The 71,727-nt window shown below is 40.0% G+C and overlaps 4 protein-coding genes and 1 non-coding gene across 9 annotated transcripts; 3 read left to right on the plus strand and 2 right to left on the minus strand.

The window, feature by feature from the left end:
• The first annotated feature begins 8,565 nt into the window (after positions 1 to 8,565).
• On the plus strand, positions 8,566 to 8,637 carry trnat-cgu (transfer RNA threonine (anticodon CGU)). Its single transcript has one exon. It is a non-coding gene; the product is annotated as a tRNA-Thr (tRNA).
• A 16,615-nt stretch (positions 8,638 to 25,252) lies between these two features.
• Positions 25,253 to 28,315, minus strand: pla2g10 (phospholipase A2 group X). Its single transcript, XM_076264954.1, has 4 exons — positions 28,143 to 28,315; positions 26,964 to 27,129; positions 26,153 to 26,259; positions 25,253 to 25,585 (listed from the first exon to the last, which is right to left on the minus strand). The coding sequence occupies exons 1-4, from the start codon at positions 28,177 to 28,179 to the stop codon at positions 25,437 to 25,439; spliced, it is 459 nt and encodes a 152-aa protein (XP_076121069.1). The 5' UTR covers positions 28,180 to 28,315; the 3' UTR covers positions 25,253 to 25,436.
• Positions 28,316 to 28,811: 496 nt separating this feature from the next.
• zc3h7a (zinc finger CCCH-type containing 7A) lies at positions 28,812 to 52,820 on the plus strand. Of its 5 annotated transcripts, XM_076264951.1 has the most exons (23): positions 28,825 to 28,977; positions 30,646 to 30,748; positions 31,372 to 31,411; positions 31,521 to 31,718; positions 32,124 to 32,282; positions 32,421 to 32,501; positions 35,159 to 35,212; positions 35,326 to 35,365; positions 35,477 to 35,856; positions 36,344 to 36,587; positions 36,894 to 36,979; positions 37,083 to 37,233; positions 37,330 to 37,488; positions 40,949 to 41,154; positions 41,441 to 41,541; positions 42,363 to 42,544; positions 42,884 to 42,957; positions 44,100 to 44,236; positions 44,332 to 44,437; positions 46,931 to 47,039; positions 48,127 to 48,260; positions 51,694 to 51,857; positions 52,039 to 52,820. In XM_076264951.1, exons 2-23 carry the CDS (start codon positions 30,681 to 30,683, stop codon positions 52,226 to 52,228), a joined length of 3,063 nt encoding a protein of 1,020 aa, XP_076121066.1. In that variant the 5' UTR covers positions 28,825 to 28,977; positions 30,646 to 30,680; the 3' UTR covers positions 52,229 to 52,820. The 5 variants fall into 5 exon arrangements, with proteins under 5 accessions (XP_076121068.1, XP_076121063.1, XP_076121066.1 ...); XM_076264953.1 differs by lacking the exons at positions 51,694 to 51,857; positions 52,039 to 52,820 and adding an exon at positions 51,217 to 51,682 and having other exon boundaries at positions 28,812 to 28,977; positions 36,954 to 36,979; XM_076264948.1 differs by lacking the exons at positions 51,694 to 51,857; positions 52,039 to 52,820 and adding an exon at positions 51,217 to 51,682 and having other exon boundaries at positions 28,815 to 28,977.
• Positions 52,821 to 54,965: 2,145 nt separating this feature from the next.
• Positions 54,966 to 57,974, minus strand: snn (stannin). Its single transcript, XM_076264956.1, has 2 exons — positions 57,631 to 57,974; positions 54,966 to 56,931 (listed from the first exon to the last, which is right to left on the minus strand). Exon 2 carries the CDS (start codon positions 56,824 to 56,826, stop codon positions 56,563 to 56,565), a length of 264 nt encoding a protein of 87 aa, XP_076121071.1. The 5' UTR covers positions 56,827 to 56,931; positions 57,631 to 57,974; the 3' UTR covers positions 54,966 to 56,562.
• A 654-nt stretch (positions 57,975 to 58,628) lies between these two features.
• On the plus strand, positions 58,629 to 67,725 carry litaf (lipopolysaccharide-induced TNF factor). The gene is made up of 4 exons (XM_076264955.1): positions 58,629 to 58,775; positions 63,743 to 63,992; positions 64,617 to 64,773; positions 65,025 to 67,725. The coding sequence occupies exons 2-4, from the start codon at positions 63,758 to 63,760 to the stop codon at positions 65,131 to 65,133; spliced, it is 501 nt and encodes a 166-aa protein (XP_076121070.1). The 5' UTR covers positions 58,629 to 58,775; positions 63,743 to 63,757; the 3' UTR covers positions 65,134 to 67,725.
• Positions 67,726 to 71,727: the final 4,002 nt, after the last annotated feature.

Raw genomic sequence — 71,727 nt, forward strand, 5'->3', positions numbered from 1 at the left:
ATACGGACAACTGTGAAAGCCTAATATTTGCTTTAGTAGTGCACCTGGTCTCGTCAGGTAGTTCCATATTGTGTGTCTGTCACACATCCATGACTCCATGTTGAGCTGACATTGAAAGGGCTGCTCATAAGCTTACAGAACCAAACAGTTGACAACAGACATTTGGGATGAAATGCCTCCTTTGGTTTTCTCCAAACAGAAACCACATCCTAAGAGTTAAAGGCTTACTTACCTACTTACCGTACTTTTCTCAATTACTTCAGGTTACGGGTTTGTGCCTTGTGTTTTTCAAATGTTTTTTATGTACCTCAGGCCTTAGCATAGAAAAAAGCTCATATCAGCTTTTGAGTTCACAGCACACTGTTTTTGGTGAGGTATGGATAGGTCTTATATGGATTCCATCTGTTCTGTGGTGACTTTTAGGCGGGGATCACATTGGCAAGCGGCAGCGGCAAGCGTAACGCAACACTCAGACCATAATAAGTTATATCTCGTTCCTAAGCAACACAAACGGTTTGACTAAACTGACAATTGAATACACTCGCTAGGGTGGTCTTTATTTTGCTAGAAAAAATGAATACCTGAAAAAATTAATACCCTGAATATGTTATATTGTTGAAAAACATTATATAAGTTTTATGACGTTTGGAGAATATTAATAGGTAGCTCAATTGACTTAGTTAGTTAATAAAAGTCCATGGCATTCTCATGGGCAACATCAAACATGTCATTAAAGTCTGAGGTAAACATGTATCTTTCTTTTGCTGTGTTTCTGACCTTCTTTTGGCCGTCCATTCTGTGAACGGTTTTTCAACCTTCTTTATTATATCTTGCTTGTGGCGCAGAGGAATTCTAGCCCTATCTCAGAATTCCTCCACTTTCTCCAATGTTCTAGTAGCAGCTAACCTAACTGTCTCTTTCTGCTGCAAATGAAAATAGAGGAAGTAGCTAAGGACCTGCTGTTTAGAAGGCAGCTTTGCTCCTGTAATATTATCCTGAGTGGTTATCAAATACAACTTTCTTCTATTTGATGCCATCTCACACAGGAATGACTGTCTGAGTCAGTGTGCAATACTGTTCAATGTGCTCAACTTCAGCAGTATGCCTCTTCTTTCTTGAGATAGCTTAACAGTTTTGCTGTATGATATGAGACAAACATTAAGACATTTTCAGTGAAAGTTTAAACATAAGTACTATTATAACCAGGCAACATTTAGAAATTAATGGCGTTTACAAACGGAAGTTCGGGAGGCCATGGCGGAATTGCCACGCCTTCTTCTTCACTCAGACAGGTCATATCAGCCTTATCCCCCTGCTCACTCAACTCAGCTAGTTATGGCAGCCTGTGTGCAGCCCTCTATCTTGTCTTCCGCTACCGTGGCCTCTTTCTCTTTTCCAGCTAATCAACCCTCCCCACTTATCTCTTTACAGACACAGGGTGCTGCTCAACCTCCTCCCCCTTCCCCGGTAGCGACCGCGTCGCTACCTTTTCCCTTTCACAATCATCTAATGCCGGCGCAAACCGTGTTCGAGCCCGCGTTTTTCCCCAGCCAGGGACCACATCCCTGGTTCTCCCCTCACTCCCCTTTCCCTGGATTGGTGCCACCACTGTATCCTGTCTCGGCATCTCATCTGAGACCACGTCTACATGAAATAGTAACAAAATATAATCTATGTGGTGATCACAAAATGTATTTAAGGAAGCATTCACTGGAGGTCGAAAGAAATCGCCCAAAAAGTGTAAAATACCGAACTTGTCATTTAAAGCCCTTCCCTAGCTCAAGGGAGCACCTACACCAGCGTGTAGCTCAGCTCTGTTCCTTGAAATCCTCTCTTATAATTTGTTGCTGCTCACCACTTCTCTTGCCATTAGCTACCGCGGTTAGCTACAGTATTTTAATTGCTTATTTTGCTAAATTAGGGTGCATTAGATGTCGAACTTCACCGTGTGTTTTGGGCTGTCATTTTCGACATCTACTCTCTGTTGTTGTACAACGCTGTTCTAACGCAAGTCGGAATCCCAGCAGGCCGTTACTCTACTCATTATTTTATGGTGCAGCCACCAATGCGGCAAATAACGGCCTGTCCGATCAAGCTCTCAAAACTCTGCCCGTGGTCCTCCAACGCCTATCCCTCTTATATCAGATCAAATGTCTCTGATCTGAGGAAATTAGCACACCTTGCGCTCTCCCATTGAATTTGTTCGCATGGTCCTGTCTATAGGGTCCCTCATCTTTTACAAATTTTTTAGGGGGTATGGCGGAATCCTGCAAGACTCCTGCAGGCGCAGTTGACTCCTGCAAATCACTTCAGGACCCTGGCCAGAGACTTCGCCAAACATGCTTTTCTATTATGCTATTATATCTGTTTGCAAATTACTGAATGTGAACTAGTGAAATGGCGTTTACAAACGGAAGTTCGGGAGGAGCATGACGGAATTTGCCACGCCCCTCTTCAATCAGACAGGTTATTTATTTGCAGTCTACTTGCCGTAGTTGCAGCATCAGCGTTACTCCGCTCGCAACCCACCACCTCCCCTTACGCCTCCTGTCTTCCATAGTTAAAGAATAAAGGGGGTGTATGGCGGAATCCTGCCCGACTCCTGCCTGCCCAGTTGACTCCGGCACGATTCCGCAAATGCCCTTCAGGACCCTGGCCAGAGACTTCGCCAAACATGCTTTTCTATTATGCTATTATATGTTTGCAAATTACGGAATGTGAACTAGTGAACCTGGCTTCATTTTTATTGATAGCTTTTATCAAGAATGGAACAAAACTAGTCATTGAGACTTGATAGAATAATCTACAGCTAGCCATAATTTAATGGTAAAAATGCGATGATTTGGCCATTTATAAGAAATTTCAACCTCTTTGAGCTACCTCTAAATTTTCATTGATTTACACAAAAGTTTTTCTGGTTACTTTTCAATGAAAAAGAAATAAACTTAGGGGTTCAGACTTCAGAAAGTACAACCTTTTAAAATAAGGACCACCCTAACGCTCACTCAGCTTGTTCAACACTAGCGTTACGCCAGCGTTTGGCAGTGTGATCCCCACCTTAGTGTTGCAGCTCTGTTGTTAGACACTGCCAACCAAGTGTCAGTCCCTGTCAGAAAGCACTGTGTTGTGGCTGCAGTCTGCAGTCCTTTTTGCAGTTGCTGTATTTTGTTGTCAGATGCTGTATTTTGATAATTCCCTTTCCACCATTATGCCATGCCTGCAATTTCAGCACCAAAGTGACACAACCTATTTGTCCCCCTTGGAACACTGAAAGAATTCTCATCTTGATTTGAAAACTGCATTGAATTATTACAATACAATGCAGTTATCTCCTGAGTCCATGAGCCGCAGGATTGTAATTTAGCAGATGGAAGAAACTGAATGAATCACACATTGCCTCATTTTCATTTTCAACAGAAAAACAAGAGCTGGTGTTAAGGGAGACAAAAGATTTGCTTCCAAAAGTAATGGAGCTTTGGCACAATGTTTTGTTCCTCGTTGCTTCTCGTGTCTCACTTGGCTGTTGTGCTACAGAGGAATTCATGTATGGGTAGACCTGCTCCAAGTCAAACTCTTTTGGTGGTGGAGGTGGTGGGTTTGAGTACACATGGCTGCTGAAACGTGGGCAACCATCAATAGACCAAAATAATACCTAAACACAGGCAGACATTTATGACCTCACTACAGTGCAATGCTTTTCTCCGAAGCTAAAGTTTTAGAGCTTATTCTGACATCTTAAACAGGCCAACACAGAATATATAGTTTATAGGATACTGTAAAGCATGGTGAATACTGAAATGCTCACAAAGTATGTGGGGGTTGCATAAATAAATCTTAAGTGTCAGTCATTTTCATTAACTGCCCTTCTGAGCTCATGTCTGATTTACAGTCATTAAAATTCACCTGCCTCCCACTCGCCCGTCAACAGATTATTAATTAATCATAGATGGGATTAAAATGTATGGGTTTTCACACACTTAAATGTGGAGCTCCTCATTAAGACTGGTGGAGATCAGGTTCATGGTTTAATTTATGTAGCGTATGTAAGCTTGTTTTCTTTGACTTAAAAATTTCCCTTCTCACGTGTTGTGGTTACAGAGGATGAGTGCTAAGGCCCTGATCATGAGTGCTATTGTACTTGTCAGCTCAGATAATATAATCATCCATTATTTTGAATATTTTCAGAAAGATGTCATGGTTTTAAAAGATCAGATGTGTGTTTTAGGTATTACCGAAATAAATTCACATTCTCTTGTACAAAAAGTTAATAGGAATTTCAGGAGCATGACATAGCTTGTTGACAATTATGTAAATACTTCTAATTATAATAATTTGCATTTAATTTGAACTGAAACAGATAGACAAAAACAGTTTTGTGTTATGTTTATTACACAGATGATGCCTAAGTTGCATGGGGTTGCTTTGGTATTACAGTAAGATGACATAGACATGTTTAGAAAGCAGAAGCGGAGTTGACTGCTAGCGAAACAGTCCCACACAAAATCGAAAGGGAAGAAAATACGTGTTAGCATAGTTAAGTAGCAGCGAATAGGGAAAAAAGGTCAAAGTTTCAAACACAACATCTGTGCTTTTTACCGTCGACTCATTCCCAATGGAAATAAGCCGGATTCATTTCTCTGAAGTCTTTTGAAACAACTGCAGGATAGCTGATCAAATGAAACTCCCCTAAGGCTGGCCCTCCTCTCAGCGCTTTCAGGAAAGACGGCAAGAGCTCAGGCAGCCTCATGCATATTGTATTATAAAAACTGACTGGGGATGCAGTGCAAATGAACAAACTATAAATGTCAATAAAGTAGTTCAACTTCAGCTTGTTTCTCCTGGGTGCAAACTTTCAGTCCTTCATTTACATCAAATTGGTTTCATCAAAATAGATGACACAAGGAAAGCATAAAAAAAAAACATGCTCAACAGAGCCTGGTATTTTGTAAGCTATAATTTCAAGGTACACAATGATTCAACCACATACCTTACAAGCAGTCGTCGTTTAAATGCAATACTCTAAATGGACGGCTTTAGTAAAACAGTATTTTGATCTCTGCTTCCAGTGTAGATATGGAGTGCTTTTTCATCAAAAAAGCGAGAGGCTCCCATCTCCCCTAGCTTTGCCCTTCTCCTCCCCCTCTCACTGCATGCCTGTCTAGATCCTCTCCCAGAGGTGCTTGTTTATTCCTCCCTTCAGGCTGTGAGACTGAAGCCCATTCCTACCATGAAAGAACAGTGCAGAACAAGAGAAGATTAAAGGACGAAGAGTTGCAGAGAGGGGCAGCTGACCAAACCATCTGTGCCACTTTATACACACACACACACACACACACACACACACACACAGTATATACTATCACCAAACCTGCTTTGTATGAGGATTTTTTTAGTCATGAATTATGTCATGAACAATAATGAAACTGAGGTTCTTTTCTGTCTAAAATAGGCCCATGCATGTCTGATCTGTCAAGAAACATATGGAGAGTAAATTGTAGATTAACCACATTTCCTGTTATACAGGGATGAGCAAAAATAGAATACAGATAACCAAACACCCTCATTTTAAATACATCAACATAAAATAAAAACTACAGTAACCACACCATGTATGAAAATATAATACTCAAGTATTTTTTTTTTCAAAGAGGCATGACATTACTTTGCAAACTTTTCATATACCAGCTATTTTATCCCAAACGTTTCGCAAAATAAAACTCAAAAGTCAAAAATACCACACAGACATCAGAAATTCCAAAATTACTTCAATACTTTGACCAAAAACAGGCAACTTATGACTGTGGATGAGTAAGTATTGAGTGAGTAGGGGGTATGAGAGAAGGGGTGTAATGAATGTTTGTGTGTGTGTGTGCACCCTGGATTTCTTCAGTTGGATGTCTTTGAGCACAGTCACATTTTTAAAAAGTCTGCTGTTTAGACATCATCGATGAAGCCTGTTGATCAGTCCAACAGAAGAAAGTCAATGCTGTACTGGAACAGATAATGGGATGATTGTGTTAAATCTCACAAAAAGATGCTTGATTAAGGAGGACACCACGTCTCACCTAAGCCAGGCAGATACTTTGTATTTTTTCTGTTGCATACGACATAGTAACTAACACCACACGTGTCTATTGGATTGCAATTGATGTGCTCACAGTGTAGGCTTATGTTCAACTGCTCACACTGGAAGACAAAAGTTGACAAAAGTTTCTGACATACTATCAGATATTGAATCAGACTGGATTTGAAACACTGATTTTTACATATAAGAAGCACATGAACGCTCACAGTCGGAAGAACGTCATCACTGGAAACATTCTCATTAGTCCCAGACTCCATGAATGCACATGATTGCAATCACTAAAGCCAAAAGCCAGATACTATTCATGTGAACTGGTTGACAGTGACACCCGCTCAGCTCAATTGTGAAGGTTGGTGATCTGACCAGACAGCAGTTTTCTATTATGACGTATAAAAATTGCTTTGACAAAATAGAAGGGGGGGGGGGGGGTTAGACCAAGGCAACTATTTCCATTATGTTGGTCGCCTGCCATGAATCGCTGTTGCGTCACTTGCCGTGTCTGTGTGGTGGCCTTAAGTCAGCAACATTCAGAGGCTGCATACATCATTTTGCACTTTTATGATGTTTTGACTTGAATTTCCCCTGGGGATCAATAAAGTATCTATCTATCTATTTCTCATAGTATTTTTCTGTATTTTTTAAATAGTAAAATACACACCAATAAAGTACACAAATAAGATGTAAACAAATATAAAGCCATTTTCTTTAACCCAAAACATAGAAATACAAAAATCTATCAGACATAGGCACTACAACCCATACCTGCTGTCATATCCATATTCAATAAGATTGAAGACGCCTGGTCTTCAATCAGCCAAAGAGGACACATGTAACTCCTCTCCTAGTTACTCTCCATTGGCTCCCTATTATAGTAGCCAGAATTAAATTTGAATCTCTCACTTTGGCCTATAGGACACTGACTGGATCTGCTCCTAGTTATTTTAATTCAATAATCAAGACGTACATCCCCAACTGCCCACTGCGGTCTTCTGATGAGCATCTGTTGTGTCGACCAGTCATAAACGCTAGGTCTAATTTAACACTCTTTTTCTCAGTGGTTCCATGTTGGTGGAATGAGTTGCCCAGTGCTCTCCGTTCCTGTGATAGTTTTGGGTCGTTTAAGAGAGGTCTAAAGACATTCCTGTTCAACATGCACTTAGTTCTTTAAGCACTTCTTATGCGTTATGGTTTGTATAATATTGTTTTATTTCCATTAGGCTGTTGATTAATTTGACATTATTGTTTATTATTGATATTCTCCTTAATGTAGTCTTACCATGTTATTGTTTTTATATTATTGATTGAATGGACATTATTGTTTATTATTGCTTTTCCCCCCTCATTAATAGCTTATTTTATTAGGCTATTGATTGAATTGACATTGTTGTTTATTATTGCTATTCTCCTTATTATAGTTTGACCAACAATACAATATTTAACATTTAACAGGGAACAGATCTGTTCCCTGTTAAATTGTTGTTGTATTGTTTTTTGCTTTGAACATATTGTATGTCGCTTTGGACAAAGGTGTCTGCCAAATCCCATAACCATAACAATATCCATGCAATTCACAACCACGTATTTGTAGGCTATAGGCCTAGCCTAGGCTATTTCACTTGACACAGGCCTGCTGGCTCTAGCAGCAAAACATAAGCCTTCTCTTGTTTATAGTTTAAGCAAAAATCTATGCTGTCGACATTTAGCCTAATAAATTGCGGTAGTTTTGTATCCCATCTGCCTTTAGTTTAAAAGCTTTGATTTCCAGCTTGTTTGCGCAGGCTCGTTGACTATCGTCATTGTCCGTTTTCTCTGCTATCGTGTCGTTGTAGCTCTCGGTAAAAGAACAACACCACCCCCACGTGGTGAAGCCAACATTTTAATGACTGTGAATGTCAACTTCACAAATTGCGTAGAACATTGGATGATGCGGTCTATGCCACCAAAATGTCAAGAATTAGGCTATAATTATTTTGTATGTTATTTAAAAATGTACCTGTTTTGTTTGTTAGTATATCGCGAAACATTAGGTTAGCTCTTAATGATTTCTATGCAGAAACTACGTGCAGATTAAAGACAAAGTAACCTAACGTAACCTGTGTCTGTGAACTACCAAGCCTTGACGTTATCTGAGGTCAACGCAAGGCAGATTAGGCCTATAACATATAGGCTACTTTAAACGGTGCGTTTATATATTGCACACTGACGACCGTGATTATTTAAATAGGGTTTGTAGCATTCAGCAGTTAACAGTTCACTAAAAAATAAACCAGCAAAAAAAATCCACCAGTGCAATCCTTCACTTTCCTTATAATTTATTGACGACTGCATCTCACCAGCACCTGGAAGGGTGTGCATAGGAACTTTATCATTTTTAGGTTATGCAGCATGTTTTGCCTACGTTACAAATCGACACAATAAAATAGGCATAGGAAGCTGTCGTTTTGCCACGATATATGTGCATATACTTTTTGAATGGCGCAGGCGCGGTGGCCAAGTGGTAAGGCGTCGGTCTCGTAAACCGAAGATCGCGGGTTCGAACCCCGTCCGTGCCTTTTCTCTCGATAAAATTCAACCATCTATGCAAAGTCGTTGGGCACACTTGTAAACCACACAGGCAAGTGTAGCCTGGTTGTCAGAACGTATGTGGCCGACATAATCGGCAGATTTAGCTTCACTGATTCTAAGCCTATTTTAAAACAAACACTCAACTTGCTCTAGTCCAGGCCAAAACGGTGTGTAGGCCAACATGTCAATGGTTGTTAGGATAGCCTACATTGTGAGTTCACATGACGACAACAAGACTTAAGTGCTCATTTTAAACATGAATAACTTGTTTGAACCCTCAGAAAACATTCGGGGCCAGCAAATCTAGTGGATTTAACTACAGGTAGACATAACACTTGAGATCCGACAGGGGGCAGCAAATGCAACAAAATAAGAGACGCCTTCTTGTCAGGTGTATCTCAATTTATGAGCATTATTTGCGTTAGGCTACACAAATACAGCACAGGAAACACATGTATACAGAAAAAGATTTAAAGAGACGGTGAAGGCTTTTCTGAACATTGTAGCTAGCTACCAGGACAAAGGCCTAATATGTAAGACAAAGAGCTGTCCTGTCCTTTTCATAAATGAGGTGAGCCACAGTGTATTTTGTGACTTTTTTCTGTCAAGACGCTATTTAGGCTATGCCTGTGTAGTTCACTGCTGGTCCACTCTACATGATGTTGGATATAAGCGGTGTGAAGCTAGAGCAGGCTACACGCCAGTTACATTTTTTTTTACGAACATTCATTTTCGTTTCTATATTGGAATTTGTTATTTCCAGTAAAATAGAAATTACCAAATTGTCCTAGCCTACTTCTGACAGACATGTTGAAACTTTTCTCCCTTCTAAAACCCAGCGAATGTGAATGCGTCTAGGCTAAGTGTAAGTGCGTGGCTTGAAATGCTCACAGCTCCAGATCAGAATACAAGAATGCGTCTTCAAAAATGCTAAACAGCCACCCTTGTTACCGTCTCGAAATTAACTTTGTTGCCTAAATTGAATTAGGCTATAGCTGTCGCAGTAGTTACTGTTTTTGAAATCGGATCTCCCCCTTTACGGCCTCTTCTTACCTCGTGGCGTGACCATGAAGCAATGTTTCAGGCGCAGGCTCTGGGAATTTAACATGCAGGGGAGTCAGTTGTGCCAGACACTGCTGATCCCACTGCCAGGAGCACGTATACTTAAAGATACAACAACAGATTAAATTCAGTCAGTCAGTCGCGTGTGCCTTGTTGTCTGCTGCTGATATGGCACAACCGAGGTAAGTTTTTAAAGGTGTCATTAGATTACCTTTACATGCATTTTTTGTTGTCTACCGGTGCGGTTTGGGAGACATCCGTCTCGTGTCGACAAAAGCAGGTGTGATAGGATTTAGATTACTCTCTGTAGAAAGAATTAGGGTCGATTATTTTATTATATAGGCTGTATTAATAGACAACCTATGTTATCCTTCTCTAGGACACAACAGGCAAACGTGTAGCTGTTATTCAGACAACTGACATCTTAAACGGATATATTTTTCAAGGGTGTTGCTCTCCGACTGTTGCAGACAGATTGTGTCTGAGCGACTACCTGAACTCTCACGGGAATTATTCTGTCTAGGGCTCGACTCCACTGACGCCCAACAGTGAATCAATAAACGGGCTCCGTCCAAATCAGACAGCCATAGGCTACTGTAGATATGTTTTTTTGATGAGAAATAAACCTTTTGTTATTGGAGGTATTCGTGAAGGACTTCCTATAGCATTATGTGACTATTGTTCCGGACCAGCTAATGCTAAAATAATGCGGCTCTGTGTCGCTTGCCATAAGGACGCAAAGACCTGGCTACCAGATTGGTCAAGTAGGCTGGAATGTCAAGCCAGGCGTTCCTATATGTCTTATATGCATTCTAGCCAACCTGTTGTAATTCACCTATATAAGTTAAACTTTTTTGCAGCTGTTTGTCTAATAGGCCTAATTTAATTATGCGTCTATAAATGTTGTCAGCATTTTTTTTATCCCGCTCTATCACTCATGATAACCTTTTTTGTTATCTAGCCTACTGTGATGTAAGATGCGGGGTTTTGGGGGCGAGATGAGTTTTGACTCCTATCCAACTGGCCCGCAAAGTCCCGCTTCTGGCATTAGCCATATCTTCTTGATAGGCAATATCAAATGAAACAGATGTCATTCACGATTTACCACCAAAACCACCACCGTTTTAAGCTTAGAAAAGTTTTTTTTCTTTTCATTTCAACTTAAAGTTACCTGCAAGTCTTATGCCGCAGGGAGAATGAGGGGCTTTTGGGGGCACTTGTGTTTCAGTTTCACCATCATAATGCCCCTAAAAATCCTCATTGCTCTTGCACTGATCTCCTTTCAGGTAAAGGGCATACCGATAGGCTACATTGCTCACTGTAGGCTATGATTTATGTATTTGAATGTCCCATGTCCCAAAAGTCTCAAAGAACATGTCTTGCTTTAGCAAATGGCTGCTAGCCTATGTTAAATGTGACATGATCTGCAACAAAAGGAAAGATGGGTGGCCATATAGGCTACTGTATTTTGTTTCACTTGTCACTTGTTAGCATTTGGCTACTTTAATTTAATGATGATTAGGACTTACAGTGTTTTATCACTGCAGTCCAAAGGCAGTTATGTATTTTAGTGCTGTACAAGACGCTAAATAATTTTCAGTGACCTCACAAGCTTTACCATACCAAAAAATTTAAATCTATCTATCAAAAAATCGGAAAACTATATTATCTATTAAGAAAGGACAAGTCATTTATTGACACATGGGACATGTATAATTCACACGTGTAAATAAGCTTAAGGGCAGTAACCAAAAAATTGGAGTAGACCTACTCTTAAAACAAACAGTGTTGTCCCTATCAAGACACAGAGATGTATTAAAAATAACTCAAGTTGTGTTGTTTTCAACACATTCATTTTAAGAGTGTATCATCGCAGAGTCAAAAAGGTTCCCATTTTGGGTTTGGAGAAAAAGCCAGAATTTCGCTCTTGACACAAATCAGTCTTAACATGCTGATGACTTGTGACTGATGAAAGTCTCAGTTGCACTCCCTCATAGCAAACGCACCGCTAAAGGACTTGAGTGGCCTTTGGAGCAGAGTCCACACAAATCAGTGCTGTTTGCATCCATCCCATCACCTTCTGTGCTCAATTATGTTGTTTTTCACTAGGCTAAGGCTTCTTGCAGGCAGGCTCCTCAATGCCTTGTGTGCCCATGTATCAGTCCACTGTTTAAGAGCATCTGACGGAAGGCCCAGAGCATTTGGTGTGTCCCCATGGGATCACTTTAAGAGTATATTAACTCTTTCAGGGGATTGCCCTACACCAGGAGTGTCAGACTCACAGTGGCCCGGATTTGTTGGAATGATCACATGGGGGTCGCATGGGGGTCGTCGTTCTTATGGTCATTATCATTGTTTTGCATTGGTAGCAGATTATTACACCCACTTGTGAGCAAACAAGGCATATACTGTAGGTTTGCCATGCAGTCTACTGCTGTCATATGCTGAAATATCCTACCTTCCATGTCAGTGTTTCTCTTCTTCACCAGCATAGAGAGTATATGGCTACACCAACAAATGTGCCACATTTGTCTTTTTGCTGCATCTTCCTTCCTGAGGATGGTGTGTAGTGCCAGGTTTAATTCATTTATCTTATCATAGAGATATTGCTTATTACACATAGTCAACGACAACTGGATGTAAATATCTAAAATGTTTTTTTTATTATTATTTTCCCTACATTCCTCAAGGTCTGTGTGTCCACAGACTGAATTCTCCACCGTGACGTGGTCAAATGAGAGTTCCTACCACATAGAAGGGTTTGGCTCTATATTTGCCTACTGGTTCAGGTTACTTTATTTGTAGCCATAGGTACATTTGATTTGCAGTAGATGAGTCCTCATCTAAAGACACATCTAGAAACAACACAAGCACTTAACACTTCGTCCCTCGTTATGAGATCCATTTTACAACCACATCATTAATGTACGACAGAATAGATGAAAATGAATACTGAGAAGACATCTGGGATTATTCTTTGTAGTGGGTCATGAGTGCGATTTGTAGTGTTTTTTTTATATATTATCCTATAAACCATTGTTACAACCCTTTTACAATAGATTTCAGTTACGTGAAATATTACCAAGCTTGCCATCCAAGAAAACTTTAGAAAGGGAAACATTCTAATTTGAGTAAGGCATTTTCTGCTTGGGTAAAGTACTTGGCTACAGTAAATCTTGTTTGGAGTTCAAGACAGTCCTATTAGGAATGATATGCATAATTAATAAAGCGTCATGTAATACAGTTGTTATTATAGAAACAGGCCAGTTGACGCCATATTAATTAATCGTCCAGATGATTTACTGGACACCTGTAAAGAAGAGGACCATTAAGAGATAAAGCTCCATCTTGTATGTCCAGACTTTTAGTTTTATCATGCCAAGCACATGCATTGTAATGCCAAATATAGCTCTGAAAGATCAAGTAACCGAATCAACTCCAGCTATGGCAACAGCTTCCTGGCTATAAAAAGCGATTCTGTAACCATAATGAGATTGTTGTGACAAATGACAAGTGATAATTGAGAAGTTAAGCAATTTTGAAGTTCATCAGGTTCATTTGTAGCATTAATCTGGTTAGAAACTGTATGTTCATAGCGGGTATGTAAATCCATTTGACTGTCGTCGATATGTAACCAATATGCAGTGTCACCGTGGCGAGGTTTGAGTGTTGTGAGATTGGGCTGACCAGCTGTGCCAACTGCTTTAGGCTGTGTTGGGGTCCTGTCACAGGAGAGAGAGAGGGGGTGGGGGCATTTCATCTGGGAAAGTCATTATTGACACCCCGCTTACCTAAACGTGGACGGGCTCCGAGGACTCACCCCATATGATTGCAGCTGGGATGTGTGCCTCATTAAAGACATGACAGAGATGTACAGTTGTGAAAACGATACCCATATCCTATGTAGTTTGCAAAGGCCAATGGCCATGACATGTTTTTCATACTTAGAATGCAGTAGTTCCAATATTTTTCCTTGATGAGGCGATGTGCTCTTAGTGGTTATTCAGATGTTGGTGTGGGTATAGAGAAATGGGCAGGAGTCTTTGTTCACATTCTGCCTTTGAGGGACTTTGATGCCCAAGGAATGGAACAAGCAAACCATTTTGTGCTTCATGGATGTAACCATTTACAACAGCATCATATGACATCTTTCCCTATATTCCACTTTTGTGAAAGGAAGCATTGTTAACGCCCCTCCCCTCAAATCATGGAAAATAGTTGTTTGAGGGGTATTAATCCCTTTAATGAGTTTGAAATGTGTTATCAAGGGATAAAAAAACCAAGGACATGGAGAGAGAAGTTTTTGAGCTGTTAGATGAGTGGTTTTGGTGAGAGGAGTCGGAGTCTGTTGTGAACTCCTGAATCAGGGGTTAAGAATGCCCTGCAGAGGCCTGCACGCTGAACTGGCAGTCTGCATTAACATTGTTGCATGAAATGGTTTGAATTGTCACAACCCGCGTTCAGATTCCTGTTTCAACAGAGTTAGGCTCGACTGCCCACGTTTATGGCTCCGACGCCAGTTCTGGAGAACGTGTCCGATAGTCCGTAATCCTCAGGCACAAGAGTCACACTTCTCATTCTAGCACATCTTTCCTCCTCCTCAGTTCAGCAAAAGAAATTGAAATTTTGAGCTTTGGACATTTGTGAGAGATAAAAAAAGAAAATATGAGCCGGCATAAACTGCATGTTACATGCACGCTTCATTAGACTTTTCCATTTCCTTCTCAGTGACAGTTTAGGAAATATTAAATCGTAGTCGTGAGTGTTACTGATTATAGAAACTGATACACACTACTCAAACACACACACACACACACACACACATACTCTCTCTTTCTCTCTCTCTCATTCTCTGTGTTTGTGTCTCTCTCACTCAAATCATATGCTCACACAGTCTTTCATATGTTAAAGTATCATGTTGAGATAAGTCAAGGGAGGCTGTGCTCTGTGGCTGTGTGGCAGCCGTTTACTGTTTAATAATGTGAACTGGCCTCTCTCCAGGATGTCAGACAGCCAGATACAACAGTCTCAGGGTGTGAGAGAGAAAAGCATGCCATCACACACACTAACACAGATCTGCACATGTTGGAATAAAAAAGCACAAACACTCACTTTATGCATGCATTCCCTCACCCACATCCACACACACTCTCTCTTATGAACACACAGTCAAACACTCTTCAGTTATTTTATATTTTTAAACTCTGTATTTTGGCATAAAGTGACACCTCAGTGGATGTTAATTTTCTTTGAATCATGTCCAACCTAAGAGGCTGTGCGCGTCATAGGGTGCTGGTCCATTGAGTTAACTCATGTTAGAGAAAGCCTGCAGATGAAGAGCTGATAATTGAGATCTCAGAAATGAGATCTCTCGATATAGGAGGCCATTCCCCACCTCCTGGCTCACTTGGAGAAATGGCCCCAGAAGATGATGTAAATGATTAGATGTCAGATATTTGTCTCTAAGGAAATGTTTCTGATCAGAGACATTTGTTGCACAGTGAGTAGCAATAGAGTAAGATGATTTGATTTAAAAATGTATGGTAACACTTTACTTGACAGTATCGACATAAGAGTGACATGACACTGTCACACATGACACTTTCATGACACATGAAACCTAATCCTAACCCTAACCCTAACCATAATTCTAAACCCTAGCCTAACCCTAATCCTAACCCTAACTTGTTATGACAAAAACTGAATGTCACTTAATGACAGAAGCGTTATTTCATAAACGTTTATGACATGTTTATGACACGTTCATGACAGTATCATGTCACTCTTATGTCGACACTGTCAAGTAAAGTGTAACCAAATGTATTTACTGTAGGTTTACAGAAAGGAGTTTTACTCAAAACATCTCATCTCTTACTAGCTTAGATCCGTTGAAATTGCAGTTTGGTTGTTTAGAGCTTGTAATTTACTGTAATTTGATAAACCTGCATGTAAGATGTAACTGTACAAACAGCAACACTAAGGAAAATGCTTCAAGATTGATAATATAGGATTATATAGGATATAGGATTTTATCAAATCAAATTATAACATATGTAAGGGATAATGTATAGAACGCCGGTCATTACTGGGAAAATAAGTCCCGACAGGGCGAACCGGTCTTGTTCCGCCCTGAAGGGACTTATTTTCACAGTAATGACCGGCGTTCTATACATTATCCCGCTTATTATACGGCTACTTGCCAAAACGAAATAATAAACTCCCCACGATATGACTTTAGCCTACATAACCTAGCCTATTTGTTACCGTTCATCGTGGCATTTGCTGAGAAACAAATAGTTCGCAACAACACACGCTGCTGAACTTGAATCAAACATCAACAGCTGATCAACCGTCTGCTTTCACATTTGAATGAAGTTCCAGTCCTTGCGTAGTGATATGAAAGACGTATCAGAAGCACAAAACCCGTTGCCATTGACAGCGGTAATTATATGTTTGCAGCGGTAATTACATGAATTTATTTACCGCTAGAACTTTGGGAAATCCCATTCAAGTCAATGGAGCGTTCTACTAGCATTGTGAAGAGCCGTATAATAAACATTGTTATTACACGGCTCTTCACAAGGCAAGTAGAACGCTCTATTGACTTGAATAGGATTTCCCAAAGTTCTAGTGGTCATTATTTCTTGGGAAAGGACCTCTGAAAAAAATAATGACCGCTGTCAATGGCAACGGAATTTGTGCTTCTAATTCAGGTATTTCATATCACTATGCAAGGACTGGAACTTCATTCAAAAGTGAAAGCAGACGGTTGATCAGCTGTGTTCTAAAAAATGTTTGATTCAAGTTCAGCGTGTGTTGTTGCGAACTATTTGTTTCAGCAAATGCCACGATGAACGGTAACAAATAGGCTAGGCTTTGTAGGCTAAAGTCATATCGTGGGGAGTTTATTATTTCGTTTTGGCAAGTAGCCGTGTAATAAGCGGGATAATGTATAGAACGCCGGGCATTATTGGGAAAATAAGTCCCTTCAGGGCGCTGCGCATCGGGGTCCGGTTCGCCCTGTCGGGACTTATTTTCCCAATAATGACCGGCATTCTATACATTATCCCTTACATATTGCCTGTTCTTATAGTTTTCCTTCTTGACTGTAAACCAACTAGTAGTCTGGGCTAGTCTGACCTTTCTCATGACTCATGATTAAGACTAAAATATAAATGTTTTTTTGTATTATTGTAAGTAGTAAGGTCTTGACCAAAAGTCTACAAGTCCTATGCATGTTTTTGTTCTCTAGTCCATTAGCTTTGCCATTTTTTTCCCCCTCGCTTTTCATACCTTTAGTAAAAAGAAATATTTTCCTTCATCATTGTGTGTTCAAAAGTTTGATAGGCATTAAGTCTGTCACGGTTGTCAATGTATGTGGAGCGTAACTTCAGAAATGCTCTTAGACGAGCCCCTGGTAAAAGCCTCTGTTGCATTCCACATCCTGTCACTCTGAGCACCATGGTCATGCCATATCAGTGGCCTCGTGCAGGCTCTGCTGTTATGTGTCCCAGCAGTCCACACAGGGCACAGTGTGCTGTGGTCATCATGTCAAACGAAGATGACGCATTTTGAAATGATAAACGATGCATTCTCGATCAGTGAGATGGGCTGTTCACTTCTCCCATCTGCTTTACACAGCTGACTCTGCTGTCCAGGTCTCTGCTCTTTTGACTCGACACATTCTGGTGGAATCATAGAAGCGCAGTGGCTGCTCTGTTCTGGGAGAAACAGAGTGGGAGTGTGCAGGGGGCCGTTGGGGGGGGGGGGGGGGGGGGGGTGATGGTGGGGGTGGTGGTGGTTGTGGTGGTGGTGGGGAGGGTCGACTGGCAGGGTGAAGTATATTGAAAAATCTCACATGACAAGCTTGCCCTCGCACCGGGCTAGAGAGGGATAGATTTCCCCTTTCTCCCTCGGTGGTTATATTTAGAGCTTCGACAGAACCCCGTGAACTGAAGACAACGTGATGCGCATAAGTGATAGTGTCCTTGCTTTTACAGTGCTCTAAACACAAAGCCAATGTTTTGTTCTGACGTGGTCTGAAATTGAAGTTTGCACTCACAATATAACTTGTCTAGCCTATATCTTATTCATGCTTTAACCTAAAAGTGGATTTAATCAGAGATAAGCTCATGTGTGTTTGAAATCATTAGTCATTTAATGTGATGACACCAGAAAGGTATTCCTGTAAGATTTTGCAGAAAGATCTATAAGAGAAAAAGAATAATGTTGATGATGGGTTTCAGTAACACAATGGATGGTGGCTTTTATTAGTGCACGTAAAGGCACTGCATATAATAGGCACATATAAATATACAAATAATAATAATAGGTTATCACAATGGATAGGTAAGATGTTTAGGTAGTCTACCTACTCACACTCAGTTTGTAATACTTATTATCAAAACATGTTAAATACCACATATTCGTTATGTAAATGTAACTTAGTTATGAATATGTGTTCAAATGTCAGTGGTAAATAAGTGTTAAAGACTCTCCTTACCTTCCACAATGATTTAAGTATTTGATTCCAACAATTTCTACAAAGTAATTAAAGGTTGTCTAAGATCTTGTGGCAGAAAAACCCAATTAACAGCATCATGACTTGAGCACAGCCAGGGGTGTGGGTGGGGGGGTGCATGGAGAAAGCATTAATATTCACTCTAATGTAAAATGAAAGAAAGAGAGAAATGAAAGAAAGAAATAAATGACAATTTAGTTAGTTAACTTAGTTGAATAGAACTATGTACGTTCTTAAGTATGCAGGTTCTTAAATTGTAACACTTCAAATTGATGCTTGAGATATTTAAGTATGCATATTTGGTTGAGATAAGTTTTTATCATGAAAGGTCTATGCCATGGCATTTGGAGTTATTGTAACATTTTGCTTACTATATATAAATGTGAATGTTATTGATACTACAAGTAAAAATCAATTGCTTTCAAAAAGTTAATTGGAAGATTATGATTATTATTAGATAGTGAAGAATGCTATTAAAATTGTCTCCTTAATCCCAAATGGAGACACAGTTGACCGAATAGATTCCAGTGTAGTTAAGAGCAGGTAAAACTTGAGGCTGGCTTGCGAAAGAATAGTTCTTTATTCTGGATGTAACAACAGAGTTCTGGTAACCCTGTTGTACGCACAGCACAGCACAGTGTTGCAAGGTGAAGCAAAGGTAAGAAACTGAAGCAAAGATCTGGGAAACTTCTGGCTAATTATAATACCAGAATATACATTCATGTCTGGGGTCAGATTGGAGGGGGGGAAACAGACAGTGATATAGCCTTATTCAATTAAGACGTCTTGTGGGGGAGGTACACCATTTGCTATTGTAAGGTGACAACATTCTGTCTGCTTACAATAAACATCCTGTCCTCGCAGTTTCTGCAGTATTAAACAAAGAACCAAAAGAATGACATACAGAAAACCACTAAAATCTAACAATAGATAGATAGATACTTTATTGATCCCTAGGGGAAATTCAAGGTCTCAGCAGCATACATACAACACAAACACATTTTTTAACATCAGAAAGAGTAATTAAAGTATATAATATAAAAACACAACTAAGCAATAAGGACAGTAGAAGATAAAGAATATGCTAAATATACTAAAATACAAATTATACTAACTAACACTTAATACAATATATAAAAATATACTAAAATGCAAATTACAAAAATACAAATTATACTAACACTTAATCTAAGTCATTCTAAAAACAGTATCCACATAGTGGTGATTAATCAATCAGAGGCGCTTGCAATGACTGAGGCAGGGACTGAGCCTGTGATTCTCTGTGTATAGTAAGATATGGTAAGATATGGTAATTATATGATATGGTATGGTATGGTAATATGGTAATTATTATGTTAATTCTATTTGTGTTTTGAGATTGTCGTAGAAAAACAATGGGATATTACAATTACAATCCGAGCTCTTGTGATCATACCCATTTTTTAGGGACTAGCCCAAAAGAGGAGGAGGGGAGGTGGAAATGTGCACTGGGCTGGGTAAGCCAAGATTCTGGCTGTCGGCTGGGCTTATTGGTCCTCTATCATTCAGTGGAAACAAGTCCCAGTGATTCAGAAGACTGGCATCCATCCCCTCGCTTCCTGGGCTTCACGTTAATGGCTCCCCAAACAGAGTTCTCACAAACCCTCTCCTTGTGTTTCTCACTGATGTAATATGAAATGTCTGTTCAAAGAAAAAGAATAGAGTTGCATCCTTTAAAGCAAGACAGGGACAGTTAGGCAAAAGAAGCCACTTGCAAGAATATCCTGATCTAGAGAAACAGGGTTTTTTTTTTAATGTTTTTAAGCCTCTTTGTTGAAGCACAGAATGTGGATTACACCATCAAAATTCCCAATGCCAAACTACCTTATCAATACCACATTGAACCCAGTTTAGGAAGAGAGCAAGCTATTTCTGTTCTTCCATTCACATTGCTAGCAGGCTGGCTGTAAATGTCATTTTAAATAAGAAAAAAAACGTTCCATGCCACATTGTTAAGTAGTGAGATACTTTAAAAAGCTTAAGCTCCCCCTCTGTCTACCAATGACCCCTGAGAGATCAAGCATTGTGAAAAAATATGCTGATTTATCCAACTGACATGGACCATTGCATGTATAAGACTTGGCTTTTATGGCCCGTGCTTCAGTTGTTTTTCAATGGCCCCGTCCCTCATTGCAACCATTAGTCAGCATTCTTCTGTCTCTTCTGCTCAGTGGAAGTGCAAAGCATGACCATCCCAACACGGGTTCCAATAAGATCAAAAGCAAGCAGTAGAGTGGAAGGGTAAAGAGAGGCAAACATCAAGCTGAGTCGAAACACGTCCCCTTGTCAAAGAAGTCCAGCTCCTCTCTCCTAACCAAAACCACATGAAGCACTCTCACAGCCAAACTAATCGGGCGGATGTCAATTCTGTGAAAAAAGTGCTTAACGAAGCACAAGCACTAGTGCCCGTCTTACTTTAGAATTTTATTCCTGCATTGTCAACACCTTGTGATCCAAAATGCATGAGATGTGTTGCCCCCCTCTGAGCAGGTTACTCTACATGAGCGTGCTTGCACAGCTACAAACGTAACATGTATGCACGCCTCGCAGGTTATGGAGGCTTTTATGTGATGATCCCGGCATTGGCCGTCCCTAAGGTTCGCGAAGATGCTGTGTCTGCTGCTCTTATCAAAGGAAATGAGAACGGAAGCCACGGCACATGGCTTTGATTTCTGAAGACTTCAGTTCTGTGTTTTAGCTCTGCCAAATGGATTTGTGGGTCCTGCGTGTAAGGTGAGGGCTTAAGGACAAGATGTGTGTGAAATAAGTGAGGCAAAGTGCAGGCAGTGGATGCCTGTGGGCTTTAAACAGAATATGCATATCCTCTAGACACTGCTCGCTCAAGATACAGAATGGTGGTTAGTATTTAGGCTTTTCAGCATAAAACTTTAGTACGTCCAAACCCACAACTTCTTAGCTGTGCGTTATCCTTTTGAATCCGAACATGGTATTATGTGTCCATGCCGCCTCACTCATAAATCCACAGATAATGATTGGATAATGTTGTATTGCATTTCAATTAAATCTCACAAAACAAGTGAAGACATGCATGGCTGAAAAAGTACCTGCAGTTATTTTGCAACCTCCTGCAAGTCTAGACTTATCTTCTCATGCAAAAATGTAAATTTTTCCTAACATGAGACTGCACATGACTGTGGCCAGTTGAAATTATTGGCAAGAGATAAATTGTTATTGCACTCTTCCCATGGATGTTGAAGGCTGAATGGAAGCTTGTTTCAAGCAGGAATGCCACGGCCAAACCAGAGATATACTCTTGCTGAATGGTGTGCATTTTAGCATGTCTACAATGACTGAGCATACATTCATCATACACTGTTACCATAATGTGATTATGTTTTGAAACTGAAATGCAGACACATGAATGATTAGCATACTAGCCATCCTGTTGCGTTAAGGGCATTATTCTCTCCCATGACTGTCACATGAAAATATGCTTTTCAGGAAATGCTTGAGTCTGTTGAATAAATGCACCCTAACTAATTCAATAACGGAGACATTTAAGGCATGGCTCAGTGGCCAGACACGGGCAGCAACACTCCAGGCCTTAAAATGTCAGTGACAATAAGTCCCCTTTTCACCACTGCCATCTCAGTCATAAGTAAGATATGTACAGATGAATAGCCTGAGAGGAAATGCTATGTGATAACCGGGCACTCATACACAATGTGCTGAGCTTGCTTTGCAGGGATTTTTTGGTCATCACAGAAGGACTGTGTCCCGAAAAAAAGCCATGTCGATGTACGCCATATGGGAGCACATGAGAACCGGTGTGTTTCCAGTGAACTTAAGTTGGGTCATGAGACCACAGGTGGGGTGATGCAATACGGCTTTTTCCACAAAGAAGTCTTCAGCTCAAAGTGAAGCAGGCCTTGGCACTCATGCACCATCTTTCCTGGCACTGCTTTTTAAGTGGCAACACAGAGTGCAGAACACTGTTTCCAGACCCCAGAGGATTTCAGCTCTTGGATTCTTGAGTTAAACGAGTTTGTCTTGTTGATTTCTATTCCTGAGTACTGACATGAAATGCATCACTGTATTAAACCTTAAACTTACCACAGTGGAATAAAGGAGCATGTACCATATTTTTGTTTTGTGATTTTGTTTTGATTTGAGTCTTTGCATGTTGTCATGTTGTTAATAAAGTAAATTAAAGTAAAGTAGACCTATTCTGACTAATTACCTTCAAGAAGGAGATGGGGGGGGGGGGGTGATGTATATAGCAAATGTCTACCTGGAGGGTCTTCTGCACCTTTAGCATGTAAATGCTGTCTAAATACCCTTCTGCACCTTTAGCATGGTAAATGCTCTCTAAATACCCTTCTGCACCTTTAGCGTGGTAAATGCTCTCTAAATACCCTTCTGCACCTTTAGCATGCAAATGCTTTCTAAATACCCTTCTCACTGAAGCCTCTCTCCACAATCACAACTTGTAAATCTGTTGGGAGCACAGCACATAAAGTACTCTGAAACTAATTATATGCCTTGCCATTATGAAGCTCAAAATTACACACAAGCTCTAAATTACACACCGCTTACTGAACAGAAGTGAATGGTAGTCTCATCTCCATGTCTCTACTGCACCATTAAGGCTTCTCATTAACTATTTGATCTCCATGGTCACATTTCGGTGTGCATTTTAATATATATAATCTATAGTCTCTGTGTATATGGGGTAATAAAGTCCGAAGCGTTTTTATTGTTTGGAAGTTCAATCCTCCAAGTAATACAAAGCACTCCTATTATTAACTAATAAATGTTGTTTGAAAAAGAAATATATCATGATAAACAACAGACAAATACCCAGTATGCTGTGTATGATCCAGGGGCACAGAAGGCATATAAGCTCAACCAAAGTATATCATTTTTTTTTATAAATGTGTATAGGGAAATGGTAAGGCGAAATACACACACACACAAACACATTTCTCAAAGGAGGTAAACATGCCAACACGAAAATGAGAAGCTTCAACCCCCTCTCTGTGCTCTGGCCCATGTGACTGCAGCAGCATATGACTTTCATAACTTCTTCACTCATTAGCCTGTGACGGCCGGACACAAGCGGGCGAGTGTTTGTGGAGCATGCCCCAAATACTCGTGTCCCAGCACAGTGCCGCGCCGCGCCGGGCTTCAGCTCTCCAACTGACTCCTCTCTCTCCCCCAGGGGGACGTGATGGCGCTGCTGCTGCTGCCCACTCATGGCGCACTAGAATCCCATGTGAGGCCACAGAGACTCAGGGATGGACCGAAGTCCTGCTCCTGTCCTGTTAACCGATCTGACGGCACTGCCACAGTGACCTTGTGTACCTCGACTGGCCATTGGTCCGCCATAGAGAATTGCTAAAAACTATGAATGTTGTACCAATGTCAATGAGATATACATGTGTCCATTTCAGCAGCACTGACTGTGTTGTTTATTTGGTTACAATTTGGGTGAAGAGACAAGCCATGATATACAGTTAGGGAATTGAGTTTTATGGGTTTGTGTGTTTGAAAAGTATGTCAGTGTATTAAAAGCCTGCAGTTAAAAACTGTGTCATTCATCACGCTGACAGTCTCTCTACCTCCACCAACCCCCATGACATTCTCAAAAGTGGGTGCATGACACCACCTGTTGGTACTCTCTGTGTAAAACAGCTTAATGAGGTCTAGAGTCCCAGGGCCAGAGTCTCTCAGCAGGAGGAGGAGGGGGACAGAGTGTGGCACGCTCCCATGTGACGGTGATGATCTCACAGCTCAGTCATGCTGGGAATGACGTGGAGGAAAAGCGTCACAGATCGAACAGAGGAGAGGAGAGAGAATTTATTCAAGTTGCTTCTCTCTCTCTCCCCCTTTCTCTGTCATGCTCTCTCTCTCTCTTTAAATTTCTCAGCCAATGACAGGAAGTCCCACCCACTCTTTAAGCAGCTCAGAAACATCAACTTTGCCAGGGTTCTCTCAGAGTATGTAAAGATTTGACATGGTCCAGAGGATATTTTCCTGATACTAATCAACAATTAACATTAGGGATGTTTATACTTAATGTCTTTAGCTAGTGCCACCCTCAATTTATTTAAAAGGTTAGCTTTGTGCCCAGAAAAACAGCTATACAAACATTGCAAAGAGGGCTGGTGTTGTACACATTTAGAATGAATGTGTGGCTGAGTATCATTCTCTCAATATAGCCATTTGCAAATAAGCCATGTTCAGTCTCTATAATTATGTATGAATCCCATCGTTATAAGATGGTGGCTCATTTAAACCCCTTATCCCAGTGCCTTTAGGGACCTCTACTCTGACTTGTACTATGCTTAGCCCAAAGAGTATGAAACCTGCAGATGTGGTTTAAATCAGAGCTCCACTTTAGCGGTTGCAGCTACTTGATCTGTCTATGAGAACCAGATAAGAATCCATCCACTCTACTAGTCTACAATACTGGGCCTATTGTTCCCCAGCTTGTTACTGGCCTACATTCTGTCCATGGTAGGAAACATAAGGTCTTGATTTGCTTTTGGTTGTTGTTAAGCTCTCTTTCTCTCGTCTAGTCTAGTGCTTTCAAACTACACTATTACAGTTGTAACAAAATGTTATGAAATGTCAAACTTTAAGGTGGTTTAAAAGTAACAGACAAGCACTCAGTCTTACCTGTTATGTCATGTTTAGCTTGTTTTCAACCTTCAGGTGAACAAATTTGACAAAAGAGATACCATTTCTGTCAACACAATATGCTGCTGAATGAGGGTGCACTGCAAAAATCCAGCCTGACCCTACCCGAGCCTGTGCATGTTCTGTCCCGGGCTCGGGCTGAGAATCTAAGCTCTACACTGCATACACTGATACTTAAGGGGTGTATATGCAGGTTCAGTCAAATACAGTTGGACTTACTGTAACTGTTCTTCATTCACTTTCACTAACCTATTTCTTTATACTGAGTACAGTATGTGCCTACTCTTCTCTCTGAATAAACACAGATAAAGTTTCATTGAGAGATGTGCGTGATCCTTTAATTCCCACAAAGATTTTACAGTACTTATTGAACAAATAATCACAAAATATATAGATAAACAGTACAAAAAGAGTAGCTTTGGCTATAGAAAAAAACAGAATAAAAACTTGACTTCCGCACTATTATAGAATGTTGCATGCTGGAGAGACTTTACTGATAGATCAGTAGAAATTGCAAGTTGGGTGAACACATCCACAGAGAAAATCTGGCCAAAAAGCGTATTTCTTAATGAAAGGTGCTTTTCTCAGACACTTAGCTGCTTCCCTGTCACAGCGGCAGAGCATTTTCTCACACTTGTCCTTCAGAGAATCTGGAATAAAGCACACACACCAAAATAAGTGAGAAGATGGACAAAATAACTCAGTCACTATCCCTGGCAGTCACAGTTTGTGTGAGGTACACCATGGAAATCCTTCTTGAAGTAAATATGGGGCTGCTAGGTGCATGACAAAACACAATGTACACATTGCTGCTGCAGATGCTTCCAAAATGCTCCCTATAGTGATGTTGAATGTCTGACCTAAGCTGATGCTTAAAATACCAAGGTGTGGGCTGAAGACTACCCTGTCTGGCCCCAGTCCCATAGGAGCTGGGCTCCCTCCCATCCCTCATTCTGTATAATGTGTGTACTGTATTCAGAAACCACTGCCTGCTACAGTACGTCTTGGGCAAGCTGACACACAGCATTTAGTCACAAGTAAATGCTCACAAGCTTAGTCTCCATGACAAATGTTTGCTTTTCAATTCAACCAAATGTAGCATTACTTTTGGTATCAAGGTGTGAGGACACACCTGTGTATGTTTCCTATTTAGAGGGCAGGGGGTTGATTTACAATCTAATTCCTGCTAGTATGTGCAAAGAGCAAACTGGGCATACCACAATCGGCTTCCTTGTCTTCACATGTCCACTGGTACTTGTCGGTGTGCGTTTGGCAACCTGCAAACTCTGCATCACCGTAGCAGCAGTCATGTTTATGACAGCACCTTTGAAACAGAAAGGGAACACAAAGTCTCTCTCATCTGGCTGTTTGTGGATGTTGCTTAACAGCTGAAATGCTTTCTCTTTTCGACAGAACTAGATCATGCAAATAAATCGGATCAGACACAGTTCAATGCATCACACAAATGTGGTCAAGATGGAGCTGGGGTATTTACAGCTTAACTACATCACTATTTTATTCTTCAGACCGGATGCTCTGTGAATACTGCAGCTTTTAATTTAGAAACGGAAGGAAAAACAAACCACAAAAGTGAGTGTGTTCAAAAATATACTGAATTTGGGGGCACAAATTACTCCAGAAGAGAATGAATGGTGTTTTTCAAATTTGATGGGTTTGAGGGTTCGAGTGACTGTCATTAGGGGCACCCAACTAGAGGCTCCTATTTTGTGCGTGGGAGAACTGGGTGGGTCTGTTTTCAGACATCTGACAGACAGACTGAGAAAAAATGACCACAAGACCGCACAAAAAAACAAGACCGCACAAAAAATCACATACTGTGACTCAGAACTCGTAAAAGTCACACTTCGCAACTGCATCACTATAATTACACAAACTGAAAGGCACAAACAATTGGAAATTCAAACAGAAATGGTGCATGGTTGTGATATACTTTTTGTACACTGCATCACCTTAGCCTTGTGTATTGTGCCAGTCAGAATGAAAGAAATGTAAAAGCTGACAGCTTACCAGTCAGCCTTGTCCCTGGGCCATCCTTGTCCTCCAAGGCCACAGTAACAGCCATACATCATATAGGCCAAGGCTGATCTTCCGGTACTACATTTGATGACTCCAGCCAGTTCCAGCAGTCCTCTTTTTCTCCGAGTAGACCTTGATGGAGTGGCACAGGCCAGGCCTATTGGGAATAGAAACAGCAGCATTGCTCTGCCATTTATTCAGTTAGAAAGCAACAGGTTCAGGAGGTCTTGGCTTAAGTCTTTACTTTTGCTTTTGTTATTTTATAAGGTTTCTTGTAAGCATATAAAAAATCTCTCTGTGTGAATATCACTGTCATTTCTGGATCCATTCCATAATTTAAACTAATTATGGTAATGATAATGGCAAGCAGCCCTTATAATTCAAGTAATAGGATACCACTCAGAGTCTCATAGGCTATTTTTGCAGGTATTCTCCTCTGAGGTTGTGAGTCATGCTAAATCTTTTTAAAATGCAAAATAAGGAGAATATTCTGTCACCTTTTATCAAATGCAAAATGTGGAGAAGACTTCAATCAAGCATGGACCCTTGTCACTCTTTGATATTGGTAAGCTTCATGTCAAGGGTGCTGAAGTGGGTGTGCGTCAGGGTTGTGCACAATTTGAATTGCAAGTCTGCTTCCTGTTTGCTACCTCAATTGAAATGCAAGTGAAATTCAAGAATTGAATTGGAATTTAAGAGTCAGTTTCAATTCAATTCTGGAATTTTGCACAAGCCTGGTGTGCGTGGGTGAAATGTCTGTCCCCCTGCCCAGGTTAGCATTTAGCTGACCTGCCTGAAAGCGTTTGTTTGATGAACATTTAGCTAGCCTACTGCAAAAAAAAGTTTTCAGGAACCACCAAAGTGAAGTTTTCAAGAACCAGCAGAGAGAAAGACGCACATGCAATGACCATGAGATGAACATGACCATATGCCATGTTATCTATCTGAGTCTTTAACGGATCTCGAAAGGATGACAGCAGCTGAAACTTTAGTCTTTGCCTTCTGTTCGCTCAAACCTTTTCAAAGGAAACAATCACCGCACAGCATCCATCTCAGTGACTCCAAATAAACGTTGGAATAACCTGCACTTACGCTCTTTCAGTGAAGGGTTCAATGTTTCTTGATGGGAAAAACCTGCAAGTGGAAAAGGCTGAAATAAGCTAAACTTACCCAAGAGTAGCAGAAGTATCCAATGGAGTACTGGCATTGTGCGCAAAGTCTATTGACGCAATGTTGTGAACCGGCAGTCGACGGCTTTTTTTAGACTTAGGCTACTCCAAAGTAATCTCCTGACCATCCCCAGCCTCTGTCTTGAGCGCTTCACGGTAATCCCCACGCACTCGATACATTATAAATGCGACTGAAAACGAACTGCCCATGTTTTGGGGAGGCTGGTATTAACCATTTCCCTTCTGTAGCCCATTCTCTTGATTCTCTTTCGCTCATGAGACTTGAAACCTTGAGGCATGGATATTTAGTCATTACATACTACTGAACGTGACTAATCATTTTAACATTAGTAGACATAGTCAAGTAAAGCACACTTCTCAAGAGACCTAGGCTACTGAGCAAAGTTTTATACGCACATTATTGTGACCAATATATCCGTGCATTTTTCGAACAAATAGAACTAGTGGGCGTGCACACATGTAGGCCTACGTTATGTTTGCATGAGAAAAAAGAGCACTTGTCAAGGAATAAACAAATGTAGGCTACTTGTCATCAGGTTGGAACCTAGCCCGTCTCTGACAGGTCTCCGACTACACACACGCGTGTTCTTCACGCTGCGGTTGCACTTGGTGGTCATCGTTGGGGGGAGCTGTTTCACAAAAGCGAGGGACAACAATTTGGATGGTGCGAAGCAAGCGATCATGAAAATGGTCTAGTAGATCACATTGCCTGAACAGTCCGAATTCGCCGAAAGGAATAGCTAGCTAATTTCTTTGATGTCTAGAAGCTAACTTTGGATTTGAAAAGAAGCTGGTTCATCATAAAGTTGGCAAAGGTGGGTACTCGACATACTTTAAGATGAGAGTGATATATTCTTTTTGTAGATCAGTTTCAGGAAGGCTCACAGAAAGCTCAAAATACATCTTGCGCGGCAAAACCACAAAGCTAGCCAGCTAGTTCGTGCTAGCTTGTCCGCATTGTACTTTTATGGCCAGTTAACTGTCTGGCGAGGTTAGCTTTGTTCTGTTCCCTTTAAACTGCTCTAAGCGTGTAGCACAAGAACAATCATTCTCTGTGCTGTCTGGGCAGTTTTGTAGTTATTGTATCAGAGCTAGTTAGCCATTTTATGCAAATATGATAGCGTGTTTGCATAATATTTTAGATGTTAGTAGACACAGGTAAAATATACAGACCAAATATATCTAACTGTTAGCGAACGTAAAAACGTATCTGCCCTCTGAACTCCGTTAATGTAGCCTATATTAACAGCTGCTATAGACGGATTTTACAAATGTGTCCTGAATATTAGCCATTCAGCTATGACAGGAGAGTAAAACATATCTGTAAGATTACTTGCTAGTCTGCTACCAAGTTAGACATGCTAGTTTCAGCAGTTGTGCACTTCGTATTCCATGCCACCCACTTTGGTAAAGTTATTGCTGTGCGGGAGAAAATGTCAGCTTGGCACAACACTTCGTATCGTCAGCTTATTCATTTAGCTAGATTTGTCCCAAACCCTGTTGAGTTCTCCGTGAAATGCAATTGAAATGATATAAGAAGATACAGTGGATCAATCCTGTTAATTTAATAAATTGACAAAAGCATGTCTCGTTCTAGCGTCATGCATGTTGGTAACGTTAAGTTACGTGAAGTTTAGCCAAATGGTTTCCTATCGCTATGTAACGAATCGTTAGCATTTCACAAAACAGGAAGTGATTCACTCTCGTAGAGTCAAGAATTCGTCACCACATAGTGCTACAGTTTATTTACGTGGCTAAGAGTTCAAGACTTTTGTCTGAGATAGGGGTATGTATGTTTCCCTCGGTCTTCATGATTAATTGAAATGTACACCACGTGGAACCGCCAAGGTGTTTGTCAATGAGGTCATGAGGTCAGATTGGTAAATAATTATGTCTTGCTTTATATCTTCCTCTTTACGAATGTGTAGGGTTATGCTTTTCTAGGAAACAGCAGGCATTATATGGACCCTTTCAAGAGAGTTCCATTATCAGCATCATAGTTGGCCCCACAAGACTTCCTTTTTAACATTCCATATGTTATCTTAATGCAGAGGAAGTAGATTGGGGCCCAAATAGAACGTTCGAGCATTGTTTTTGTTTACCTTGTTGAAAGGGTCTATACCGAATCAGCTAGGTTAGTTTTATATTGTAGCGCATATAGCTTAATTTTGAGAAGCCAAGAAATGTACTTAATTAGATTAGAATCAGAATTGAATTGAATAGTCCTTGTGGAGAGTACTACAAAACCAACGAAATGCAGTTAGCATGTAAGCAGAAGTGCAAAAGAGCAGACTTACAGAAAGTGCAGTTATATTGACCTAGTGTTACAATAAGGCTGGTGTTATAACATACAGTTTAAAAAGTTTAAAGTTACGGTAAATACATTATGTAAACATCAATGTGCATAATTGATCATTGGTGTGGGAGAGAAACATAAAGGAGAGACTCACACCTACAGTTTTTAACTGAAATTTCTATTGTAGGTGACTCCAAATTGGTCCTGACGGCACATGGAAACATGTCTCAACTTTGTCAGGACAGAAGCAGCCGGTGGCAAGAAATCCAGAAAGGGCTGCAATTCATACAGTGAGTGTGAAAGTTGTCACTGGGAATGTTATTCATGAACTTCTCCCAGACTGAGACTATGATATGGCTAAATGGACTATATATATATATAATTTTTCTACTTTTTTGATATTTTTTTTATCTGTGAAGCGACCTTGGGTGTCCTGAAAGGCGTTTTTAAATAAAATGTATTATTATTAGGGAAAGAGCCAAGAAAACCAATCACACCACCAGTCAATTGTTTTGTGAGCAGCCATTGACCTACATTTAAGATAGAAGAACTAGTGGTGAATGAACTTACCCTGCTTTGGGGAAAGACTATTGGTGACTGTGTTAATGCAGTGTAAATCATGGACATTTCACATCTCCTACCCCAAGGGTCTAAGGATTGCCACCTCAAGCCCCTGTGGAGATCTAATGCATCATCTCACAGCAGTGCTGCTAGCATCAGTTAATCTGCAGGGAACTGAAGCATATGCCTGTGTCCATGTGGGCATCTAATTGTTTACTCCCACTACAAATCACTTGACAAAATCATCATCACTCAGAATCACCAGGGATATTTGCCTCGTGTGATTTTCTTGTGTCATTATTACCTGTGTTTATTGCTATTTTCTTACTATTGTTTGTTTGACTGTATGCAGATCTCCATTGCCATACCCTGGAACACAAGATGAATATGAGGTTTGACTTTTTTTTCTTTTTTTCTTATCCACATTTAATCACATCCCTGACTGACATTATTTGTTAATTAACTCAGCAATAATAAGGCTGTTTTTATTGGTTTTGTCAGGTATTTATCCAGGCCCTTGTAAAGAACTTGTTCGGCGAGGGAAATGATGTATTCAGTGAAGGCGAATGGGCGAGATCAGTAGAACTGTACACAGAGGCCTTAAATATTACAGAGTATGCAGAGTCAGAGGATATTGTCATATCTACTGCAACGAGGGAAAAGATTTTTGCAAATCGTGCGGCTGCCTACTTAAACATTGTGAGTATGATTGGAAAGTGCTGTCTCACACTGTCCATCTATGTCCTTAAAAAGCGATCATGACGATGACGGATGTCCAAAAATTATATAAAAAGGATGAAAAATGTATATGCCAGAGTTCAATTAAATTGTCAACATCAAGTGAATATGTAAAACAAATATGCTACTACACCATGAATAGTTAGTTAGTGACTGCTGTTATATCAAAAGTATATAGTTTATGATAATTAGATAAAATATAAAAACAGCAATGACCATTTTTCAATGGAGAGGAGGAGTGTGTGTTCATATTTTCAATTTTAGTTCAGATAGGAGAAGGGAAATGGCAAATGTTAATCAGTGAATCTGCATTAGCCCAATAATTGCATTCAGTGTTGTGTTAAGTCTTGCTTTGACCTGTTTTAGGGTTTATATGACCAAGCTTTGGAGGACTGTGAAAAAACTCTGGAGTTAAATGATGGCAATTATCGGGCGCTTTATCGCAAAGCCAGATCTCTGAAGGAGATGGGGCGACACGCAGAGGCCTATGATGCAGTGGCCAAATGTTCACTTGCAGCGCCCCAGGTAGGTCATGCACTCAGTGGAAGGCTGATCATGTTTTCCTGTTTAGAATAGAACATGCAGCCGTTAAACATACATGTGTGTGTGTGTGTGTGTGTTTATATGTGTGTTTTAATGTAATCCTCCTTGTTCGACTCCTAGGATTCTAAAGTAATTCAGCTCACACATGAACTTGCTCAGATGTTAGGATTAAAAATTCGCAAAGCCTACATCAGAAGCAAGGTAAGACCATCATCTCATTTTTGTTTGAAGTTATCTTTAGCACACAAAGGCCCACCGAGTTTGGCAGCGATGTCTCCATGTTATAAATGCTTTTCTCCCATTCTGGTGTAGTAAATGTCTCCGGCAATATGGGACGTGCGTGCGGGAAAAGCTACACTGCCGCTCAAAAGTTTGGGGTCACTTAGAAATTTCCATTCCACTCAATTATAGACAGAATACCAGCTGAAATCAGTGGCATTGTTTTTTTAATCAGGGCAGCAGATTACATTATGTGCTTACATAATTGCAAAAGGGTTCTTCAATGTTTTCTTAGTTAGCCTTGTAAAATGATATCAGATTAGTAGAAAGAATGTGCCTTTGGACATTGGATGAATGGTTGCTGAAATTGAGCATCTGTATACTTATGTAGATATTGCATTAAAGATCAGCCATTTACAACATTAATGATGAAAACAAGGGCATTTCTAAGTGACTCCAAACTATTATCACAGAGTAGGCTATCACATTGGGATTCCAATGCAATTAAACACAATTCAGCGTGACTCAATATGTAATATCACATATGTTTTGCTCAAAATCGTATTAGCCTACTAGAAAGATTAACGAAAGAACAGCCTGGTCGGATGTTATAGAGTATTTAAAACGGGTCTAAAAAACTACAACCATGTTTTCGTGAATTTAATTGTTTGGAAGAGCAGAAGAAATGTAGGCCTGCATATAAGCATATTTTTTGAAAAACTATTTAGATGCGCAATATTGAGATTTCATAGGATACTGTAATCTCGTCTCGACGCATTCCATTTAAGGTATTGCTCAACAGCGCTATTGGTCAGCCTTAACCAAATCTTTTATCAATCAACTTTAGTCAGTGGCTCTGCCCACTCACTGCCTGTGATCACACCTTCCAGCTGGCAATTCTCTTGCGCAATACTGCGCATGCTCCAGAATATTTGCCAGTAGTGCTCGGCAGTATAACCAAAAATGCATATCACTGTATTTGTCAGAATTCTAACAGTTTCACGGTATATGACAGTATTTTTTTTTCATGCATAATCAGGTGTTCACAGCATTTTCTACTGGTTGAGAAAGGAATTACTGCAGTAGATTGACTTAGGATGGTCTATTTTACTGTCATGATGAGTGAATATTGTAGAATAATTCCACACTAGTAGTAATAAAGGTTTGCATGGCCCCAGAAAATGATGCTGTTTACAAAGAAGAGCCACTCATGATTCTAATGAAGTGAACTTTTACTGTGCAAATTTCACGAACATCTCTTGTGCAATACTGCGCATGCTCCACCATATTTGCTAGTGACACATGGCTGCCAAACTGGGGGCCATAGTCTGACTACTTTTCAGCCGTTTGAGTGTCATGTGAAGTGATGCTTGTGATTGTGGTAGGCTTACGTGTTCATACAACAGAATGAAAGACTTATTTACTTAATTTACAGCCAGTCATACTGTATACATACTAGGGGTGTCACGATTCTCCAAATCCTCGATTCGATGCAATTTTCGATTTTAAAGTCACGATTCGATTCGATTTTCGATCTTTTTTTCAACATTGCTATTAATGCATTACTTGTATGTTATTTACTCTTTTTGGCCTTTTCCTTTTCTGTTTGGGGGGGGGGGGGGCTTTTATTTTGAAACCGCTTTTTATTTTGAAACCGTTCCAACCGCGAGGTTGTAATGTAAACAGAACCAACATTAGGTTAAAACAGAGACGTGAACATAGTGAAATGAAACAACACAGAATTATAATTTGATCGTTTCAGCACACTTCGAAGAGATCCAAGGTTAGTGTTCATGGATACTTATCAATGTGCATTTTAAGCCTTAAAGTAACTTTGGACTGTAACTAGATCATCTTTTCACTTGCTAAGTTGAGTAGGGTAAGTTAGTTTTAATTGACGTGAATGAACGAGTACTTCCACACCGGTGATTTCAAAGTAGCAAGAGGGGCTTTGATTTCGGTAGGTTGATGTGTATATTTTAACTGGCTGCAGCCTAAAATTAGAGGAGTGTTGATGCTGCAGTTCAGCACGTGCGTTTGTGCGTCTTGGCATACATGCTGGATGTGACATTGGGGGTGTGGCTGCATCGTCGATTCTACTTTTAAATTCGAAGTTCGAGATTAAGATGTAATTTCGAACGATTTCGATATAAAATCGAAATCGTGACACCCTTAATACATACCCATATGCTGATTGGCTAAATAGTGTCTCATTCACTCAGAATAGGCATAATTTGAGTGTGGTTGATGGACCAACCATAGAATCAGATAAGCTTAGGTAAGTGTTTTATGTGGGTTGTATATAACAATACACTACTACACAGTCAAAAGTATTGGGATGCCTTTCATTACACCCTTGGGATAAAATGGTATGTCATTGAAGTTTGTGTGGGTGTAATGGCAAGTGTCCCAATACTTTTGTCTATATAGTGTATGTCTGTTTCCATGGTTAGGCAATCTTTTTTTTTTATATTGTATGTGATAGTGGCAGTTGGATTTTATAATTCCTGAAACACTCAATATAAAATATATTTTAAAATGTTGAAACACCAAAATAATTCAGAATTGTCAGCGGAAAAGAAAGTTTTCAACATTGTCTGCGATTCATACGATTCATTTGTTTCTTATTTCTCCCACAGCCTGCCTTAAATATTTTACCTGGTTCAAGTATATCAAGTGCTTCAAATGAAAAGGTGAGATCGTACTTGTGCATTGTTTTATTAATAGGTGTTGAGACTTGAAAAACAATTGTTGTAATATATTAATCTATTACCATTGCCTTCTTAAATGTTTGTTTATGTTGCAGTGTTCTAATGGATCGGTATCCGTGGATGATATTGAAATGGGTAGGAGGACTTACTGTTATTATTGACTATTTTCTCTAGGATTTGAGGTATTCACACACACACACACACACACACACACACAAACTCTTTTTTTTTTATCCTGTCCTCCAGATGTGTCCCGGGTCTCCATGGAGACAGCTGGCCCAGTGCCAGTCCCTTCTCAGCTGTCCACCGAGATGCCAACCTCGATGCCAAGCGCAGTGCCTGTCCACAGCGCGCCCCCAGCGGGACTCCCGGCCTTCGAGAAGGCAGAGCCCGAGCCCGACCCCCTCACCGTTGTCTCCTCAATCTCCTCCATCATGCCTCCCGCGGCCCCTGGGGAGTCCCTCAGCCACGAGTCGGGGCCCCTGACCAACCACATGCTGGTGAATGGGAACCGAGCCCATGAATTGTATCAGGTACCAGAGCCCCACCTGGACTTCGACTCCAAGATCATTGGGGACGACTTGGATGACCTTTTGGACAACGTCACGCATGAGCAGTCCACAGAGGTATGACGAGGATCTCGAGTGTTTTGAGTGCTGACTGAGTAAAGCCTCATTCAGATATGTGGTGATTTTCTTGTTGCCATAGAAGTTGAAATTAGTTCAACTTTATCCTGTGCCATTTCGTGTCCCCAACATTTATTTAACCTTTTAATCACTATAAGCCTTTGAACCCCATTCCATGGTCTCTCATTGCTACACCAGTGCTAGCCTCTTCCTGCCTGAATACGAATTAACTGGAGATGCTGTCTGGATATAATGTAAGAGTTGCACCTCAATCAAACTGGTGAGGAAGAGCATGAGGAACAGGCTCTCATTTCCAGTCAGCAGCCAGAAGGACTTTTTTGTTTGCTGCCTGCCATTTTGTGGCTCGGTCTGGCCTGCCCTGCATTTTTGATTCAGCCAGGATGCAGTTCCTCATATCTAAGAAAACCGGTTACATTGAAACGTCATAAGTGTCCTCTCTGTTTGTCCCCCCCCACCCCCCTCGCAGGTCATTCCCATAGTGGACGGTCCCCTGCCTCTACCCACCAGCATGTCCTCTGTCGGAGCTATGTCCAGCACTCTCTTCATGCCCCCTCACATGGCCCACCACCACCACCCTTTCCTGGCACAGCAGTGCACGGTCACCCTCCCTCCGCCTTACCACAAGCCTAATCCCTACTCTATCGGCCTGGACCCATTCCCCTCAGCGCTGGACTCTCTAGACTGTCTGTCTCTCTCAGATGCACAAACAGGTATTATTATTATAATAATACTAATAATAATACATTTTATTTATTAAGTGCCTTTTTAAGACACCCAGGGTTGCTTCAACAGCTCAGAAAATTAAGACGCAAACAATTTTGAAAAATAGTTATTTAATTGGCTGAAATGCCCATAGGTTATGATGGTTTTATGATGCATTGTTTGTTTTATATGTAGTGTATTCGCTAATAGGGGTTTCTGAATGAAGGGTTTACAAGCTGAGGCGGCCTTTGCTTTGTGTCTTATTGATGTGTAATAACAGTTTGTGGAAATGGTTTTTGTTCCCTATGCTGTAGACGACGCTAAAATTACTTCCCATTCTCTTTTCAATTTTGCTTCACCTCCTGGGAATCCAGGCTTTCCTCAACATCCCATCATGCCTGTAAGGATGCTTTTCCACTTACTATCTGCTGGGTTTTTGTGTAAGGGTAGCAAATGACCGGGAAAACTGAAGACTAATTTGTATCCTCTTCACTCCCCTGCAGATAAACACCAATGATAAGCCCTTATTTCCTCCGATTGGGGTGGCCTTAAATGCCCCTGAGTCAAATATATCACGGGTGGATTTGTCCAAAAATCCCCTCGCTGAGACTCATGACTTTAGACAAGCATGTGCAGCATGTTATGTGAAAACAGGTAAGTGTCTTGTCCTACACACACTCTCAGTAGGCAGTAGTCAAACACACACACACACACACAGAATTCTGTATTGGTCTTTTTTATTTTTTGTAGGTCCTGGAGTATTGGACTATACCCACTATACAGATGAGCACAAATGCAGAAAAGATATTTTGCTTGGAAGAATCAAGTATTCAGGGAACAACGTGTGGAAGCTTATTCGACCCAGGCCAACCAAGACCCAGTATGTGGGGCCGTATTACATATGCAAAGGTAACATCACCTGGTCTTTTCCTGTGTCTTCTTTTTTCCGTCTATCCTTTTACATTTGTAATGGTTTGTGTCCTGCCAACAAAAGGAATCACAGTGCTTTGTGTACAAAATACTACTGATTGGTATACAGACTTGACTTGGAGGAATACCTCAATAATCCCCTTTGTGCCCATACAGTACAACAGCAGTAGTGTCTATGCATATTGTCCCAAGAATAGTATGCTTCATTGGCAACCAGAGTGACCGATGACATAGCATTAGGGTTTGGAGGTTAATCTCAAGGTGGCGAAATCTTGATGGTGCGGCTGTCTTGAACTTGAGCTTGCTCTGCCACCTGTTTAATATGATCATAACATCCTGTAGACACACCCAGCTGAGCTGAGACCCCTTTCTCTTTTGAAAAATGAAAATGTGTAGGATCATTACACCATGAAGGAAATGGACTGTGGAGAGAGGCTATGAAGCAACCTGTTGTTGTCAGTCAGGGTGACATTTAGAAAAACAAAATAGTTGAAGGGTGAGCACAAATCAGGGCCTGTTTTAGATGGCCTTTAACCTGGGGAAGTGCCACCAGCAGGTTAGGCAACACAACAAGGTCAGTGGTCTAAAAGCTAGGACTATTCAATTACGAAAAGTCGGGCCAGATTTTCAAACCAAGAAGGTTAGCTGGGCCAGTCATTTCTGCGGTGAAGCCGCTCGTAATGACACATTTTAAAAACAACACAAAAAATGTATTAAAAAACATGTAATTGTTTCTTTTTTACTTTGGTCTGTTTGCACAGCAAAAACTGAACTTTTTTCCACTTACAAAAGAAAAAAAACTGACTTTTGAAGCACATCTTGCCTATAGGCCTAACTAGGCTACATATCTGACCTAGGCATATCACAAAGTGCATAAAACAAAATAGTGCACAATATTAGCAATAACCAGGGTTCCCGCGAGTCTTAAAAGCATTGAATTTATGAATTTGGAAATAATACCTTAAAAAGACTTGAAAATGTCTTGAATTTTGATATCTGGGTCTTAAAATTTGTGCAGTAGCCTATGGAACTTCTCCGTATCGCATTCTCCTCAAAAGTTTCGTTTGTCAACCACTATTATTTTGATTAAATAACGAGTGGCGGAACCAATAATTGAGAACCCAACGCTGCCCCGGGTCACTTTGCTACAGCACTACAACACAGACCACAAGCAACAAGCCAAGCAGAAGCGAGAAAAATCAAAGAAAATCTAAGCAGAACACAAGAAAGTTTGTACCATAACGCAGAGTATTGTGTGTACATTGATGAGGGGGAAATTATTGAATCCATTTTAAGATGAGTCTGAAACATAACGAAATGTGGAAAACTTGAAAGGTTTTGAAAACTATTACGGATGCACTGTATATGCACAATTGAGCAGTATCAGTTTTGTCTGTTGACTCATCTACTGTTATAAACATGTTATCGCTGGTCTCCTAACAGCGTCTCATACACATCTGTAGCAAGAATTTCAAACCTAAAAACGTTGGAAGCGTCCGACGGGTAAGTTTTTTTTTTTTTTTTTTTTTTTTGTCGTCATTTATCACCTCATTCATGACGGCCAGCATACAGTCCTTCGGGGAGTCTGTGAATGGCCTTTTCTTTTTTGCTAAGATCCAGGAAACACGAAGGGATGCTGCGGTAGCTCTCTGTCTGGGCTGTGAATGACTGCAAAATGGTAGTACTGCTCCTGTTGCAATAAAACTCCAATGACACCATACTCGGGAAAATTGAATTGAATAGCCCTCGTCTGAGCATTACCTAGTTAGGTTAGCAGGCTCTAGATTGGAGAAAGATGGGTGGAGGGTCTAAATTCTGAAATAAGTTCACAAGAACTGGTGACTGTTGCCCGTGAGATCTAATATAAGCAGTGAACAAGTCAGGGTTGTTGCTTCATGAACCAGTATTCAGATGCAGTCTGAAGTCATTTTCATATATTCAGTCGAGTTGTTCAGAGTTAGAATCAGTTAATCAGGTTTTTCTATAGCATCTAAATTAGGGATCGACCGATTTTTTCAGGGCCGATACCGATATCAATTATTACCAAAACAGGAGGCAAATATGTAAAACCGACATGTCAGTTGTCAAAAAGGGGGGTAGGCCTAGATAGTAAAGACGATATGCTGCAAAAATTTCATTCAAAAAGCATTTACCGGTGATTATGCAAACTTTTCTTTCTACTTTTGATACACATTTGTCTATCAACTTGCATCACAAGTGTAAATCCTGTGTATCATGTTAATCCAAGAGCTGAGTGATCGCAATTATTTTCATAGACTAGGCCTACATAATGGGCTGTGCTTGTTAAGGGACCTGTCACAAAGAGGATGCTTTGCCATCGTGTGTGTGAGTGCACAAGAGGGGAGAGGGAGAGGAAGAGGTGCATGCGTGATGGCAAGTGTTACGGTTGAACAGTTTAACAAAACAGTTTTAAAATAGTTCTTAGGCTATTTAAGCATGCAATTTGATGCATGCTTAAATAGATGCATGATTTGTCCATATGTAGGCTATAACCTACACTTGTGTGAGCCTAAAAGGCACGTTAATAGCCAGCTCAGGACGCGATTTAGTTCAGGTCGGATTAAATTACGGATGGCCCTGGGTACCTGTAGTCTTTTCTGACAGTCCGTTTCAAAAAGGACAACTAAACTTTTTGACGTTCGCTATCGCATAATTTTGGACTTGTCTACTATGTAGGCCTAAGGGATAACGTCCACTGAGGAGTCCCGTTATTCACAATTAATGGACGAGGCGGAGGCAAAGAACTCCTGATGCGCGCAGCACCCGAGTTTGTAGGCTAACTAGTAAACAGCATATCACTAACGTGCATCAATCGGGAATTCGCTAAATGAAGGAAGTGGGTGCTTTACTTATTGATCCGGATGAAAGAGACAATAGCTTACAAAGTGGTGTTTTTGTAAATTCATTGTAGATGATTATGATTCATTGCAACTTCAGCAATGTAAGGTACCTTCCTTAACTTCGAAAAATAGCTCCGTACAGCTGAAGCCCTGTCTACAGTCTGCCTCAGTGAGAAACCTAAACTTTCTGTGTGTTCAGTCTTCGATCCTGATTGGCTCCATTCGTGGACAAATGATTCTAACAAATCAGACGGTGTAGTGGGTGGGACAATGCTCTTGACCACAGAGTAGCAAATGCAGGGAGTGAGAGACTCTTTAGACAAAGTAGCGCGTTTCATTCTTTATCCATTTCAATAGGCGTATCGTTGGGAAAAATGACCGATACCGATTTATTATAAAAATGCTAAATATCGGCCCTAATAATCGGCCCGGCCGATAATTGGTCGACCCCTAATCTACATAGTAACTGTTCATAATTTGATTGTGAATAACCTCAGTACAGATTTGCATTGCGCACGGGGTAACATTTTAATAGTCAAGTATAACAATCTATTAACATCCTTTTCTATTTTTTCCAGATGTTGCCATGGGGGAGGAGTGCAGATACCCTGGTCACTGTACATTTGCATACTGCCAGGAGGAGATTGATGTTTGGACACTGGAGCGTAAGGGCTTCATTAGCCGCGAGTTGCTTTGTGATCCGTTCGGCTCGATACGAACGGTCCACCTGACGATTCCCACAATCCTTCAGGAGCATCATGGGATATTTATGTTCCTCTGTGAGGTATGAGAACAGAAGACTCGTACACTGTATTCAACGTCTTTTTATATTGACAAGCTGAAAGAATGCTTTTGGAAACAGTCAGTCTTGTGTAGTGGCCTAGGCTGCTACAGTCTCAGAATGTAGAACAAAACAATCTCCTGGCCCTGGACCCTTATGACGTAGTCACATCCTGCTTTAGGACAGGTGTGACGGGTTGGATGGCTGTACTATTGTGAGTCATATTTGTAGAACACAAAAAAGGAGAAGGATAAATGTGTTTGACTGACACGTCTGTTCCCATTCCCAGGTGTGTTTTGATCACAAACCCAGAATCATCAGCAAGACCAACACCGAAAACCCGAGTCTGTGCTCTCATCCAGTGACAAAGCATAAATTTGAAGAGAAAAAGTAAGCAATGCCCACGCCCCCCCCCCCCCCCTTAACCTCCTCTAGCTCATGTCATATTACGGTGAATGTTGAGTTTTTCTCCTGTCCTTGAAAGTTGAAGGACCAGTGTTGTTCAAGAGTTGTTCTTTTTGCTCACTGTATAGTAGTGTTTCTGTATGTGTGTAGGCTGTTTCATTGTACATTACACTATAACTGCATAACTACCACTGTTTTAACCAAATTAAATATGGACGTTCTTATAATCATAAAAGTAGTTATGAACTGCTTTGGAATCAAAGTGTTGATGTAATCAGGGTTATGTTTACTAAAACACATAGTTTAGTACATAGCACAGTCAGAGTTTCTTATTTTAAAAGACAAAATGTGCATTCAAATTTGAATGGAAATCCAGATTCAGAAAGTGCAGCTAATACAGGTGCCTGGGAAGCCAGAGGGCTGCCCTGGTTGTGAGAAGTTAAACAACAAACCTACAATGATTTCAACATTTTGGAATTAGTGCTTGTTTGGTATTAAGTAATAATGAAAAGTAAAACTCCAGCTAATGCACGACTTCGTTTTTTGACAGACATTGTTCATTGATGGCCAGTAGGAGAAAGGGAAGCCGTTTCTGCTCAGTGCCGTCTCTGATTATATGCTGTCCTAGTGTCTGGTCTGACCCCTGATGCCTTAGTGTGTGGGGACCTAAGTACTTGTTCAAGCTGGGCTCTGTAAAGCAAGATGGGACGTATTGTTCCACTGTGGCACTGTATAGATTAGATTGAACTGCTCTGCAGCAGTCTGTGTGATGCATCCTGACTGTCTCCCCCCCCCCCCCCCAACAGGTGCCTGGTCCACATTCTGAAAGAGAACACAGTTCGCTACTCTAAGGTCCGGCCCCTCAATCTCCAGTGCCAAATGGACCTGTGCCGGCACGAGGTGCGCTATGGCTGCCAGCGCGAAGACTTCTGCTTCTACGCCCACAGCCTGGTCGAGCTCAAAGTGTGGATGCTCCAGTCCCAGCAAGGTGAGTCCCACGTCCCGCACCACCAGGCAGAAATTCGGAGACGCTCCAGGAGGCTTTGGCAAAGTCAAACGTCACTGTAAGGCCATGAAAATGAGAGTTTTGCATCCACTGCATGCATGTTCCAAAACATTTCTCCATTTTGACTGACCGATAAAATAACGAATAAGGGAAACGGCCGCAAGCATTTGAAAAATGTTGATGTAAATTTGTAGCTTTCATGCTCAAGGCCTAACCTTGGGAATTGAAGGGATGATCTTATACATTACCAGACTTATGTTGTAAAAGTTGCTGGAGTGTGGACATTAGATCTCTGAAGAATTGTTGGCTTTTTGTTTTAAGGTATTTCTCATGAAGGTATTGTTCAAGAGACCCGAAAGTATTGGAACATGGAGGCTAGTTCCCAAGGAATTCAGGTAAACCACCCAAAAAAACACAAAGTGAACACTAAGGCACTAAGTGCTAAATGGTACCCCAACTCCACAAATCTGTGTGTAGTACTGTGCAGTAGTGTGTTTGTTTCTATTTAGCAAAGAACGTGAGTACAACAGTAAATGTTGTTTGTTTCGTTGTTTTGCAGAATGTTTACAATGTAGTTCCCAAAAATGAGTAGATGGACCTAGGGTATGAAACGGTATGAAAATTTAACCTCACGCTTATAGTGACCAAAATTATCACGGTTTTCGGTATTATCACGGTATAAAAAGACGCAGAGTGGCTACATTATACAGTACACATTTTGAGGTGAAAATGTTCCGCCTTTTAAAATCAGGTGTAACCTAATCTGTATCGCAGTTAAATCCATCAATTAGACAACAGAATCAGTAGGGTACCCCAACTCCACAAATCTGTGTGTAGTACTGTGCAGTAGTGTGTTTGTTTCTATTTATCAAAAAATGTGAGTACAACAGTAAATGTTGTTTGTTTTGTTGTTTTGCAGAATGTTTACAATGTAGTTCCCAAAAATGAGTAGATGGACCTTTGGTAAAAGTAGGGAATTACACCCAGGCTACACCGGGTCCGCAACTGAAGTGCTCCGATCGAGGAGCGTAAAAATAGTTTTAGAAGACTGGTCTAATTTTTTTGGAACCTATATGCCGCCATCACGTCTGGTGAAGCCAGTTTCATTGATTATAGTGGAGGCTAATTATTGTAGCAGGCTGAATGGAACTTCTCAGTTACGGTGGCTACACACGCTTGCGTTGAATGCAGAGCTGGAGACGCATCTCGTTCACTTTACATGGGTTTACGTCATCCGCACCAACGGACGCAACGCAAGGCACCAGTCAATCAAATTACGGTTACGCTTCAAGGTATACACCATAGTACACATTCCCTGACTGTCGAGAAAACCCATCGGCATGCAGTAACACAATGCAAGCGTGTGAATCTAGGGTTACGTTCCAGGTGTGGCCTTACTATGAGAGTGACATATTCAATATACCTTAGTGACACACTTGGATGTCAACTAGGCTGAATTTATTTAAATCAGAGTTGCATAATAAACCTGTAAACCAATGCAATTAATCTTAAATGTAATCGAATGTTCTTTGTGCAGGAAATCCCTGCTGCATTGAGGAGGTTTGGGCCTCCAAACCTAAAGATGCAGTTTGTGTGTGGGCAGTGTTGGAGAAACGGCCAAGTCAGTGAGCCGGACAAGAACAGGAAATATTGTAGCGCAAAGGCCAGACATCCGTAAGTGACTGTCTCTTATGGAAGAGGACTTGATTTGGGTTGACGGGAGGGCAGCCAGACTTGATTCTAATCTAAATTTGTGCTCTCTGCATCAGATGGGCCAAAGACAGAAGAGTGGTCTTAGTAAGCTCCAACGAGCGCAGGAAGTGGACGACTGTCCGCCCCCTACCCACAAAGAAGCCTGTTCCTGCTCAGTTTGAGGTAGGTGGCAACTAGACTGTTGGACCATTGCTTATGTCAAACACTGACATACATGTAATATTACATATATGGGTCATTGACAAATAAGGCTTTTAAAAACGCGTTTTCAAAATAATCTTTCAAAATGGACAGAATGCATTTTTTTGAAGTTAAAAAGTTTAAACAATTTTCAGGGGTGCATTGGGGTACAATGGCTGCACAATATTTACAGAGGTACATTTTAAGACTATAATATTTGCAATTTCACCACCCAAAATTTGTCAGGAGGCGCAACCAAAAGTTTCTAAAAAAGCCCACATGTTTTTTTGGTAGGTATACCTGAGAGTGTCTACAGTGCTTAACACATTATTATTTTGTAGTTGACATTGGTATTAAAAAGTAACTTATTAATACTTTATTGTAGAGGGCGGGTATTTTGGTTTTCCTTTACTTACTTTACATTTAAAATGTGAAGAAATACTTAAAAAATGTAAAAAGTAGGCTATATTGTTTAATGAAATAATTAGGTAAAACACATTTTTCAACCATTTGTTCACTTTAATCTACTTTTTCTTGGTTTATATTAGTATTTTACTTGGTTGCACCACCTGACGATGTGGTTGCGCCACCTGACTTTTGCTATTAATTTCAAATTATACAGACATCTTCTTGGACACCTATATAACCTTTTGACTTTGCTAGCAAGTTCATCCATTCAATTTTCCAATACAATAAAGAGTTTTATATTAAAAAAATAAACATTTTCTTTGTTTTACATTGGTTGTACCTCCTGATATGTAAACAAATCCAACTAGCAAGTAGCTATTTTCTTTTATCAATATTTGAGAGTTTTACAAACGTTTCACTCCTCAGTAAAGGTCACTTGGGGTCCTCTTGATGAGGCAATATCCTGTTTTGTTCGGACGGTTGTGCTACCTGACATTTGAGGGTTTTAGATGACCAAAACATAAAATATATATTAAAATATTAAATATATTAAAATATATTTAAAATATATATTAAAATATATTTAAAATATATATTTAAATTATAATATGATATAATATGATAAACAGAAAATCTGTTCAAATTATACAGGTTTTATAGAATAAAATGATGCTTGTTATGAATAATTTAAAATTATTTTAAACCAAAGTAATGGACTCGGACACAGAAATCTGCATGTCATGTCACTGACCCATATACACTGGATCATTCAGGTGCACTTACGTGCCTTATGGGGTAAACACAGCTCTTCAGGAACCCTATGTCAACACAGAGGTGGGACTTTTTTCAGCCATATGTGGATGATTCAGACTCTGTCGGAATGCGAGGTTTTCAATTTGTCAAGGAAATTCTTATTCCATCCAACTTTTAACATTTTACTGTAGACCAAAGCACACCAAAGCAAAGAATTGTTCTGATATGTACAGTATGACACTTTCAAGAGGGGTGCCAGCTCTTCCTGAGACCCTGCACAGAGGTCTCGTCCATTTTTATTCTATTTAGTGAGCTCACGATTTATGTTTCAGTGGTAAATTACTGCTAGGGGGAGGAAGCTAGATAAAAGTATTTGTTTTTCAACATGGCTCATCTCAAAGGTTTTGACTCCGATAGGAATATTTTGGTGTACAGCACCTGGGTTTCAAGGATGAGGGCACTGGATTCTAGCTACCTTATCTGTCATTCATTAAATGTTTCTGAGCAGGAAAACACCCTCTTTAACTTCAACTTCTGCAGACTGGGTTTGTTTGAGCTTAAAACATTAAAACATCCACATCTACTGAAAACAGGTTGTTAAAGGAACATGCCAACTCTTTGGGAGGTTAGCCTATTTGCCACCAACCCTAAAAGTTAGATAAGATGATTCATACCCTTCTCTTCTCTTTGTATGCGATAACCCAGTTTGACATCTTTAGCCTAGCTTACACATTCACTGGATGTGTGTTACACCAGTTAGCCTATAGCTAAAGGGAGCTATAGGCTAAAGGGGGAGCTATATCTAAATGGAGCTATAGGCTAACTGGTATAGCCCACTTCCAGTAAAAGGTTGGCATGTTCCTTAAGCCACTGCTGTCTGGTACAATCTAATAATTTTTCATAATCAATGCCACACAATGCATGTATAGAATTTGCCATTAACAGTCCTTAAACCACTAATTTGAATATGCAGTGCAAACTACGCACTACTACTGTGCTGTGGAAACCATGCAGGGATAACAGGCAGTGCAAATATTTGCTGATTTATTGATGGTTGATAGATTGATTGTTAGCATTTTTTAACATCTAGAACAACATAACAGAGGTTGACTTGAGGTTGTTGTGTATAATCTTTAGAAATTTCATGGAAATTGTGTGACTTGAAAGGACCCACCATGTTTGCGTGTAGTGTTGTGTGGTATTTAATTAGCAAAATGTTTTTGCTCAGAAATGAAATTGGCATTGGTTGGTGCAATTAGAGCCCCTTTTTGGCAATAGGTTCACAGTTGTTTTCATTGATGTTTTCCCAAACAGATATGCATGCACATCTCCGCTGGTAAAAAATGCCAGTACATTGGAAACTGCAGCTTTGCCCACAGTGCAGAGGAGCGGGACTTGTGGACATACATGAAGGAGAACAGCAGTGAGTATCCCAACACGCACATCACGTTTCAGGGATAGTTTGAACAACTTTGAGCAACAGGAAGGAGGGCTGAGATTAGTTACTATGTTTACTGTTCTTGGATGTTTTTTTAATGTTATTTATAATAGTTATTTATTGACTGGTGCTGAGAGTGCCAAGGCACATTGTATTTCATTGCTGTGGTACTCTACTAAATATGCATATGACAATAAACCAGAGCTGGAGCATGAGCACCCGCCTCTAGGAGCTCATTCCCTCCCACTCATACTACAGATGGAGTGGAAGCAGTGGAGACCAATGTGTTACTCAGTGACAAAAGTGGGAGAACGTATGTGTTGCATAAAGTTCTAAAGCATTAAGCTCTAAAAGTTCTGATCCGATTTAAAGAACTTTCAAATAAAATTTCATAGCACCATATCTTGCAGGGTTCCCACAGGTCATGGAATTTCTGGAATATCATTGCATTTTAGAAAGTCTATTACAGACATGGAAAGTCAGGGAATTTGATCATTCTTGAGGCAAAGTCATGGAATATCAGGGAATTTTTGTTGTAGCAGTTTAAAATGTACTTCATACATTTATACAGATATATTTCCCAGCAGAAATATGGTTATTAGCTTTACTGCTTGTTTGAGTAGTTGTAGTTAGCCCAACTTTGTTTATTCAATGCCTATTTATTCATCTCCTACTCTAAAAAGTAAATGATTCTTGAACGCTCTGCGGCTGCTCTGAAATCTTTGGTCGGTATATTGTACCATTCATTATATACAGTAGTAGGTCATGGAATTTCAGGAAAAACCAGGATGGTCAGGAAAAGTCATGGATTTTACATTTGACTTAGAGTGGGAACCCTGATCCTGGTCCTTCTACGTGATGATCAGGGTGCAGGATTTGTTTCTACTTTTACAGTCCAATATAAATTAAACCAGTTTTCTTTATATTCTTTTATTTCTTTATTCTTTAATATATAAAATGAGCATCTCAAGTGTGTTTTTGTGAACATTGAGCTAGCCTCAGTTTCAATACAGCAGTTATTCATAACTCACTCAAGATTTTTCTGTGTGTGTTTGTGTGTTCCTGATTTAAGTTGGGGACATGGAGCAGCTGTATGACATGTGGCTTCAGTCTCAGCAACAGGGCTGGAGCATGGACAGTTCGAACTGCACCCTGCGGGAGAATGGCAAGCAGATCCACATGCCCACCGACTACGCAGAGGAAGTGGTAAGTCACAGAGTGAACCTGCATGAAGGGTGCACGGAGGGTGCACTATGTTTGCTTACCGCTTGAAAACAAGTCCATTTGAAACCACTGACTATCACTTTCACTCATCATTTCACAGACACATGCGATTTTAATACCTTCAAATGGAGTGAACCGAAGTCAACAGAGACCAAAGGCTACCTTTAAATAGCTGTTTCCAAATTATATTTTCATAATAACCTAATGTATCAGCCAATATACAGTATCATATTGTATTGTAGGATTATAGTTAATGGCTTCCTCCTCCATGAATTCAATACAAAGCATCTTCAGCTTGCTCATTCCTCCATCTATCTATATCATTACATTCACCCACCCATCCATCCTAGCACATGCTGCAATTAGCCATAACCCATGAGGTCATAGAGCAGCTTAAAATATATAGGCAATCTACATGTATTGCCCACTGTTAATGTTTTTCATTGTTTCACAACAGTAACTACCAAGCAACTATCTCAATTACCCAAACAACAATGAAGTAACCACTTTGCATGATACAAGAAAAATCCATAGCTCAAGTGTCCATTAGAAGACCTACGCACCAACTTTCTCTCCATCCAGCTACTTCAAACATCTCATTCATCCATTCAACTATCTGTCTATCAACATCCATGTCTAATTTAAAGCGGAATTCCAGAGTATTCAGGGTCGGTAGTTTACAAGTTCAAACTTTTGTTTGAGAGCAAAATGACATAAATTGGTGGAGTTTTGAGCAAGAACGTTGTTTGCATTAACAATGAATGGGCTTAAAGTGGAAGCTCTGGGGGCAACATAACTATCTTTGCATTATCTGTTTTAACTTTGTCGGTGGGTTGCACCAACAAGGATTACATTAATCTTGGTTTAGGCCTAAGCAAGGATTTGTAGATCTAGGTTTAAATTTAATTTGCGCTATGTTGCACCACTTAATTTTAAGCATGGTTTAACAAATCCACTAAAACCTTAACCTGTGACTAAAACCTTAATCCAGGTTAAAACTTAGTCCTTGTTGGTGCAACCCACTCTATATAATATAGTACATCACATTTTTTGCATTTTTATGCACTGGTAATTTCTTTGAATTGCATTTCTAGTAGGGCTGGGACAAAGCGTCGACGTAATCGATGACGTCGACGCAAAATATGAGCGTCGATTCGTCAAGCATAACGTGTGCTGCTAAATATTTTTAATTTTACACCTTCAGTGTTTTCCATACGTTGATTGATCTGTGGCTGGGCACCACAAAATCAAAACCGGCCACCACACATTGATGTTCTATGTTGTAGGCCTACTATTTAAATTAAAGATAAGATAAAATAATTTCATTGAGCTGCACTTTTTACTCACACAGCCTTTCCTCGCCCCGCCCGCTCTCTCTCGTAACAAGCCCGCTGCTCCTCCTCTGCATGTGCATTTAACAAAATATTCACGATTTTTGAAGGATTGTTGTTGCCACATAGAAGCACTGCATAGAACACAGTGGGCTAAATTGCTATTAAATCCGCTTAGCATCGTGACCATGCTGGGAAAATTTGCAGCATTAAAACTGCTGAGTTAAAGTTAAAGTAAACTCTGCTAAGGTCTTATCACAACACAGTACATTGAGGAGACTAAACTATGTTAAGTTACAGTATGCAATCAAGCAGTATCTCAAAGCTAACGTTAGAATACCGTTTGGGTGTCAAGCATGCTTACTTGCAGCTGCTTATTCGTTACTCATACAGGGCTCATTTTATTGACTCTGAATGTTTGCAAAATCCCGATGTAAATGGAAAAGTGTTTTCCAAGACTCAAAAGTGCTTGTCCAAAGGAGAAGTACGAACCGTTATCTGAACTAACTACGTTATGAATTGCATCCACACATCAGCAGCCTTTTAACTGTGTTAATGTTAATTGCAAGGATTCCCACACGAACGTCTTAAAATGACAGGCACTCAATTAGACATACACTACTGAACTTTATTGAATGCTACCTCTGACTAAGAATGCATTACTTTGCACTTGTATAGTCTTTTATTTTGGAATCTTAAGAGCAATAAACATGTATTGCAATGTTAAAGAATTCATGTTTTTTTCATTCAGATGTGAAACCAGTCATACATAACCAGATTGAATTCAGACACATACAACTTAATATTCTTTAAACTTCTGTGGGGCTCTGCAATGGAGCTTACTATCATATCTCATTAATAATCTCTTTTGGACACATCATATTGAGCATTCTATGAGACAAAAATGTGGCCTATTGTGGTGTAGCTGTAGTAGGAGGAAAACCAGGATTAAAGTTGCTTGTGGAAGTCTAGGAGTAAGTGGCTGTTCTGTTTTTTTTTTTGGTTGCTCTGTGTTTGCCTCCACATTTAAAAATTTGTAGTTCATGCTTTTTGTCCCTCCAGTTATTGAACCATCGAAGGGTTCAGATGCAAAAGCCTCTAAATGCCACCTATGTCAAAAATGAGATAAAGATGGTGAGGGGATGCTCTCCACACACAGTATTCGCTAATCAAATAATTTAACTTCTAAACCCACTAAATACCACTCTCTTCCTGGTCTAAAATATCGATTTATAGGCAAAAACCTATAGGAGACTGAATTTAAATGCTCATTTAAAAGAAAAGTGGTCAGACGGATTTAGAGGGTTTTGCATCTGAACTCTTGTGTGTGTGTGTGTGTGGTGTGTGTGTGTGTGTGTGTGTGTGTGGTGCATGTGTGTGTGTGCGTGTGTGGTGCTCTGTCTCTTCCTCTCTCCCACTCTCTCCCACTTGATCATGTCAGGCAGGGAACCACTGTTGTAGTTCATGCTTTTTGTCCCTCCAGTTATTTGAACCATCTCTCTGTCTCTTCCTCTCTCTGTGTGGTGTGTGTGGTGCATGTGTGTGTGTGTGTGTGTGTGTGGTGTGTGTGTGTGTGGTGCTCTCTCTCTCCCACTTGATCATGTCAGGCAGGGAACCACTGTTGTAGTTCATGCTTTTTGTCCCTCCAGTTATTGAACCATCTCTCTGTCTCTTCCTCTCTCTGTGTGGTGTGTGTGGTGCATGTGTGGTGTGTGTGGTGCATGCATGTGTGTGTGTGTGTGTGTGTGTGTGTCTCATGTCAGGCAGGGAACCACTGTTGTAGTTCATGCTTTTTGTCCCTCCAGTTATTGAACCATCTCTCTGTCTCTTCCTCTCTCTGTGTGGTGTGTGTGTGTGTGTGTGTGTGTGTGTGTGTGTGTGTGTGTGTGTGTGTGTGTGTGTCTCTCCCACTTGATCATGTCAGGCAGGGAACCACTGTTGTAGTTCATGCTTTTTGTCCCTCCAGTTATTGAACCATCTCTCTGTCTCTTCCTCTCTCTGTGTGTGTGATGTGTGTGTGGTGCGTGTGTGTGTGGTGCATGTGTGTGTGTGTGGTGCATGTGCGTGTGTGTGTCTCATGTCAGGCAGGGAACCACTGTTGGCTTTGCGGTAAGAACTGCAACAGCGAGAAGCAGTGGCAGCAGCACATCACGGCGGACAAACACAAGGAGAGAGTGTTCAACTCCGAGGACGACCAGAACTGCTGGCAGTATCGCTTCCCCACCGGCACATTCAAAGTTTGTGAAAGGTGAGAGGCGTCGCACGATTTACAGTATGCATGCTTGTGTGTGTGGCCACTGTCCTTGTTTCAGTCGTGTTTTGTTGCTTGTGATGGTGTTTGTTTTGTTTGTTTGTTTGTTTGTGCAAGGAAATGTACCATGTTACCAAAATGAATGAACTTGGGAATCTGTTCTTTGATTGCTTTGCAGATACCTTAAGGGCACTTGCACAGAAGAGGAACTGTGCAAGTTGGCTCATGGTGATGAGGAACTGAAAGAGTGGAAAGACAGAAGGGAATTCCTTTTGATGAAACTTGCCAAAGCCAGAAAAGATCATCTGATAGCACCCAATGACAATGACTTTGGCAAATATAGTTTTCTGCTTAAAGATATTAACTAACATTTTAATCATGATACACAATGCACGGGATGATATATAATAACACATGGTAAAAAGTACAAAGTAAGCCCTTTTTTTTCTAAAAAAATAGGGCTCACTTTTGGCGAGTTATAAAGGACCAAAAATAAAACAGGCCTGTTCTCTCGGTTCGGGGATTACGACAGAATTGGTACGTACAGAGGCGGCCTTGTGTTCTTAGTTATCATGGCTTTGTTGCTGTTATCACAGATTCAGATAGGTTACGCACCAATGCCTTTTTGCTGTCATGCTCCTGCCACAGGATTGACTTTGACTTTTTTCAGTTGGAATGATAAAGTGAAAGAGGTGCCAAAGGAAAATGGTGGAGCTTAGATCACCGAAAGCCTGAGTTCTGATAATGAAAGCCTTGAGGAGCAAGAATGTTCTCCCATGAAAGACAAACTGGTATTGTTGCAAAATCATTTGTTTTGGTTCTTAATTCCAGGGGTGGAATATTGAGATGTTTGAGGTATTCTGGTATTTTATTGTGTTTATTTTTATCCTCTTCTATAATGTTCTGCCTACCTGTCCACAATAAATCATTACCAGCAGATTTGTTTTCTGTTTAACAACAGGTTTGTGTTGCGTTGCTTTCTTGTAATAGGTTTTGTATGTAAAAGAAAGAACATTTACCACAACAAGGCATGAGTGATCTATCAATGACATACAAGGGTGTTTTTTCACAAAGTGACGCTTTTGTTTTTAGCTGTATGGTCGTGGCCAACAACTCCACAGTTCTGAATATTGTGTGCCTGGACCATATGTGGGCACACGTCCCGTTAATCACATAGTGAGTTCAAGGTCCTCTTAGCGAGCTCATTAGAAGAGACGCGCTGATGGACTGTCTCGCAGCCACCTGTGAAAGGCTGAATCATTTCTCTGCACTGCAGCATAAACACCTGGGGCGCTGTACTTGGCCTCCATCTGACCTTGTCCAGTGTTAAAAGTTTTGCTCTGTTTCCTCCTCTTTGTAGTGGTTAGATTCTGACCTCCCAAACACACACACACACGCCCCTCGTAATTAGGACATACCCTAAATGTCTAAGTTTGTTTTCTGACCGCATCAAGGCTGAACAGTATGTGAAGCAATTGTGCTTCTTAAATCCACTGATGATGAATCGTGGGGGCCATGTTCTGAAGCTGGATGTGGAGTAGGGCTGTACATGGAGGAATGACCTCTCATTTAGACACTGCGTTTCCAGCACAGAAAGCTCTCGTAATGAGCAGACACAGGTGCTGGTCATATAATTAGAATGTCATCAAAAAGTCGATTTATGTCAGTAATTCCATTCAAAAAGTGAAACGTGTATTATATTCATTACACACAGACTGATATATTTCAAGTGTTTTCTTTTAATTTTGATGATTATAACTGACAACAAATGAAAACCCCAAATTCAGTATCTCAGAAAATTTGAATATTGTGAAAAGGTTCAATATTGAAGACACCTGGTGCCACACTCTAATCAGCTAATTAACTCAAAACACCTCCAAAGGCCTTTAAATGGTCTCTCAGTCTAATGCATTCCATAAATCAACCTTTTCCATGATGATCTAATTATATGACCAGCACCTGTATATTGCTTTTGAAAATACCCATTCATTTGTATCATTGTAAGAGGCCAATGACACCAAGCGGAACACATGAACATCCTTGATAGCAATAGACCAATTTCAGTGTCCAGGTGTCCGGCCACATTGATGTTAATGATACCTTAATTGGCAGGGTAAAACGTCTTCCTGTTTCTGGCTTTCCTGTGGACTTTTCTTTTGCTGTCTATGGGACAGTGCTCTTCCACAGGAAGTTGATTTACACAGCGGCCCCATCTTGTGAAATGGGCTAATTCTGTGCCGTTCAGTCATGTCATGTCATGAATATAATAATAAGGGTTTCCACAGGTCATGGAATTTCTGGAATATCAAGGAATTTTGGAAAGTCTATTCCAGACATGGAAAGTCAGGGAATGTTATAATTTTTGGGGCAGTCATGGATTATCAGGAAATTTTGTTGTAGCAGTTTAGAATTTACTTGCCAAAATACATTAATACAGATATATTTCCCAGCAGAATTGGTGTATATCTGGTTATTAGCTTTACTGCTTGTTTGAGTAGTTGTGGCTAGCCCAACTTTGTTTATTCAATGCCCATTTATTAATCTCCCACTCTAAAAAAGTAAAAGATTCTTGAATGCGGCGGCTCTAAAATAATCGGTCAGTATATTGTACCATTCATTAATGAGTCATGGAAATCCAAGCTTTTTTGTCAGGGAAAAGTCATTTTGACTTTAAGTGGAAACCCTGAATAATACACACTAACTCTGACATTGTGAGGTTGCCACTGCATATGACTAAGAACATAATGAATGTGCATGAATCTGCAGGCAGTTAAAATACTCAAGGTCAGTATTATGCCTGTATTTTAGGAATGATGCATTCCAAGTCCTGACTCCGGTAGATTTACAGATTGAGTAAATATCTATCCTGGTTCCCTTAGCTAAGCTAATAATTTCCCCTGTCGTTCCAAGAAAGTGCCTATTTTCACAAGGGCTACACAATTGGTTGCCTGTTGAAATCGCCTATAACAACAAATCCTTTCAGTCTCCACCCCTGATTCTCAACCTCCCTTTCTGAGCGTGTGTGATTTGTATTTAATGTGGGCACTACACGTACAGCTTTAGTTCACAACAGTCATAGGGAAATAATTAATTATGTGGCCAATATTTGAGCAAATGTTGTCTTTAATATTTGTTGAGAGGTTTAAACATTGGGAGCATTGAAGATGAGTTACATTAGGGTGGACTGCATCTCAAAACATGCAAACAGAACATGCCTTTTACTGACCGCAATGTTGGATTCAGGATGCTCCACTGTTTCTATACACCAACAGTTATAACAATCCAAAGTGTTCTTGTAACAGGTTCCCATGGACATCATCCTCAACGTATGGATTTATTGAATATTTATGTATTTGGCTTGCAAATCGTTTTCTAGACACAAGCAGTGTTTGAAAATAACATTTCCTTTCAAATGAGATCTATACACAAAGTTGTCATATAAAAATAAATTTTTGACAGGCTTACAAGTAGCAAACTTCTATCAAGAATATTTAAACGTCTTTCAGATTGACAGTTAAGAGTTGCACTTTGACAAAATACAGGCTGGAAGTGGGACACATGGGCATTTTACAGTTACAGTATATAGCAGTACAGAAAGCGATTAACAGTCATACAATTGTATTCTATCTGCAAAAATTTAATCTTCCATTACAACTCTGAGTTTGTTCAACCACAGAAGTAGCTTTGCCTTCAGGAAGCTCCTTGGTGTAAAATCTACACCTTGACATTCCTTTCATTGGCACAAGAGACTTTTGTGGACTCATTTTGTCCCACCTTCTGAAGATACTGACAGTTGACTACTGCTCTTTCACTGAAGCATATTATTGGTTGAATATATACACAACGCCCAGTGAAAGGGTTTAAGGATATCTGAAAACATGTCAAGATATTACATTGTTTCATATCAAGAGTGATGGCACTGATTTGAAGAACAGCAATGGAAAAGCACAGAAAAGTCTGGGATGACAATTACCACTCGCTAGCTTGATTCCCCTGTACAACGCAAACTACAGTAACAAACTATTTTTTCTGTCATCGAATGCAAGATTTGTCAAATTATGTAGAAATTTTTAACAAATTTCTCTTATTTAGCGAGCACATTTGACATAATATTGAACAAAAACAATGCATGGTTCAAGATAGTCACAGTTTTCATTGATTCTGAACAGAAGCCACTGGGGAACACTGCTGTAAATACTGCTGCTTTTGTTTGGTCACAGCAAAGCCAGAGCCAGCTCTGGGAATGCGCTCTGGTTTCAAACAAGCACATTATGCCTGATTTGACAGAGCTCTCGTAAATTAAATGCAAGGAAATAAAAGTAAACAACAAAAACATAATGCCATCTTCTTTCATGCCAAGTAGTACAAACAAGGGCTTGGTACCTGGCAATAACATATTCACACTGAAAATCACACCTTTTGGCAAATAAATCATTACAACACAATACTTATGTACAACTTCACATTATGATAGGCTCAACAGGGACAATGGACTTATAATGAAGGGGGGACAACCCTCAGATTGTCCACTGACGTATAGAGGAGTTGTATGGTGGACAATGCATGCATGCATTGATTTCATCCTTCATAGGAGGCTGGGGCTGACAAGATGTAGCTTACTGTGGAAGGCAGGCCCAAATGCATATGGTGTGGTCCTTACATGGTCTCATTCACAGGCAGCTATGGAGGAGCCTGGAGCAAGTTAGCCATGGCTCTCTGTGCCGTTAGGGGTCAGCCTTGTCTTGTGCTCAACACGTGGGCCCCTGGCCGAGTACTGTACCAGCAGGAAGGGCTCCTTGGTCTCTCCCTCGCCCACTATACTCTCCTCATCCTCAGACTGGCTCATGCGCTGCAAGCGCAAGTAGCACCAACAGCCAAAGATCAGAGCACCCAGGGCTGCCACTGCAATAAGGATCACTATCACCGTAACCACCCCAGTGGTGGGGCTATGGTCCATTATAGACATTTTAGTCTGTGCAACCTATTGAAGTTACAGTAAAGACAGTCTTAATGACAGGCGTCTAGTCTGTAAGATCTCTTTGACTCGTTTTCACACCTCTGTCTTTGGCACCTATGAAGAGAAAGAATGCATGTAAGAAAAACTTCACAGAGCATATGTGGACGTCGTACTTCTCCAAGAGTCGATCTATACTCGCAGAGCAGCCGCCAAGAAAGGAACATCACAACTGCTGATGTGTAAGGCAATTCTACTGAATGTTATTAAGACACATTTTAGACAAGGGATAGATATGTCTGCATGATACGGCCAATTCGGATTCGGACCAATTCAGATTGTTTGACAATCAATCAGTGGAATCATAATCGAAGCTATAGCTTACAGTATGCAGCTGAACTCACAGACAATAAATTATGTCTATACCTCAACTGCATAAGTGTATGAAGCAAACATTACCGGGAAATACCCTCGAGCAACCTTGCTTCCTCAATCATCGACAAGCCAAATACGTACCATGCCCCTGCCTCCTTAATTCTACATTTCCATGCCACTCATGACTGACTACGTTGAAAAATGCAAAATACAAAAAATAAAATTATGTATGGGTTGGTTTTCTATCCGTCCGACAATATGTTACAGAGGGAACAGTTAGTTGAGTAGGCTAGGCGATGGCTAACTGATGCTCTGTATAAACTACAAAATTGACTAATTAACACCAGAGAGGGACACTAAAATGGTATGCACAATAACAATGTAGCAAGACACAAAATATCCATCTGCCTCTTGTGAGGTGAAATAATTGATAACGCTTACCATTTTCTCTCAAGAGACGTGTTATGGGCGTTTTCGGACTCGGAAATTTCCCGTCAAAGGTGCACCACTGTATGATTTGCCAGCAAGAACACATTAAATCCGTTATGTTTTAGCTGTATATCCATAATTATGCATGCCACAAATACCGCAAATTATTCTGATAATCCCCATTATCCTCCTCCACAGTATAGGGCCTAGACGTGCACACACCATAGGCACAAACACACCTTCAGCAAGATGTCCACATGAAAAAGCTGAAACCCAACAGGAAATGAGATCAGTAAATATATATCCAATCATGTAAGTCGATGAGTCCATAGTAAGAAAATGTGTTTGGTTGACAGTCTTGAGTTTATATGCAATTTATTTTTTCACCATTCTTCTGCTGTCGTTGTAGGTCTATAGCCTACGTGTTTTTTTGTTGTTTTTTTGCATTTGGAACATAGCTACCCTCAGAAGAAAACATATGGACAGCCAACGCAGGGTGTCAGTCGTGTCAGCATGATGTCTCAGATTTATTAAATAGGCCTAATATAAATTCTGCTAGGGAGCAAGGGTATTTGGACTCCAAACTCCTCAAAGAGTAATGTATCCAATAAATCCCGATATAACAGGATTAACATTAGTAACTACAGAAACCACATCATTAGCTACAGCCCATGTTTCCCAAACACCGGCTGTAGCCTACCCATAGACAGGTTGACACTATTATTTGGGGAAGATATTGATGTGTGGTGTGGTGTAGAGGAATGGGATTGTGACGCCACACGAAGCGTGAACATGGCACGCATCTACACAGACGGATAGGCCTACATAATTGCTCTGAATATTTTTTGGATGACATGAGTCAGCGTCAAAGTTTTAGTGGGTGAGGTGGTTACACTGAAAATGGAATGTAGCTTACTGCACCAAATGTTAGGCAAAATGTAGCCGAATGAAATCACAGAGATCGCTTTGATGCAGTGACGCACACAGTCATCCCCACGTGATTAAACATTTTTACCATTTTTGTCAAATCGAAAGTAAGCGAACAGGAAGTCAGAGAACTAATGGAAAATTGAAATTTAGATTAGGCTACTTGAGGAGTGACGGTAGGCTCATCGACTACAAAAAGGCGATTTTTACTGGGGATATAATTCTACTGTGTAAGTATGGACACATTAGATGTATGGTCAAAGATTGTGGTTACGTCTCCCTCCCTAAAGGCTAGCCTGTGCTGACTTAGCTTTACCTAATGAGAAAGTTCGTATCCAGGATGGCTATCGACATTTTCCATACAGTAAAAGGTTGTTAGGGAGTCAGCTAACGTTAATTATCTAACTAGAAGCTAGCACGTTAAAGAAATGTGCTAATGGCTAATGTTAGTTTTTACGTACGTCTTCTGAAGGACATGGGAAGTTTTCGGTAACAAGTTATAACGTTAACATTAATTTAACAAGTCTTAATACCATGACAATGATATTATTTCGTTATTAGTTATCTTTCTAAAGTTAGCTAGGCCTACACTTCACAACGTTGCTTCCAATCAATCAAAATCAAGATAAGTTACGTTTGCCGTTGCTGAATTCTAGCTACTGTATCTAAACGTTGTTTGTATGGTAGCCTACCCAATTCCCGACGCGGATGTTCGCGTTTTTGTTTTATTTTCGCAAACGCCTTTGTCCAAAACAACGCACATTATATTTTAAGCAAGGATCAAACAAAACCAGACAATTGACAAACCACCCTACTTGGCTGCTACAAGTGTTGACACCAGGACTTTGTGGGCAGCAGCGGAACGCATGCTGTCAGAAGTGCAAACAAAAAGTGCATTCGGCTAGGCTACCATTGAGATTACATGGATAGGAGCTGGCTCAAAGGTTAAAGGATATGCAGAATATGTGTTCACTTCTGGCATCTTGGCTACAGTAATGGCAACTGGGAAGTGGTAGAATTATTGAGGGGGGGGGGGGGGGGGTAGGCTACGTTTCCAACGTTTTGACGTCACTCGATATACACTACGATGTAATGTACTAATCTTTACTTTAATTTACCCCTGAAAACATTCACATTAAGTGTTTTGGACAAATGCGTTTGCGAAAATAAAACAAAAACGCGAACATCCGCGTCGGGAATTGGGTAGGCTACCATGCAAACAACGTTTAGATACGGTAGCTAGAATTCAGCAACGGCAAACGTAATTTGTAAAACAGGGCCTTCATTTGACCTTAAATGGCATTTTAACCTGATCTGGGTTGGGACACTGTTCCCACCTAGTTTGGCCCACCATCAAATGCTTGACCTCTTTAAAGCTCCAACCCTGTAGTTTCTTAGGAAATAATCAGAATAATTGTGTGAAGTACTGGCACAGAGTTATAGAGGCTAGAATATTGTTTTTTTCTTTCTGCTGGACAACAAGCATCTCTGAACTGACCACATTTCCGCCCTCTAGGTCACTTGATATGACTTCAGAAACACAACTGAGCCCTAGCACCAGAGGGGTATTTCACAAAACCTAGATAAGGGATTAAGCTGGGATTTTTAGGTTATCCTGGATAAATTTAGCCTTGACTTGGTTTCACAAAAGAGATATGGCACATAAATTACCATGGGGATTTATTCTCTGCACCTAGCCTGGTCCTGACCAGGCTAACAGCCAAGCTAAGTTAATTCTAATGGTAATTATGTGGTCTTATTGGTTCAGTTAGCTGTCATTCACATCAGACCTCCGTGCTAAGTTTAATAAGGAGCTTTATTCCATTTATAAACTATTTGCTAAATGTATTTGCTCGCAAAACAAAACAGATTGTCTGCCTACTAACATATGGTTATTATTTTAATTGTGATAGCCTTATAATTATTAACATAGGCCTAGGTACTCATTGTTTGCTTATTTTATTGATAGACATTTGATGAATAGCCTACTGTAGTTGATTAGAAGTGGAAGGGCAAGTTTTCGAAGGTATTTTTAATAGAGATGCACCGATATGGAATTTTAGGGCCGATAACCGATATTTATTGGTTTGTTGTGGCCGATACCAATACGATAACCGATAATATTACTCTTGAAACAAATTGTGAAAAGTGATTTGGGGAAAGCATTTAATAAGCATAATTTTATTGCAGTAATTTTACCTACCACCAAACGATGGACAGAACTCATAATAGTCCTCAATATTACAGCAGTCAACATAACAGTAGCCTAGCCCTACAGTATGTGTGGCTCCTTTAAGTGAACCTGACGTCAGTGAATTGCGAGTGAGTGGCTAGAGAGTATGAATCGTTTTCATTTAGGACTAAACACTCATAAACGGCTCAGCTGGGAATAAGCTACAGTATAGCGACCAAATCAGAGTTTGTGAGGGAAACTTAGGTTTAGTTTCAACTGCAGGTAACTGAATAAAGCTGCAACTCCTCAGACTGTATCTTATGTCCGTCTACTCTGTTGCGCACAACCTGCTGCAGCAGAAATGAAAGGGGTTAGCCCCGAAGGTTTTAATAACTTATTATGATGACATGTCTGGAACTGAAGCAGGAATGGTTAGCATATTTCTAGGTAATAATACAAAACCCAAGCTAAAGTAATGCAAATATAATACTAAAACACAACTTAGAACTAGGCCTACTTACTCGTCCCACTAACGAGTTTGTTTATTTGTTTCCCCGACCAGCGCGGTAAAGTGCAAACACATCAGCACAAGACGACTCTAGATAGGGCTGAGCTCCGCTGGTAAGGTTAAATGGCGGATCATTCACGAGAGGATTTTGAGATGCACAGATTCCCAAATGAACGCATATCCACAGATTTTGTTAGAGTGGTGAAATACATTCACACCGCTGACATTATATTGAGGAAAAATAGCCAACCAAGCTCAGTGTAGCCAGACGGACCTTACCTAGGCCTAAATTAGCACTTTAAAAAATATCGGCGCAAATTATCGGCCAGAATTCTGTTATCGGACCGAAAATAATATTTTCATTTTTTCACTTATCGGCCAATAATATATCTATCGGCTGCCGATATATCGTGCATCCCTAATTTTTAACTATAATATTAAGGTATATCATACTATGTGCATCTTTGCAGTGGCAAGCGCTTTCTTAATGATGCTGCGTGCTGAGACAAGGAATCACTCACACATGGGTGCATACGTAAATTTGCATTCAGTTGATCTACCACGCCTACTTCTGCTGTTTTACAGAAATAGCCATGATTCCCCATTCCAAAAAGGATAACTTTACTTCATTGTTAGTCTATATCAAAAGCAGTTGTTCACTTTGTGTGGATGACGCTATTTTCCGCGTCTTTTTTATTCCAACCGTGGGCACTTTGGAGCAGAAAAGAGAACGCGCACACATTAGTGAAATGAGTTGAGCTAGGATGACCAGACAACGCTATGTCAAACCTCGCTTTATCACTTATCTTGGATGTCTTAATTCTGCCTTTGTGAAATACCCCTCTGGTCTTGTAAAGCTGTGTGCAAAAGTAGATCAATATATAATTAAATATGAGTACTTTAGACCAGTGGTCCCCAAACTTTTTCTTCCGAGGGCCAGCTCACTATTCCTGGCTCTAAGAAAGGGCCAGAGACTCTAAGTATATATGTATATAGTATCAGTAACCATAAATAGCTTAGTGCTGTGAACAACAGCAGTGTACCTTAGTTAAATATTCCATTACATTTAATCATAGGCTACTGCAATTTAGTACAATTAGCTGTGTTTATGTTGCCATCATGTCATATCAGTGTAAAATGTAGCTCAAATGAAATAATATTAATAAAAAAACTTTTCCCAAAAGCATTCCCAAAAGTATTAGCAGGGAGTCCCAAAAGTATTTTATTAAAAAAATGTGTGAACTCTGAACTCTGTGTCTTTGCATACACAGCTCAAGTTGTGAACAAGCAATATCCTACAAATAATTTAAAGTTCTCAAACTATGAGAGTTTTATGAAGTGCTGGCAAAAACATCTGAAATGACCACCATTCTAACTTTCACTCACCTGATGAGAACTCTGGGAAATAATTATCCCAGAAAGTCCCAGAAATATGACTTGAATAGAAGTTAGTTATTAACAATTAATTGAGAAACTTCTAGGATACTTTGAGCACTGATGCAGTCAGCATAGGCCTCTTATATTGATTGCAGGTAGGCCTACATTTCATTCCGTTTTCAATGGCAAACGCGAAACAGCGCCAAAACAACCACCAGTGGACAAAAAGAGTATTACATGTGTACTCGCCATAGAGAATAAATGGGGGAAATTACGGACTTTATAGTTTGACGATGTCGTACTCCCGTGCGGGCCAGATACATGTTTTGGGTGGCCACCCAAAATGAGGTGGCGGGCCGTAGTTTGGGGACCACTGCTTTAGACCATTATTTGCCAAGGTATGCTCATGCGTTTTGTAAAATGCCCAATTGTAGATTATTTGAATTGTATGTCAGGGGTTCGGATATAGAATGACTACACAAAATATGGAATAATTACACAAAAGTTGGTTCAATGGGTGTGTATAAGATGGACTATACATCTGCATAACTAATATTGGATAAACAACATAAATATTTAATTTCTATAGATTCCTGTGACTATTTTAAGACTCGATATGCTGCATCTACTTATTGCTAAGGGATATACACTGCAGCTAGAAGTTAGGGAAGCACCAAAGGCGAAGGAGGGGGAGGAGGGCATTTTTGACTAAATTTAATTGAGACATAGTAAGATTAATCTGACAATGTAAATCATTATATAGATTGTACATGAAAAAGGTTGTCATGTTTGGATTCCCAAGAGTCCAAGCTTAGCAATATGGTGCATACAATTGATTTAGAATGTTGGGGGGAGGGGAGTAGGTGTGCCGTAAAAGGCCACCTGTCTCTTAATAGGTTTTAAGGTGGGACCCCTTAATCTACATTTAAGGTGTCAAGTCAGGAGTTCCTTTTTCTTGTTGTGATTAAGGAGGTAATTAAAGACCTTATCTAAATTTTATTTTAAGGTGTTAATCAGGAATCACCCAGAAGCTCGGGGAGAGCCATAGACATTACAGTAACTTTACAGTTGTTTTGGTGTGATCTCTAAAGGGGTGTGGCCCGACTGAACATATGTACAACACGTGCCTCTGTTCACAGAATTCCAGACGGGTCATGGCAAGCGCACCTCCAATGGAGCCAAACTACTTCGGCCAGCCCCAGCCTCCAACATATGAAGAGACTATAACTGGTCCTGTGTATACCTATAGTCCCACACCCCCTCCTCCTGTCTATGACAAAATGCCCCAACCAGCTTATCCACCACCTTTTACACAACCAGCATATCCACCTCAGGCATACCAACAGATGCACCCACAACAGTCAAATGCAGCAGGAACATCAGCTGTAGGTAATATCACATTAGGATTCATACTTTCTGCACAGTTCAGTTGACCTAAAAAGTCTATCATGGCAGTCAGACGTGCATGTGGATCGTGGACCACATACTAATATGGTTTTGCATATGAACATGATGTGGTCAAATTTAAGGCTTAAAATTACATTGAATGGATGAACGCAGTCTTTAACCTTGTTCTCTGATCTTAACAAAGAAGGTATGCTACTTTGGTCTGTGAAAAACATGTCCAGATGCTTTTTACAAGCCCTTTTACAACCCTATAATTAGTCTGGGTCATGTCAAAGTCAGACATTTGTGTACTAAGGAGGAAACATTTTTGTTATATTTGGGGGACTAGCTTGCTCCACATTGTTTCCGGTTAAGAACTCGGGCTGTGTTCAAAGACCTTTTTATTTTTATGGTGTACTCACAGAAGGAAGAGGTAGCGGAAGATATAGATATATTAGCTGAATGTGCCAAAAAGTGTTTATTGGTTAGAAATCATAGCAATCTCTGCATATTTACAGCAAGAGTACTCAGACTGGCTGACAACACTGTTATTAATCCTGACAGCAGTTTCTTGAACAAACAACCAAAAAACCCAAACATTTCACCTGTCACCTGCTCTCTCTCCAGTGAGCGTCCAGACCGTTTATGTCCAACCACGTATGGTTTTTGGAGATTTTCCAGTACACGTCCACTGCCCTGTATGTGCCCAAATGGTCCTCTCTCGTCTCTGCCACAGCAATGGAGTCCTGACTTGGCTAACCTGCTTCAGCCTCAGCCTTGTAGGGTAAGTTAGCTGTAATTTACATTTTGTTGTGTGACTAAAATGTAAATGTCCATGCTATAAACTGAACACCAGTTAGTAGTTAGCAGACAATAAATAGACCAGACAATACAATTCATTAACCTACCGAGATGTTTTGTAAATACACATTTACATAGGTCAAGTAACTAGACTATTTCTTGAAGCATATCAAATAACCATATTCACTGGAAATCTTTTTTCTCTGTGTATAAAATGTATGTCCCCTTGGCCAGTTGCATTTATGGATGCTGCTTGATTCCGTTCTGTGTGGACGGCATGAAAGATGTGAAACACATGTGCCCCAACTGCAATTCTTTGCTGGGAGTCTACAAGCGGCTGTGATGTTCATTCTTGCTGACAACTGTGTATAAAATATTTTGATCCCGTTTAAACACATTTGTACATATTATATTAAGGCTGGAGCTTTATTTCTTCTTTAGGGGTCTCCAAAAAGGATTTTTATATTTGTTTATATTACGTCTTTTCAGCAGATAGTGCTATGTTTGTTCATATTTTACAAGTTGGAGAATAAAGGTGGAGGTGGTTTTCTCTTGTAAGTGCCTTGTCAGAATGACAGTCGTAGAATAAAATACATTGGTTGTAATGAAAGGACATAACAGAAAGAGCTTTAGCAGATAGGAGGGCCGAATTGCCCTTTGTTGTGACTGAGGGATGGTTGTCTTTTGTCATTGTATTCAGAGAAAATTGGAATATTATTCTTTCTTCCCTTCCAATGATCACCTACCTAATCATATTACATAGTGGGGTACTATTTGTGATCCATAAATGTCAATATGTTGGTCAAAAACCCCTCAACATGTGTTGGAGAAACAGTGTGCTTGAACAGTGTCAATAGCCTACTTAATCAGTTACTTGGAAGAGATCATGCAAGTACTGTCAAAATGGACAGAACCTTAATTAAGCAATATGTTAGGATTGGATAGGTTGGTAAAGGATATTGCCACAGCTGTAATCCAACCATAGTCTGAGGTCAAGTGCTTAACCCTTAGAACCCGATTGACGCAAAGTGCGTCAAAAAACACACCCCTTCTTCTCTGTTACATTGCTCTGGAACGGTTCATCGCAGCGAGATGAAACCTTTATTGCACGACAGAGCAGAAGTGGGGCTTTCCAAGGAGACTACACACTTGTCTGTACGATCAAGTATGAAAATTAAAAAAATCATGAAATTAAATCAAATTGCATCATATTTACAGTCTATACTTCTCTGCGTTCACCTGCACACACATTACTCTAGTTTGAATTACTCGCGAACCCGTGATCACATCGATATGGCAAGCATATCAGATGAAAGAGGAGACACGGGGCTATCCATTGGTACCATGTTTATCGATCCTTCGGGCTTATAAAACCAGACGAAGTGACTGCAAAATAATAACTTCATGTACACAAACCAACGCTGCACACTCATTACTCTCGTTTGAATTACTGGCGGACCCGTGATCGCATAGATATGCCACGCATGTCAGATGAAAGAGGAGACTCGGAGCTATCATTTGATACCATGTACATCCTTCTGGGTTATAAAACAGACGAAGTGACAGCAAAATAATAACTTCATATAGCTGGACTTACCCCCCGTTTTTGTCTGTTCTTGTGGCAAAGCATGTTTATAATCCAATGCTATCATGTGTTTCTCTATGGCAAAGCATGTTCATATTCCGGTTTTGAGATCCTAGCAAATTCCTGCATGGCATCCAATTCAAGGCATACATTGCATCCCAATTTGTTCAACAAATAAACACCTTTTTTGCCTTTACTTTGTTCATGGCAATGCAGTAAAAAGTTGAGAATTATGACAGCATACACACAGGCAGGCAGGCTAACACGTAACCTCGGGTCAAGTCAGGTCAGATCAGTTCGTGTCACAGATATGGAGCTCAGAAAGGTCACTATAAAAAATGGCATTTATTTCCGTAAATCACACAGCAAATATTTCTGTAAATTGCTCAGCCCCAGAGTATCCCTCCAACATGGCAATTATATTGCCCGATTCAGGACAGTCTGCCCTACAACCACATGAAATGCATGTAGAGCTGTGAGCTTGCTGTGGTGAGATACATGTCGAAATATAAGAATTTTTATAATACACTTTTTAAATTTTAATTCTTTAAAAATCTAAATAAAATCAATGCTAGTATTAATACATGAAATGATGGCAGATCTGGATAGCATAGACTCTCCTGAAAAAAACAATATATAATATATGTGTGTGGCACTTACAATGACCAGAATAAATCCTTATGAATAAAGGTAGTGAAAATGCCCTAAAAACAGCTTAGGGTTCTAAGGGTTAAGATAACTAGGAAGATAATTTACTCTTTTGATGTATGGTGTCTAGGTAAATGCCAGTTAGATACCAGAACAAATAAAATAGAATTGTGCAGAAAACATATTTCAGCACAATATTTTTAAAATCTGGATCATTTTTTGTGGTAATTCATGCCTGAGGGCAAGGGCTAGACAAGAGTATGGAGTAAGTAAGAAGAAATAATTAGCCATATCAGTTTGCCATGCCATATATGTTACTGTCTGATTCGCTATTTTTTATTTTTAAGTCACTTAATGAACATAATCATATTTTATTATTACAATTATTACAAAGTTGTATTACTAAACTGATACTGTATTACTACTGTTATTGTAATGTGTCGCTTTGGATATGCTCCAGTAAATGCCTAACTTACATGTATCAGTGTTTCTCTAAACAATGCATAATGTGCCTTTTTACAGTGTACACTATTCTATACATTATTCATATAGTCTGTTTCCAAATCATGTTATTGTATATTCACATACATTTCTTAATATACCATAGATGTCTGTCTGATGTATCACTTAGGCTATATATTATTTTGTGGAGAATGTCAAATATAAAATTATGATTAAATGAAAGAACACATAAAAACTCAAGATGCATATAATTAAGTATTTGTTTATTATTATTAAATTATTTTGACAATGTAAACAATGTTGCCATTTATATCTTGACCAACAGCACCAGAATGGCTTGAGGGTTAATGGACCCCCCCCCCCCCCCCTTTTGTTTTATTGCCTTGACTTGACTTGCCATAATATATTAAACTGTTTGCGTAACACAACTGCACACACATGAAAAAAGGTACAAAGCAAACAGACGACTTGACAACCAAGATACATTTCAGGGTAAAGTTTGCTGCAAGTCCTCCACTTCATATTTCCACAATCTTTTATGAATCAAAGAATTATCAGAAAGGTCGGCCATTTTTACTGCCCGAAGCACAGGTTCTGGGCTATGCGTTTGGACTTGACCCATGACCATGACATATTTACCTGTAAGTAAAATGAACAGGTTAAGATATTTAGTTAAGTTTTAAACGTCTCTGGTTTGTAAACCACTAGGCCCCTTGATAATTAGTGTTCTGTGTAAACTAAATGCAATACGGAGTTTAGATAGCCACTTACCGTGAATTAAACATGGCTTTCCCTTAGGTATGTTATTAACACCACCAACAACAAAGTTACCAGTCTCGTCCAAGAGAACAATTGTGTTGCGATCTGGCTGAACTTCGACCACAGTCCCTTGCATCCATACGATAGATACTACGAGGGAGTTTTCCTTCCCTTGACCAACTCTCTTTATACTGAATTCGGACTTTCCATTTGAACCAATACGAATTTTACCATCTCGAAGCTGTCCAGAAAGCACTTTCACAGGGGGACTTCGTGTTTTATCCAAAACTCCTGTCTCGGGTGACGTTAGTGCCATTTCATAATAGGGCCTATCTATCATTTATGTTCCCGCGTCTCCAGTCTTTTTCTTCTTCTGTTTCTGCCGACTGACTCTACTTCTTCTGCTACTGTGACTTTTACTGGCAGTTTGCAAACAAAGTGCATCACCGCCATCTTCTGGACCGAGGTGTGAACTCATTCTTCTTCTTCTATTAGGTTTTACGGCAGCTGGCATCCACAATGTTGCATTGCTGCCTCCTGCTGGACTAATGCTCTACAAAATTAAATTCTCCCATACAGCCCAGTATCAGATAAAAACGAAGTGGCGCTTTCCCTTTACACTTGAGCCCACATCAAGCACACTTTTTAGTGACACTTCCTTCAGCCCACACCGCTGTGAACTCATTGGGATGTCAGTGCTACTGTATACAAAACAAAATAAAGAAAAAATAAAACAACAAAACTAAATCTGTTTGCAAGCTGTGTGCTATAGGTCTTCTATTTTGTGTTAACCTAGTTCTTCTCTTTTTCCAGAGTATATCTAGGCTAGGCCTGCGTGTCAAAAGTAAAAAGTCAAAAGTACATTTTCCACTTTTCCGTAGACATAGCCTTATCCAGTCGGATGTTTTTATAAGCTGCTATTTAAACTTGTGTGCCCTATTCTTCTGGATCTTCTCCAACACATATCCTCTACATACTTACAGCACACTGCCCCACCTACCCACACACACACTACACACACACACACACACACAGTCACTGCTCCAATCCCCTCCCGCCCACACACACATCTGCACTGTCATCACTCACATACATCATACATACAGTACTCTGCTTGCAATAGTAAGTCCCTTCACTATACTTGCAGTACACTGCCCCCCCCCCCTCCCCTACATACACAGCACATTATTTCATCAGGAAGCTTCTCGAACAGACATATTGCACACTGCCCTCTCCCCACATGCACAGCACACTATTCCATCTCCCTTGTCATCCCCCCAACACACACACCAAGACCCCTGGCAGTTGGGTTAGCCCCTTGAGCCGTGGATCTGCCCAAGGTTTCTTAAGGGAGTTTTTCCTTGCCCCTGTTGCTCTTGGATGCTCCTTGTTGGTGCCCCCCCCCCATCCCAATCCTCCCCCACCTTTCTTATGCAGCCCTTGCCACTTAATCTACTAAACCCCCCCCCCATAAATGCACAAATAGGCTGACACCAGACATAATTTCACTGCATTTCTTACATCCAGTAACTATATGCATGTGACAATAAACTTCCTTGTATTCTCAGCCTTGTGAACATTTCTTCCTGCCGTCTCAGACTGTTCTTTCCACTTTCTCCTCCCAATCCCTGATGTAGGCTACCCTGACACATTTTGTTAGTATCTAATTATACTAATTTATGATTTGCTAATGCTTGATTTGCTAATGCTTTATGATTTGCTAATAGCATGATTTGCTATGTGCTCTTAAGGGCTTCTTTTGCTAACTTATCCACCATTTCATTTTCCTCAACATCTACATGTGCTGGAACCCATGCAAGTGAACTGTACTCATAAACTTTTTGTTGACTTAATCTAAAATGTATTGATTTATTTCATCTAAAAGGTATGGAACCCTGGAGGGGTCACTGCAAGATATTTTTTGGTATATAGAAATCGTGAACTCATTCGTGCACACATATACGATTTACTAAATTGTGCGCACTTTTTACTAAATAGTGCACTCATTTTACTAAATTGTGCTCTCAATTTAGTAAATCGTGCACATATTTTACTAAATTGTGAGCACAATTTACTAAATCGTGTACTCATTTTACTATTTACTCATTATTCATTTTTGTAAAATGAGTGCACAATTTAGTAAACCGTGCGCACAATTTAGTAAAACGTAAATAAAACAGAAGACTGAGAGGTGAACTGAAGTTGTTTTTTGGATGTTAACATTGTATTTAGGGATGAAGACAACTGTCTTATTGGATCTTTGGATGTATCTGTCTATATTGTGTCATTGTGATTTCTGTATACTGTTGGGCATTTTCATGCCTCTATTTACAGTTTCTTTTGTTTCCATATTTAGTATAGAAAGCAGAATAATCAGGTTGGGATTGGCAGTCATACTTGTTGTTTTGCAGCATGCAATAGTCCCCTAGCCCCATTTATTTGGCCTCTTTGTCAAGACTCCATCCAAAGCTACTGATCTTAGTAGCCTACGGCCATACTCCCAACACTCTTCAAGCACCTTTTTTGCTATAGGTGCATTACTTCATGCCCAAAGAAGTTTAGTTTTAGCCAATATGACATTGTTACTTTTAGCCAGTTGATCTTTAATGGCGTCTCTCCTACTTCCACTTGCAATGAAGCTACAGGTGGCTTTCTGAAAGATCCACAACACACATGTAGGGCTTTAGCCTACACCCTATCCAACCTGTCAATGTGGTTTTAGCTGCAGAACTCAATGCGTGTAACCATGGAAAAATGAAACAAATTAAAGCAATATTCTTTTCAGTGATTAACCTAATGCCCCCCAACTATCGTGATAAAAGTACATGCCTTTCTTACATTTATCCATTGAGTTTAGTGTTAAACTATACTCCTATCTTATGGTACTCTCTTGCTTGAGTGACTGTTCATATGCAGTTTATAGAATCTGCCCGATTTTAGGGTTCAAGGTGTCTTTATTATCCCCGAGGGGCAATTTTTTATGCAGCCAGCAGAGAGTAAATACTCTAAACCCGAACTAGTTGCCATTACTAGAAAATTACGTGGAAACCGATTGCCTTAAACCATTCTAGTTTTTACAAAACATAAAACTAAACAGGTTTAGTTGTGTCAACTAATAACCTTATGTTGATGCTGTAACAAATTAGCTTATTCTTTACTCAAAATCTTTAGTTCACTTAAATTATTGTTTCAGAAGTTGCAGTTGTATAAAATAACTATAAGTTAAAATGCATGTTAAAAATCTCATTAAAATATGAACTAATCTAAGTTCTGTAGATATTTTTGTTTTATTTTAAGATTAGGCTAGGCCTACTGTATTCATTTAATTGTTTTATTAAAAGTTGAAGAAAAATTCATCATAATGTATAGGAATGCCTTTTATTATTGATAAAACATGAACAAACAACATTCAAACTCAAATATTCCACATCCACTATATTTTAAAGATGAGAACCTATAAAAAAAGAACAAAGAAAACAAACG

The sequence above is a fragment of the Alosa pseudoharengus genome, unplaced genomic scaffold (genome assembly GCF_046254945.1).
Source record: "Alosa pseudoharengus isolate Yale_2024_CS ecotype anadromous, Long Island Sound unplaced genomic scaffold, YU_APseudo_1.1 YU_APseudo_1.1_scf_4, whole genome shotgun sequence".
Lineage (NCBI taxonomy): Eukaryota > Metazoa > Chordata > Actinopteri > Clupeiformes > Clupeidae > Alosa > Alosa pseudoharengus.

What these genes read in the sequence shown, in the direction of transcription:
- pla2g10 (XM_076264954.1), bottom strand. Translation starts at nt 28,179, where the DNA reads ATGCCAGTACTCCATTGGATACTTCTGCTACTCTTGG. An exon ending in CCCAGGGACAAGGCTGACTG is followed by an intron (nt 26,260 to 26,963) that starts GTAAGCTGTCAG and finishes TCTGTTTCAAAG; the next exon opens with GTGCTGTCATAAACATGACT. An exon ending in AGACAAGGAAGCCGATTGTG is followed by an intron (nt 25,586 to 26,152) that starts GTATGCCCAGTT and finishes GCTTTATTCCAG; the next exon opens with ATTCTCTGAAGGACAAGTGT.
- zc3h7a (XM_076264948.1), top strand. Translation starts at nt 30,681, where the DNA reads ATGTCTCAACTTTGTCAGGACAGAAGCAGCCGGTGGCAAGAAATCCAG. An exon ending in CGGCTGCCTACTTAAACATT is followed by an intron (nt 31,719 to 32,123) that starts GTGAGTATGATT and finishes GACCTGTTTTAG; the next exon opens with GGTTTATATGACCAAGCTTT. An exon ending in GCCGTATTACATATGCAAAG is followed by an intron (nt 37,489 to 40,948) that starts GTAACATCACCT and finishes TATTTTTTCCAG; the next exon opens with ATGTTGCCATGGGGGAGGAG.
- snn (XM_076264956.1), bottom strand. Translation starts at nt 56,826, where the DNA reads ATGTCTATAATGGACCATAGCCCCACCACTGGGGTGGTTACGGTGATA.
- litaf (XM_076264955.1), top strand. Translation starts at nt 63,758, where the DNA reads ATGGCAAGCGCACCTCCAATGGAGCCAAACTACTTCGGCCAGCCCCAG. An exon ending in AGCAGGAACATCAGCTGTAG is followed by an intron (nt 63,993 to 64,616) that starts GTAATATCACAT and finishes CTCTCTCTCCAG; the next exon opens with TGAGCGTCCAGACCGTTTAT. An exon ending in TTCAGCCTCAGCCTTGTAGG is followed by an intron (nt 64,774 to 65,024) that starts GTAAGTTAGCTG and finishes CCCCTTGGCCAG; the next exon opens with TTGCATTTATGGATGCTGCT.